Source organism: Euphorbia lathyris, chromosome 1 (genome assembly GCF_963576675.1).
Source record: "Euphorbia lathyris chromosome 1, ddEupLath1.1, whole genome shotgun sequence".
Lineage (NCBI taxonomy): Eukaryota > Viridiplantae > Streptophyta > Magnoliopsida > Malpighiales > Euphorbiaceae > Euphorbia > Euphorbia lathyris.
In genome coordinates this window covers 28,397,850-28,469,938 of record NC_088910.1, presented here as the reverse complement: position 1 = coordinate 28,469,938, position 72,089 = coordinate 28,397,850, and the positions used below count along the sequence as shown (strand labels likewise).

At 34.9% G+C, this 72,089-nt stretch overlaps 5 protein-coding genes across 7 annotated transcripts; 3 read left to right on the top strand and 2 right to left on the bottom strand.

Moving 5' to 3' along the window:
* The first annotated feature begins 6,972 nt into the window (after window positions 1-6,972).
* Window positions 6,973-11,619, top strand: LOC136226295 (DEAD-box ATP-dependent RNA helicase 7). The gene is made up of 14 exons (XM_066014689.1): window positions 6,973-7,582; window positions 7,716-7,850; window positions 7,929-8,069; window positions 8,190-8,301; window positions 8,733-8,803; window positions 8,945-9,099; window positions 9,210-9,321; window positions 9,694-9,795; window positions 9,883-9,943; window positions 10,024-10,192; window positions 10,276-10,372; window positions 10,488-10,582; window positions 10,778-10,911; window positions 11,069-11,619. Exons 1-14 carry the CDS (start codon window positions 7,100-7,102, stop codon window positions 11,278-11,280), a joined length of 2,079 nt encoding a protein of 692 aa, XP_065870761.1. The 5' UTR covers window positions 6,973-7,099; the 3' UTR covers window positions 11,281-11,619.
* Window positions 11,620-26,170: 14,551 nt separating this feature from the next.
* On the top strand, window positions 26,171-29,470 carry LOC136226275 (pentatricopeptide repeat-containing protein At5g66520-like). 2 transcript variants are annotated; one of them, XM_066014669.1, is made up of 2 exons: window positions 26,473-26,556; window positions 26,658-29,470. In XM_066014669.1, exon 2 carries the CDS (start codon window positions 26,679-26,681, stop codon window positions 27,993-27,995), a length of 1,317 nt encoding a protein of 438 aa, XP_065870741.1. In that variant the 5' UTR covers window positions 26,473-26,556; window positions 26,658-26,678; the 3' UTR covers window positions 27,996-29,470. The 2 variants fall into 2 exon arrangements, with proteins under 2 accessions (XP_065870733.1, XP_065870741.1); XM_066014661.1 differs by having other exon boundaries at window positions 26,171-29,470.
* A 3,393-nt stretch (window positions 29,471-32,863) lies between these two features.
* LOC136226288 (cytochrome P450 704C1-like) lies at window positions 32,864-37,148 on the top strand. The gene is made up of 6 exons (XM_066014680.1): window positions 32,864-33,353; window positions 33,426-33,641; window positions 34,592-34,876; window positions 34,965-35,303; window positions 36,327-36,527; window positions 36,611-37,148. The coding sequence occupies exons 1-6, from the start codon at window positions 33,000-33,002 to the stop codon at window positions 36,794-36,796; spliced, it is 1,581 nt and encodes a 526-aa protein (XP_065870752.1). The 5' UTR covers window positions 32,864-32,999; the 3' UTR covers window positions 36,797-37,148.
* Window positions 37,149-38,472: 1,324 nt separating this feature from the next.
* Window positions 38,473-43,032, bottom strand: LOC136226267 (alpha-L-fucosidase 1-like). Its single transcript, XM_066014651.1, has 3 exons — window positions 42,380-43,032; window positions 40,838-41,077; window positions 38,473-39,332 (listed from the first exon to the last, which is right to left on the bottom strand). Exons 1-3 carry the CDS (start codon window positions 42,940-42,942, stop codon window positions 38,669-38,671), a joined length of 1,467 nt encoding a protein of 488 aa, XP_065870723.1. The 5' UTR covers window positions 42,943-43,032; the 3' UTR covers window positions 38,473-38,668.
* Window positions 43,033-63,713: 20,681 nt separating this feature from the next.
* On the bottom strand, window positions 63,714-68,273 carry LOC136226262 (protein NRT1/ PTR FAMILY 1.2-like). Of its 2 annotated transcripts, XM_066014645.1 has the most exons (4): window positions 67,869-68,273; window positions 67,582-67,799; window positions 65,142-65,671; window positions 63,714-64,602 (listed from the first exon to the last, which is right to left on the bottom strand). In XM_066014645.1, exons 1-4 carry the CDS (start codon window positions 67,945-67,947, stop codon window positions 63,741-63,743), a joined length of 1,689 nt encoding a protein of 562 aa, XP_065870717.1. In that variant the 5' UTR covers window positions 67,948-68,273; the 3' UTR covers window positions 63,714-63,740. The 2 variants fall into 2 exon arrangements, with proteins under 2 accessions (XP_065870717.1, XP_065870720.1); XM_066014648.1 differs by lacking the exons at window positions 67,582-67,799; window positions 67,869-68,273 and adding an exon at window positions 67,044-67,275.
* Window positions 68,274-72,089: the final 3,816 nt, after the last annotated feature.

Below are 72,089 nucleotides of genomic sequence, written 5' to 3'. Positions count from 1 at the left end.
ACTGCTAGTAGACCGGACATTCAGTTCTCAGTATGTTATTGTGCTAGATATCAATCTAACCCTAAGGAATCTCATTACATAGCTGTAAAAAGAATCCTTAGATATTTGCAAGGCTCAGTGAATACAGGTTTATGGTATCCCAATACTCATGATTTCACACTCATTGGATACACTGACGCTGACTACGGACGAGACAAGCTTGAACGAAAAAGCACCTCAGGAGGATGCCATTTCCTTGGAAGCTATCTTGTGTCCTGGTTTAGTAAGAAGCAGGTGTCAGTAGCCCTGTCAACCACTGAAGCTGAGTACATTGCTGCTGGAAGCTGTGTTGCTCAAGTCCTATGGATTAAGCAACAGCTAAAAGATTATGGCGTTCAGACTAAAACAATTAAAGTCAAATGTGACAACAAGAGCATTGACCTATCAAAGAACCCAATCCATCACAGCAGGATGAAGCACGTCATCATAAGACATCACTTCATCAGAGATCATGTACTCAAGGGAGAGATCAAGCTGACCTATGTCCCAACGGATGAGCAGCTTACTGATATCTTCACAAAGCCACTGGCTCGTGAGCAATTCAACATACTTAGAGAAGCCATTGGTATGTTTAATCCTCTTCAATAAATTCCAAGTATAATATGTGATATATGCATGCTGAGTGAATTACCATGTTAAATGATTTGTGCTAAATCAATAACTATTACATGCTGAGTAGATATACACGCTGAGTGGTTATCTTAAGCTGAGCTACTAAGCGTACGAATTATTCCTTTGCGTAACACTGACTACTCAGAACTTTAAACGTTTGGAATCCTTAACACTGAGTAAAGATCCGTTGCAAAATTTAATGCAAAACACGCGAATTAAATAGCCACCTAGGATGACGTATGCGCAATAATTAGAAAATACATGCGCCGAATGTGTCATAAATGCCAGAATCTTTGTCGATTGAGTATCTCGAGGTCAAACGGCCACCTCAACGCTTCAGATCAACTCGACACCTCTATAAATAGTGGACGATTTCCCACTTTTACCTCTTTACGCTTAGAAATTTCTGGTATTCAAATCCTCTTCTCTCTAAAATTCCCAAACTTCTCAAATTTCTCTGAAAATCATGTCGGATTCTCATAATCTCTCTAGAGGCTGTTACAACGACGATAACCGCTCCGATGAAAACCCTCCATCTCCTGCTCAGCAGGAATATAGCGAGACTCCCACCAAGTCTCAAGAAACCAGTCAGCATGACCACTCTAAGGTCACTACACCAAGAAAGAAAACCAAAGCTAACCAAGCTACCTCCTCGAAAGGGAAGCAAAAGCAGGACAAGGCAAAGAAACCCGTGGAACGCACCTACTCCCTAGTCTACGAGAGCGTAAGGAGGTATAAGGTTGACCACTCCCACTGGTTCTCGAAGGGATTTGTGGAAGTAGAGAAACCCTTCTGTGAGTGGATCTCAAAGAACGGCTGGACCGAGCTGTTCTCGACTCGAAAAGCCACCTATCCCGAGTTAGTGCAAGAATTCTACGCTAACCTAAGAGCCGCTGATGACAACCGGGACTACATGGTCACCAAGGTTCGAGGGAAGGATATCTTCATCAACCCTGCTTACCTTGCCTCACTGTTCAAGCTGAAAAATGAAGGAGCTCAATTCAGAAAATCAGGTGACCAAGATAAAACTAACTACACCGTTGAGTTCTGTAAGCTAGCCGGTCACATAGGAGAGATATCCAGCACTTCCATGGGTCAAAATCAAAAGATGGCCCATTATATGCTGACAAACTTTCTCTTCCCCAAGATCAACGCTACTTCCTCAGCGTCGAACTTTGAGCAATGCTTCATTTGGCATATGCTGACCTACCAGCCGCTCAAAATGCCAATCTTTATAATCGGTGGGTTTCAAAGAAGTACTGGAACCCTTAGGTTAGGCTCCATTATTACCAGAATCCTCAAGGATCACCGGGTGAGCTTGGTTGAGGAAATCCACACCTGGGGTACAGAAATTACTGTAGCTGCATTGTTTGGTCTGGTCTATGATCAACCAATTGTGCCCAAGAAAGGAAAAAGGGCCGTTGTTCAGGAAACAGAGGGGATGCTGACCAGAAAGGGAAAGAAAGTGAGGAAAGATCAAGCTGACAAGCAGGATAGAAAGAGGAAAGCTGTTCAGACCTCTTCAAAAGATAATGTTTCTCCACCGAAGAAAGTTCGGTTTGTATCCAAAGGAACAAAGCCTCAAGTGGCACAAGGACAAGCTGAGCCTAAGTCAGCAGAAAACCTCAAAAGGCAAGCTGAGCCTGAGGAAGAAGGAGAAAAAGAGGACACTACTGATGAGCAACCACTTAGGAAGAAGAAGAAAATCTCTTCTGGGTTAAGTCCTATCAACGTAGCCCCACTTGGAGTAGTTATCTCTGAAGACTCTCATTTTGCGAGAAGTCAGGGCATTGTTCTTGAGAAAAATCCCACTGACCAAGATCAAGAAGAATTGGGTGGTCAGTTTGATGCTGAGGAGACAGCAAATGTTGAGCAACATGAGCCATCAGATGTTGACCAACATGAAACAACCTACACTAAGCAGGTTGAAGAAGAAGGTGAGCCAACAGCAAAGGATCACACTGATCAAGGGGCAACTTCACCTACTGACTCAATTGAGTCCATTCCTGCCGACCCCTCTCCTCAAAAGAATAAGAGATTAAGGAGACTTAAGAAGAAGGCACATAAATCCCCTATCATTGACCATATGGGTGACTCACCTCTGCGGGATCCGATCACTGACCTTTCAGATATGCAGTTTAAGTTCTTCTCAAATCCCACTGAGTCTCCACCAGAGCAACAGGAAAAGCAAGCCTCTGTTTCTCAACCTAAGGAACATGCCGACTCAACTGCTCCTCTAAGCCAAGGTGATCCTGAGCAAGTGCTCGAAGTTTCTGCTCCTCAACATATTGAGCTAGCTAAGGAAATACCTGCTCAGGTCAGTGCTGAAACACCTCAACCTCCTCAAACCAGTCAGTTTCAGCCTGACTCTGAGCAAGTAGATAATTCTGCTGATCATCCTCTTCCACAAACACAAGTGCAGAATATCAACTAGTCAGCTCCTGCTGGCAATATCAACTTAAGACCAGCCGCTGATCATGCTGGTACTTCTAATATTGAGCAGAACCAAACACCTCCACCATCCGGTTTTACTCGTACTCCGGCAACTGAGCCAAATAATGATGGATCCTACTCTTATCTGAATGCCTCTGAGTCTGGTCGAAGAATCATTGACTCAGCTCAAGCTCTACTCTAGGACCTCCATCAAGCCAAATTCGATGCCACTGGGTCAGTTCCTGTTGAGCCAACTCAGCTTTCGTCTGTCACTCAGCTTCTCATAGAAATCAAAGGTCTTAAGGATCTTCTGAGTGTCATGACTTCACTTCAGTCTTAATAGCCCAGACAGGAATCTATAACAAAGCTGGCCGAACTCCAGCTGACAATGGTCAATCACATGAACTCTCTTCAGGGTCAACTTCATAATCTGTCAGCTGCAAACACAATGTATGCAACTTCTGCTGAAGTTCATCAACTCTTCAACCAGCTTCACACTGAGCAAGCCAGAACCAACGAGCAACTCTCTTCCTCCTCCCAATGCTCCATTGAGCAAATTAGTGAGGCTGTCCATCTACTCAACTTGAGTAAGGAAGAGATGGAAACTGACCAACTCAAGACGAATGAAATTCTGAGGTACTCTCGAGTCACTTTCAACCATGTGCGCCACTCAAATGTTCAACGTCAGTATTATGACTCGGCTTTGCTAAAGATGTTTTATCAAGCCTATGCCATGCTGACTGACAGTATAACCTGGGTTGGAAAGTCTCAAACATACATCCTGAGTATGCTCAGTGCCTCGGCTATCAGGATTCCACGTTCTGTCTTGGATGAGGGTGTTCCTGTTTTTGATGGCATCAATGAAAGCACTCACAGGCTTAATGCATTCTCTGGCCGATTAACTCATGCTGCCCTCAACGAGACCTTCATTCCTCCTCCTCCCGATGCTGACAAAACGGGGGAGAAGGAACAAGCTCAAAGAACTCAACAATCAAGAGAAGCATCAAGAAGTCAGCAGAAATCCAAGGGAAAGGGAAAAGCTAAAAAGCATGATGTCCAAATTAACTACAAGAAAAAATAGCTTGACTAGGATTGCCAGATTTAGTTTTGTTAAACTTGTAGTCTTTCCCTTATGTATTTTGTTGTGCTGACCCTTAATACAAAACTATGCATGCATCTACCTTTTTTTAAAACTGACTAAATTTTTGTGATGCTTACTTATGTTTTGTGCTGAATAGTTAACGTATCTTCATTAAATCAACTGTGTTAATTGTCTACATTGATTTATGATTGTCTGCTGTGTTGATCTATAAGTTGACCTCTTTTATACGTCTTCTTAACTAAAACACATTGAACAAAGAAATACTCGGCGCTCTCTGATATCTAAATCTTCCGCATAAACTGAGTTAAAAAGAATATGTTCCATGAGCTGACCTATTTATGAAAACTGACCTTAGACTTACTTGATTAAACCTTGAAATATTTAAAGTAAAACTAAGTCAGTAGCTCAACCCTTACGGGGGAGTATCTTGAGTAATATAAGGTCAACTATCATGGGGGAGCTCAACACTGAGTTCTTCACTGAATATTTTTGCCAACATCAAAATGGGGGAGTTTGTTGAAACGCCTTTCCACATGATTTTGATTTGACAAAATTATTTAAGTAAATGATAAAAAATATTCTAACACATTAAATTTAAATGCTTTGATTTATTCACACTAATGTGTGTGTTTAATGTTGAGTTTATTAATTTATAAGACATCAAGATAAAAAGCCTAAAGGCCCACAAGTGTAAGTCAAGCCCAAGTCAACAGATCAAGACCTCACGGCCCAAGAAGATAAAACGCAGTCGTATTAAGTGAAATGACGACTCAGCATGAAGAAGGATCGAGAAGCCTTCTAACAAAAGCTTCAAGAGGAAGCTGCTGAGTTAAGCGACAATGCAGTCAGGTCAGCGGCAGAACAGAACCAACCTATAGACAAAGTATTTCTACTTTGGGTAAAGTTCAGAAGGCGCATGAAGCTGTCTGGAAGACTTTGCCGTAAATGTCGAAACATTCTGTTATCTGATGAAAAGTTGCTGAGCACTGCCGTAGACAGAAGATGCAAGAATCTCATTGGCCAACGACACTGAGCACGTCCTGAGTGACAACGACAAGAAGCCGTTAGCCTCCAACGGTTATTTCGAAATTCGAAATTACCGGTGCTTGAAGTGTCACTATATAAAGGCCTCTCAATTGCTTCATTCGATGCAGATCTTCAATTAGTCGAAACGCTGACCAAATTCATACTTGAAGTTCTGTGAGAAAAGCAAAGCAAAATCTTACACCAATTTCCAATCATTGTGTAAAAGTCTAGAGTGATTTCATTCATCTAAAGTGTCTTAGCAATTGTTGTTTAGGACAAACACTTTATCATTTCTAGAAGAATAGAAAGGAGAAGCTGAGTACTCGGTTATAGTACTCAGCGGTAGTTATAGGAGTGAGTAGAGGAATAGAGGAAGGTACTCTTGTATACTCAGCTTCTATTGTAAAAGGTTTCGTGCTCTACCTTTAAAGAGCTCAGTAGAGAATTCAAAAAGCTCGGAACGCGTTCCGGGGACTGGACGTAGGCGGAGAGGCCGAACTAAGATATGTCTGCTGAGTAACATATTTCTAACCCTTAAACTCCTTTATATATTGCTTGCTATAAAACTGACTAAGTAACGAACTCACGCTGAGTTGAGTGCACTAAGAAGCTGAGTTCAGGAATAGACTCAAAGTGCTATCTCCTGACTCACAGAAAGAAACAGTCTTAGTCACCAGTTGACTAAGCTTGTGTCTTAAAACTACTTAGAGCCGCTGTGTAAACCTTTTCTTAAGAAAAGAAGTCAGCCTTAACGGACAAAATTTTAATTAGTTCCTATCCCCCCCTTGGAACTAACCTTGTCACGTTTTACGGGACCAAGAATTGTTGCCGTTATAAACGTTAAATAAGATCTTTCACGCGCTTGGTTTTCTTTATACAACACGCTAGCGATATGTCTACAAAATATAAAAAGGACGGCCCGATCGCACTACGCGTCCTTGCTGAGCGAGGGTCCGGGGAAGGGTCCCACCACAAGGATGTACTAGGGGCAAGCCTTCCCCTGCCAATTTATTTGGCAAGAGCCCGCTCCTAAGACTCGAACCCGTGACCTCTTGGTCATACGAAATATGTCTACAAAATATGTTATCATTAATTTCTTGTATAGACGATTCAATTTACACATTTGTGATAAGTAAATATGAAAGTTCAGGGAGCCAAGAAAAATAAACATGCTAAGTTTGATGATGTAATTATATATTAAGTGATTTTATTTTGGTAGATTATTTATTTATTTATTTTTTTTGTAGGAAAAGGAAAGAAGGAAAAAACAAAACGCCAAAAAAATTAACCTGGGATTAGCGTGGGAAAGCTAACCCCAACACGATCATCAGAAAGCATAGAAAAAAGGAAGTCCGGGGCGACAAGAAAATGAAGACTCCTAACATTCTCACATTGCCTTCCACAGCAAGACGGTCAACAACCCTGTTTTGTTCCCTATAGACATGACCAAAGTTGATGATATCGAAAGAGAACATAATCTTTTGATCCTTTTATTAGATTTTGGCTGCTCAAACATGAAGCTTTATTCTTAATTATTTATTTATTTAAAAGAGCGTAATAATTTTTTTTGAGAAATTACTTTATTTATTTATTTTTATTGTTATTTTCCTTTCTCGTATAGAATCCGTACGGAATCTTGTAAATTTATGCGAACCCAATTTGACGTAGCTAGGGCTTCCAATCCGATGGCATAGAACCGAACTAAATAAGGCTTCGTAATCTAACGGTCACAATGTTACCGCTAAACCATAAAATCTCAAACCCTAGTAACAACTTTGTCCTCCTCTTCATCTCCTGCTTCCGCAACTCATTGCTCAACTTTTGAGAGCAGGAGAACACCGCAAAACCCTCTACTTTTACCTTCTCATTGAATCCATTTACAACACAATGCCATCCATGGCTATCGATAACAATTTCTCTGATTCTAAAAAGGAGAAGAAGATGAAGAAGAAAATTGTTTTAGAAACCTCAGAGCCTGATTCTATTACTCCCAGCAAGAAGAAGATTTTGACCGCCGCCGAGTCTGAAGAGAAACAGAAGAAAAGGGAGAAGAAAAAGCGAAAATCTGTAGACTCTGAGGTTGAAGATGGGGAAAAGAGTGAGACGAGCTCTGAGCTAGTTGAGCCGACGAATTTGATGTCTGAAAAGTCCAAGAAAAAGAATAAGAAGGCAAAAGTTGTTGAGGAAAATAGTGAGGAAGAGGTAGCGAAGGCCGATGATCCCTACGCGGTCTCCAATTTTCGCATATCGGAATCTCTGAAGGAGAAGCTGAAGTCCAAAGGTATAGAGTCTTTGTTTGCGATTCAAGCAGGGACCTTCAATGATATTCTTGACGGTTGTGACCTGGTTGGCCGAGCAAGGACTGGTCAGGTATGATTTCGTTTGATGAATGAAGAAAATGACTTGTTTAAATTTCTTCGGATCAAGTTTGATCGGTTGCTTTGTTTTCAATTCGCGACATTATTATGATCATTACAATGGCTTTTCACTTTAAATCGTGCAGGGTAAAACGCTGGCTTTTGTGTTGCCTATTTTGGAGTCTCTAACAAATGGGCCCGCAAAAGCATCAAGAAAGACAGGTTATGGAAGACCTCCAAGCGTTTTGGTTCTTCTACCAACCAGGGAATTGGCCAATCAGGTACTATAGCGGGGAACTTAATAAACATCATTCTTTCATTGAATCCTCATTACTTATGTTTATTACTTTTTATGCCAGGTATATGATGACTTCAAAGTTTATGGTGAGTCATTGGGCTTGACATCTTGCGCTTTATATGGAGGAGCTCCATACCATTCTCAAGAGAATAGCTTAAAGAGAGGGGTGGATATAGTTGTTGGAACACCAGGCCGCATAAAGGTGTCAATTTGTTATAATATTACCTGGAGTTTCCTCAGTAAATTTGTGAATTCCTTTAGATTTTTCATTGTTTGATGTTTGTTGATTTTTATAACAACTTTTTTTGTTAACTCTGTGTAGGATCACATAGAGAGGGGCAACATTGAATTGAGCTTTCTGAAGTTTCGGGTCCTTGATGAGGCTGATGAAATGTTGAGGATGGGCTTTGTTGAAGATGTCGAACTTATTCTTGGTATGTAGCTCTAGAAAATGTCATGGGCACTGCTGGGTCTTCAAATAGTGTCAATAGGATTCAGTTGTTATTTGTTTAGAACTGCCATAAAGTGAATCACCAGGTTGGAATATAATATATTATAAATAGGGCATAGATAAAATGCAGGTGGTGTGATAAATTACAGATACCAAAAGACATGTAATATTTATTTTAATTTCTCTCAAATTATTAGTACTATTGAGTGAGATGTTGAAAGAATTACCATTTGAGTGTGTTCTGGATATTATTTTCTGTGCTCCACTCTATTGATAACCTCATAAGCTTGAAACATCTTGTTACCTAGCTGCCACTAAATGATAGTACTATTGGCTAAGCTCTAGCCTGTGCATAATCTTTCTTATGCAATTTGAGTATGGAGTTTTAAGAATTTCTTCTTGTTTGTTTTGCAGGAAAAGTTGAGGACGTGACCAAGGTCCAGACACTTCTGTTCAGTGCCACCTTGCCCAGCTGGGTGAAAAATGTTCGTCTCTTAGTGATGATGTGGCTCATATATTTTCTAAATGAAATTCTGGAATCACCTCTGAGTGATTTGTGTATGGATATCTTGCAATTCCCTTTTCAAGTGACCTATCTAACTATTGGTTTTGGTTTGCTTTGCCAGATTTCTACTAGGTTTCTTAAAGCATATAAGAAAACCATAGATCTTGTTGGTAATGAGAAAATGAAGGCTAGTACCAGTGTTAGGCATATTGTTCTTCCCTGTTCTATTTCAGCAATTCCTCAGATTATTCCTGATGTCATTCGTTGTTATAGCAGGTTTGTTGTTGTATCTTGCCTTTTCATTTATATGTTATGTTCCTATGAATTTTTTTTGTTTTGTTGGAGAAATTTGCTGACTAATTTCTATGTATTGGATTTTGATTCAGTGGTGGGCGTACAATTATTTTCACTGAAAAAAGGGAATCTGCAAATGAACTTGCTGGGTTGTTGCATGGAGCACGTGCTTTGCACGGGGATATACAACAGTCTCAACGCGAGGTATTGTATATTTTCAATGTTCTAATACATATTCATCTTCTTGATATGTGCCCATCAGCACAATGTGGCTAATTATTTAGTGTTGGGATTTTTTATTTTTTTCTTTATACAATAAAATGTATCTTGTTGTCAGTAATCTGTCCTCTTCACTCCATTCCCCATAGTTAGTATTAGTAATTTGTTTTCTAAGTTCAAGTCCGCTAGTTGTGAAATGACACTAAGAAGCAGCCTCACATGACTTTTGAGATTATCTTGTGCATATTTCTTTAAATATGGAGGACAAATTCAGTCAAAAAAGGAGAAGATGATATCAATTAACATTTGCCAGTTCATATCTATTTTCTTGACTAAGTTGAGATCTAATGCTTACAGGTTACTCTTGCTGGGTTCAGATCAGGCAAGTTCTTGACATTGGTAGCCACCAATGTGGCTGCCAGGGGATTGGATATTAATGATGTGCAATTAATCATCCAGGTATGGGTCTCATTCTGTTTTTATTTATGTAGCTGTTAAAAACCTTTTCATTTTAGCAAATTCTCTTACACGAGTTGCATATTTTAGTGTGAACCCCCGCGTGATGTTGAAGCTTACATACATCGATCTGGACGCACGGGAAGAGCAGGTAAATATGGGTTTATTTAAGTACTTCATTTGAAGTTGTGGGTTCACTGACATGCTGAGAACAATTATTACTTCTACTAGGAAATACTGGGGTTGCTGTAATGCTTTATGATCCGAGAAGGTCCAACGTAGCTAAGATTGAGAGAGAGGCTGGTATGAAATTTGAGCACATCACTGCCCCTCAGCCTGCTGATATTGCTAAAGCTGTTGGTGCTGCAGCAGCAGAAAAAATAATTCAGGTTTCCGACAGGTATACTTAATGTTAGAACTAACAAATGCATGATTGTGTTTTGAAGTTTTACTAGAGATATTGAAATGTGGCAAATATTGCAGTGTGGTTCCAGCATTCAAATCTGCAGCAGAGGAATTGTTGAATAACTCAGGTTTTTCAGCAGTGGATCTACTTGCAAAAGCACTTGCCAAGACAGCTGTGAGTCTCCATCTTATCTTTTATATTAAAATTAATTTGAATGTTTAACCTTGTGTTCCTTTTGTTTTAGTAGTCTTGAGAAAAACTTTGATTATACTATTTGATACATACGCAGGGCTACACTGAGATAAAGAGTAGATCACTTCTAACATCTATGGAAAACCATGTCACTTTACTCCTTGAAGCGGGGAAGCCCATCTATTCACCATCGTGAGTGCTTGAAACTTCATTTGAGCATGCTGCCATTTATTCAAAAGTTATCAAATATTACATCAGAAAATAAGATAATTATACGCAAGTGAATATTATGTAGAGAACTGAAATTTGAAGATTGAGGCATCTTAATGCCACTTTTTGCTTACCATATTTGTTTTTGACTTCTATCTATTTCATGAAATTTCTCAGATTTGCTTATGGTGTCTTGAGGAGATTCATGCCCGAGGATAAGGTTGAGGCAGTAAAGGGTATGGCACTCACATCTGATGGGAATGGTGCAGTTTTTGATGTCGCTGCAGCAGATCTGGACTTGTATCTTGCTGGTAATGTTAATTTCAAGGACAGATAGTTGAATTTTCTGAAGCAAAATATTTTGATCAACTTTTTTTTTTTCCGTGTGTTCCTAAAATGTCTTCATCTTGTTTCAGTCCTGATTTCTATTAGATTGCTTAAATTTGTGTATTCGTCCTCGTGCTGCAGGTCAGGAAAATGCAGCTAATGTGCGGTTAGAGGTGGTAGAAACTTTGCCTCCTTTGCAAGAAAAAGAACAATCAAGGGGAAGATTTGGTGGTGGTGGCTCCTCAGGAAGAGGTAGGAACGGCGGCGGTAGATTTGGGAGCGGAGGTGGCAGGGGCGGTTGGGGATCTAATAGAAGAAATGATAGGTTTTCAGGTGGTGGAAACAAATGGTGAAAACTAAACCTTAATCATGACGTCATGATCTTCCCCAATTGATAATAACGTTGGTTAAGTATATGATGAAACATCTTTTGACGATGAAGAAAATATGCTAGTTTAGAGAGTGGAGAATTTACAGTCTATATATGCTGATTCTTTCTTTCTTTTTCTTTCTCAATGTTTTTGTTTGTTTTTTTGTTTAGTTTTGATCCTCCGTTTCTTAAATTTACTGGTTATGTAATGTTTAGTTAATTTTATGGGAGATGTCTCCCCATTTTTGCTGAACTATGCTGAATGTAAGATCCTTATCCAAAATTATGTGAGAAAATATATATTGTATTTTTGCGGGCGTTACATTGAGCAGTAACTCTATAACTTTGACAATCATTTGTATAAAGTGGGTGTTTTGAGGAGGAGAAAAATGACAGGACATAAGGTAGAATACATCCCCCTGGGCCGCCTCTGATAGCAGCTCTGGGGTTATGAAATTTTCAGCCCTGCTTGCTTCCATTATGTTCGGAGAGATGAAAGATGTATTTGAACAAAAAGAATGATTTTTAAGAGAGAGAACAGGGAGAGGAACCTTGGAGAATATGTTGTCTTTCTGAAATTTTTTGCTTTCAAAATTAGGGGTTGTAATGGAGAGAACGAGATGTATTTTGCTTTTCTTAAAATTTACAGGGATTTAGGAGAATGTGTTCTCCATCATGTTCTTAAAATCTAAGGGGGATGGAGTATGCCATTAGAAGTTAGGTGATTTTTTTTTTATTATTGCAAGTCTTTAATGCATTGAGTAATTACATTTGACCACTTTAGGGATAAGGTAAAAAAAAAAAGACATATCTGGACGTAGGTTCCATTGTATAAAATAATATTATTTTAGTTTTAATGTTCGTAAAATAATATCAAATTAGCTTTGAGTAACGATTTTTGAGGTGAAATGCATATTATTATAATATCATTTTAGTTTTAATGTTTGTAAAATAATATCAATTTAGCTTTGAGTAACGAAATTTGAGGTTAGATTGATTTTATTTTATAAAAGTTGAGTTGTCAAGTTTTGTCATTTCGAAGATAAATTAATATTATTTATAAATGTTGGATTAAAAATTATGCTATTTTACTTTTTACTATTTTGGTACTTTAATCCAAAAATGAAACATGCCAATAAAAATAGAAGTATAAACTAAATTTATTTTCGACAATGTTCAAGTCATGCTAATTATCCCTATTTAACTTTATTCGAGTGTGGTGTATCTTTTCTTTTGAGATGTTTTTGATCTAATTATTTTTTTTTAATTTTTTTTTTCTTTTTGTTCTGTGATCTATGATAAAATGAAGGCTAGCTTCTTATGCAAGACTTTGTTTGGAACAATCTATGCATGTTGCCACTGACAACCTTATTATATGGGTCCAAAATATCATCTTTTTATGTAGGATTTCACACGAAGGCAATTTGTAAAATGTTGGATGATACTATGAGTTAGATATTGTTTGATAAAACTGAAAATTAAGTGCTATAAAAATAAGTACTGAATTTTAAGTGCTAAATATTATAAGTACTGAAAATATTGAATGATATAATTATTATAAAAATATTAGTTGATAATGTTTAACTTAGAATGTTAAGTTAAATATTTTGACTTACCAAAATAAGTGTTTTTTAACTTAATTTACTAATTTAAGTGGTGGAGAAATAATTATTATCAAACACATTTAAATTAAATAAGCGCTTAACATTTTAATTTAAGTCATTAAGTAAGTTATCAAACAAAGTCTTAGACTTACAGAGACAATGAAAAACTATTTTCGTATTAAAGTTACCACTAATATTTGTAAACCTATCAAAAGGGGGCAAACATTGAAGTGCTTTTCGATAAGATTGGATATGTATTAGTTTCATATATGAACTTTTTGTTTTTACTCCGATATTATTGGATGTGCATAATTTTTTTTTTTTGTAATTTATTATACGACAGTTTTACTAAACCTATATGGAAGTCATTTTCGTGCCCAGTTAAAAAGAACACGATTACATATCGGAAAAGACCGGCCAAGGGATCCTTCAAAGGTTGAAAATGAGGGCAACTGTGTAATTTTGCAACCAAATTTGGTAGTTAGATGTGCTAAAGTTCAATCTTAAGGTTATAGGAGATTTGACAAACTTCCCATCGATCGTGGAACTTTGCATAGTAACAACTTGAAGGATAAATAAGGATTTCAATTATAAACAGAAAGCGGAATTATCTTGGACCCTAAAAGACCATGTGCCGAAGAAGGCAATATGGAAGTTAACGTTGATATCCTTTCAAAAAATGGATATAGGGCGGGTTTTGGAATCCAGTTCGTCTGAGATTATGCGTTTACTAAGTTGGAACTATCATGAATTGGACAATCCACACACAATCAATGTTTTATTGGACTTAGTTCACGACTATAGGCCCTTGATCACCAGCCTTATGGAAACCATGATCAGTAACGAAAAAGTTTCCAGGTTTGTAGGAAAATTAGTTATGACAGATTATTTACAGTAGATGAGATTGGACATGAAGGTGGATTAACTATGCTTTGGAAGGATCAAATTTCGGTTAACATTATTTCTTCCTCCCTAAATCATATAACGCTATTGTTGTAACATCCGTGTCTAAAATTTCTAATTTTGATTTTTTAAAAATAGACAATGTTCATTTATTTATATATTTAAGTATATTATTGAGTTTAATTTAATATCTCGTTGTGTAAATTAAAAGTGTAGGGTACGTTTTATAAAAAGTATAAACTAAAACGATCAAAATTATTATTATTCCAATTTCGAAAATCATATGTATTATATGTATAGTTTGTTAAAATAATAAATAAAGAAAATGAATAAATGAATAGGAAGAAAAAAACGTGGCATCAATGTATTACACTTGTCAATATTAAAGCATAGGTGACTCATTTAAGTTTTTCGCAAACTTTGCATTTGATTTCTATATATATATATATATATATATATAACATCTAATATATGGTTAAAACAAGAAGAAGAAAAAGGAGAGAAAAAGGAGTAATTTTTAGTGATCGACGACGGTATTTCGGATCAGTTGTCAATGGACCACACCGATTAATTATCGGTGACTGATGAAGATATTTCGGTAACTGTATTTTGGATCTCAATTATTTTTTTAAAAATGTTCTATGTGTGATTTTGAGTAAGTTCGGTTCTAGTACTTTTGAAATTTTAACAGGATTATGATAGTAATTTATCAAGCCGATAAACTACTAATAAAAAATATAAAATTCAGACAGTTGTTCTTTAGATTTACTGAAGTGAAATTGAATTCGGTATTAACACTCGTTTAACAGTGTCACGAGTCTAACTGAACCTTCGGTCAGAATTAACGATACAAGTTTAGTGTTACAAATTACAATTTCGGTGACGAACATAAATGGTCTAATAGAAACGTTTGGTTTAAACTTTAATTTTATATAAGAATTAAGTGATGTTAATTTATCGAATTAAAATAAGTTATAAATTAGAAGGACTATTACTGATATTTTCCAATTAGATAGGGTATAAAATAGAATACAAAATTGGTAGAAGAATTGGAATATAAAGTTAGTTCAAACAGACTTAAGACAAGATAACAAGTCTAACAGAATATGCAGTCTACAATAATCATACCGGTTTAGTGTTACACGTAACTCTTCCGGTGACGAATTGTTTTTGGATTGGATTGAGAAAGCTGTTGTGGTTATGTGATTTGGATTGAAGTCCAAATATGATTTTTTTTATGTTGTGATATTTTGAAAGAAAGATAAAATGATTTTGTTCATCTAGGATTGCCCGGGGTAGGAGTTGTAAGTTGTAAGACCATATCTAATGGCGGTATGGCCAGAGTGCACGACTGGTAGTCCTAACGTTAGGCAAGACGAGATATGAATGAGATATCTCGATTATTGATATGATTGATGTTATGATAAGACCATATCTAATGGCGGTATGGCCAGAGTGCACGGCTGGTAGTCCTAACGTTAGGCAAGGAACGAGATATCTCGATTATTGATATTATTGATGTTATAAGAAACTACACGGGTGGAATTCAAGGATGGACACACGTAAATTTTGTATTACGCTTTGACAATGTTTGATGATTTGAAATACAATGTTTTACGAGTTGGTTTACAAATCGGTTTATTAAAGCAATTTATTTGATTATGAGTTGGTTTGATAAAAATGTCTATTTGATTACGTTTTGATTTGATAAGACGGTTATTTGTTCATAAACTAGCTTTTGATAAAATGTTAAAATAGGTAGAACTACGTGGTTTTGATTCTCGATTTAAATATTCAAAGGTATTCGGGATACGTAGGAAGCTTGATAGAATTATCAAGTCCAAGCCAAATTATTATTAAAATTTTAGGTAGTCCAAATAAATTTTTATCTGTTAGAAAATAAGTTTGGTTTTTAGACTGCTAGAAGTTCGTTATCCTGTCTTCTGTTCATATCCGATGCCGTTTTGGGTCGGGTGTGACATTTTGGTATCAGAGCAACGGTTATTTTCTTCGGACATAATGTGGATTGTGATTTAGGAATATGAAAATTTGGAAATAGAAATTCTGACGGTTATTAGTTCGATAGTGAGTTAAAAAGAAAATCGAAAAAAAAATCGATATGAATTTTGAGGACGAAATTCTTTAAGGTGGAGAGAATTGTAACATCCGTGTCTAAAATTTCTAATTTTGATTTTTTAAAAATAGACAGTGTTCATTTATTTATATATTTAAGTATATTATTGAGTTTAATTTAATATCTCGTTGTGTAAATTAAAAGTGTAGGGTACGTTTTATAAAAAGTATAAACTAAAACGATCAAAATTATTATTATTCCAATTTCGAAAATCATATGTATTATATGTATAGTTTGTTAAAATAATAAATAAAGAAAATGAATAAATGAATAGGAAGAAAAAATCGTGGCATCAATGTATTAAAACCACTTGTCAATATTAAAGCATAGGTGACTCATTTAAGTTTTCGCAAACTTTGCATTTGATTTCTAAAAATATATATATATATATATATATAACATCTAATATATGGTTAAAACAAGAAGAAGAAAAAGGAGAGAAAAAGGAGTAATTTTTAGTGATCGACGACGGTATTTCGGATCAGTTGTCAATGGACCATACCGATTAATTATCGGTGGCTGATGACGATATTTCGGTAACTGTATTTTGGATCTCAATTATTTTTTTAAAAATGTTCTATGTGTGATTTTGAGTAAGTTCGGTTCTAGTACTTTTGAAATTTTAACAGGATTATGATAGTAATTTATCAAGCCGATAAACTACTAATAAAAAAATATAAAATTCAGACAGTTGTTCTTTAGATTTACTGAAGTGAAATTGAATTCGGTATTAACACTCGTTTAACAGTGTCACGAGTCTAACTGAACCTTCGGTCAGAATTAACGATACAAGTTTAGTGTTACAAATTACAATTTCGGTGACGAACATAAATGGTCTAATAGAAACATTTGGTTTAAACTTTAATTTTATATAAGAATTAAGTGATGTTAATTTATCGAATTAAAATAAGTTATAAATTAGAAGGACTATTACTGATATTTTCCAATTAGATAGGGTATAAAATAGAATACAAAATTGGTAGAAGAATTGGAATATAAAGTTAGTTCAAACAGACTTAAGACAAGATAACAAGTCTAACAGAATATGCAGTCTACAATAATCATACCGGTTTAGTGTTACACGTAACTCTTCCGGTGACGAATTGTTTTTGGATTGGATTGAGAAAGCTGTTGTGGTTATGTGATTTGGATTGAAGTCCAAATATGATTTTTTTTTATGTTGTGATATTTTGAAAGAAAGATAAAATGATTTTGTTCATCTAGGATTGCCCGGGGTAGGAGTTGTAAGTTGTAAGACCATATCTAATGGCGGTATGGCCAGAGTGCACGACTGGTAGTCCTAACGTTAGGCAAAGCGAGATATGAATGAGATATCTCGATTATTGATATGATTGATGTTATGATAAGACCATATCTAATGGCGGTATGGCCAGAGTGCACGGCTGGTAGTCCTAACGTTAGGCAAGGAACGAGATATCTCGATTATTGATATTATTGATGTTATAAGAAACTACACGGGTGGAATTCGAGGATGGACACACGTAAATTTTGTATTACGCTTTGACAATGTTTGATGATTTGAAATACAATGTTTTACGAGTTGGTTTACAAATCGGTTTATTAAAGCAATTTATTTGATTATGAGTTGGTTTGATAAAAATGTCTATTTGATTACGATTTGATTTGATAAGACGGTTATTTGTTCATAAACTAGCTTTTGATAAAATGTTAAAATAGGTAGAACTACGTGGTTTTGATTCTCGATTTAAATATTCAAAGGTATTCGGGATACGTAGGAAGCTTGATAGAATTATCAAGTCCAAGCCAAATTATTATTAAAATTTTAGGTAGTCCAAATAAATTTTTATCTGTTAGAAAATAAGTTTGGTTTTTAGACTGTTAGAAGTTCGTTATCCTGTCTTCTGTTCATATCCGATGCCGTTTTGGGTCGGGTTTGACAATTGTCTTGATTAAAAACTTACCGAATTGGAGGATTCCAGGTTTTTATGGCTTCCCCGAGACACAACGCCACAAAGATTCATGGGAACTCCGTCATGCTCTTAAAGACGATTCTCCCTAGCATAGTGTTGCGTGGGTGACTTTGGTGACATTATTAGTCATTCTGTTGGGGGGGGGGGTTGTTGGAGTATGCCCTAGTCCCGAGATGTTGTATCTGACAGAAACATTAACTGTAAGGAAATAATTTGTTAAGTCATTTTACTTATGCAAATTGAATACCAGAGTATCTATGATTAGCAATTTGCTCACGTTTAGCGGGTTGAGAACCTGTTCAAGTGAAGACATGAGGCAATAAGATACTAATCTAAATATCACAGACCCGTTATTATCGTGGGAACGATAACTAATTAAAAAGCCTTGATTATAATGGTGTTTCACCGGTTACAAATACTGGGTGACAAATCAAGGGCATTAGGGTTTGTAAAACGATAAACTCTGGATGATCCGCCATGAGAACACCACATGGTTAACAGAGCTATATGTGGTTCTCATGTAATACTCGAATTTGAGTCCTTAGACCGATGTTCACCTTGGGTCCTAGATGACTTGTGGTTCACTTTGATTAATCGCCAAACGGGGGTATAACAAGGTGACAAGTATGAGTTTAGTCAGGTGTGCTGCGTGTGCTTAGAAGCCACGAGTGAAGCAAGAGATTGCTAAATCCCATATCGAGATAAGATATCACTGACCACTTGATTAATGGATCTGAAAAGCGTGTGGCCACACCCAAATACACCAATGAGATATTGCTTATTCGAACTTATCAGTTCACTAGGAGATTAAGAAATGTCTGAGCAACAGATGCAGGTGACTTGACTATAACTTTATGATGGACTTGATATTATATAGTAACAGATTAATCTTGATATTACTATTAGGTTCTCTGTTCATCGTATATGATATTACTATTTGATTTGGTTGATTATAAACAACTTACATGAGTTTGTTTATAATTTACAGTTCGAAAGTAACTTTCAGACCTACAACCGGTACTAGATAGGCCTACGGGATCGCACTCTCAGGAGATTCAACAAAAGTCAATTTGGGAATAACTTAGACAAGTTATGTTCAATGAGTTATAGACTTGGAATTAATTTACACTACTAGAAAATATCTGTTTACTGACGGAATTTTCTGACGGAATATAATCCGTCAGTAAAATCTGACGAAATTCCGTCAATATGTATTCCGTCAATATGTTTGACGGATATTCTTGACGGAATGTATATCCCGTCAAATATTAAAGCGGGAACATTCCCTCCATTTTTTTTGATGGAAATTATTGAAGGAAATATTTTCCGTCAATAAGAATGATGGATTCTGACGGAAATGTTGACGGAATTCCGTCAAAAAACATTAAATTGTTAAAAATGAATGCATTTTCAAATTTTAAACCAAAGTATATATATCTTTTTTATTTAATAGAATTTTCATGAACAATTTTTTGTATGAAATGTAACTTTTTGTCATATGAGTTTCCAATTCTTGGATATATAATTTTTTGTTATTTAATTATTTTATTGCATGAGTTTTTTTATTTACAATCCTTGCAGTATTTAATTAATATTTAACAAAATTACATCACATATATAGTCTTAGGGTTTGCTGGAATGATTTCGATTTTAAAAGAAAATTATAGAAAAAGAAAATTAACATCACATACCAAAATAGGCGGAATGGGAGTTGCCGGAATCGAACTCCTGCCTCAGGCTTACTAGTAACTGATCACACCGTTTCGCCAATTTGACTTGTTGTTTAACTATGTGTTTGTATTTTAATAATCAAATCCCTTGCAATCTCCATGGAACATCAACCGTTGATTTCTAATTGGCTAGACGGCTAAGATTAGATCAGATGACCTCTATATATTCTTAAGTTCTGAGTGTAGGGTTTTTTAACCCATTTATGCGCATGTTCTTTGCCTCTCCCTTTTTCTCTCCATTCCGAAACCCTAGGGTTTCTTTCATGGCCGCTACTCATCTCTACTCGGCAGCGACTTCTACTTTCAGACAAAAATGGCGATTCTATGTATGGGGCGAAAGGCGATCCCCACAACGATTGGTCTGCTCCCGAGCCGCGCAGCGCGATAGTTGCATTTCAGAGGCTGTTGCAAGTTCTGATGCTGTCTCCATCTAAGGTGTGTATTGTTTACCCTTTAACATGCTTGGTTTTCATGTTTTTGAGATAAATGATGCAATGATAAACAATTTTACAATTTCAAAATTTCTTATTTAGAGAATCAGAACTTGAAATGCTTAAGGGCTACTTTGAAGCGATTGGAGGCGGCAATGCTTTCTTGGGTTTTATCATAAACCCCTAATTTCTTATCTCAATATAACAGAATGAGGCTTAGCTAGCGAATATTCAATTAAGAGCCAGATTTTAGAATCCATGTATGCGAGTAGTTAAGATGAAATGAAATATGAGACTATGTATGTTTGTCATTTATTTTGTAAGAAGTGAATACTAGTAATTTGAGACTATGCATATACTGTGAAAATATTTTTAAGGGCAAGCATTTGACTTCAAGGACTGCTTCACATCAATGTTCTTCTCCCTTGTGGAAAAGAAGCTTTGAGCGTGCTCGTCTTATAATTGTAAATTCCTAATTTTTGTTGCCTATATCTCGTGCTCAGGGCTGCTTGTCCAAAAGAGCTACTGTAAGAGAAAATCTGATCCTGATCCGCAAGTTATGGAGCAAGAAAATGAGACTTTCTATGATGCGCCCAATGCCAATCTTCTTGGTGTTTGTAACAACTTCATTGATTGTCAAGCTCAAATTGGAACTTCGGCAATTCTCTCATCACGCTTATGGTCTAATTTTGGCCTTATTGATTTTATATTCCCTTTTTTGTGGTGTCTATTTGAAGAATTGATAGAGAAGGAAGCAGTTGTTGAATTAACCGCAAGAAATAATAGACATCATTGTTCTCTCTTCAGATTTTCTTGCTTTATTGTACTGGTTTTCAATATGAGTTCTTTTTAATGTGTTGTGATCTCTGGCCACTGTTTTAAATCTAGCTTTGTGATTGCTTACAACCATTCCTAGTTTCTGTTTTATGGTATCAGATATTTATGCATAATTTCTACTTCGTTTTGTTATTATAATAGTGTTTTTTTATTTCTGTGCAAATGGTATTACCTCACTCAGTGGTTTACAGAATTTACCCCATGCATACGTTTTTTCCTTTCATGTCTAAAGCATGCTTGTAAGATTTACTAATTTCTGCTGAATTTCTATGTTTGTCTCTTTTTTTGTTTTCTTATTCAGTTTTTATTCCTATATTTTTAGTTTCTGATCCTGTCAATTTTTACTGCCTTCTTGGCCTCTGCTAGTCAATTCTTCAAATTCTTTTGCATATTGAGTCATATGTTGATTCATCGAGACAAATTTAAAACCCATCCTCTTATTTTCATGTATTTCTTAATTTTGAGTAGTTGTAATTGTCTTATGTGTTCCTTCATTTCTGATGTTTCCAATTTTCTGAGTAGTTATAGTTTACACTTTATGAAGAATGATGTGCGAACTATAGAACCATTGATATTATTATTCAATACTTGTTCCTTAATCATTTATTTAAATGCATCGAATTATTTAGATGACATTATGCTAAATCTGGCAGATTGGAGAGCTTTAGGTGGTGCAATTGTTTGTTGGTTTGGTTGGCATTGATGAGGAGAAGAAGCAACGTCTTGGGTACTAGTAATGTGAGTTAATGTTTATGAAATTCTATTTTATTAAGGTTTGATGAGGAGAAGCAACGTATTTGCTTGCCTATTACCTGAACTTTCACAAACTGTTTGAATCCATAGAAATTACATTGATTCTTAATCCAAATTTTGTAGTTTGACACTTGGTATTATTATGAGGTTGGTAGTGGGGAATACAATAAGACAGTTCTGGTTTATAGCTCATACTTTTGGCCTCAAAGGTAAGTAATTCTTTAATAGCATAATATCTAAATTTTTCCTTATCATTTTTGGTAAAATGCAAATTATCCCAACGTACATAATAGTAAAATTTTGGGATAAGGTACCAAAATAGTCTCATGGTTTTTGAAGAAATGGGAATTTAGTCTGTACCCATATCGGTGCTTCATAGGTCTAGATCCTTGCGATCGATCGACTCACAGTTTGGTTTAGTCTAGGCGCCTAGCACATCCCTATTTCAAAGATGATTAAATGAAAAGTTGTTATATTTTGGTATTGTCACATTTAGTGAGATAATTTTTATTAAAAAGTTTGTCATATTATTTTTATTATGTGATTACATGGGTTAAATTAGTTATTTTTCTTCTTTCTAGAATATATATTTTTAACTGCATATAACTTGATGGAGTTGCAAATAGACTATTCTAATGCAACCTAACACATCGGTTTCTACTTTCAGCTGAAAATGGCATGCATAAAAGATGAATGGTCTAGAAATTGTTGCGAAGGCCACATTCAAGAGCAAGGTTTATCGGAAAAAAGTCACATCCGCTCCATACATGGTCTATTACCTTGTCTCAAAGCACTTGCTAGCCGAACTAATTTACTTGGAAACACTCTAAACCAATATTTACTTGTTTATGCTTATTTTTGTATTTACAGTTTAACTAAAAACTGTTGACCGAAAGTACCATATTGGTTTATAATTAGATTCCTTCAATCCAAATGTTGAAAGTTAGCAAATAATGTTTATTTTTTAATTTTGGAATTATAATTGTAAAATCAATGCAAATATATTTTATTTATTTCAAACATTTTGATTTTAAATTTACTGACGGAAATTTCCGTCAGTATACTGTCAAAATATATCCGTCTAACATAACGGCATAAGTTTTGACGGTTTTCCATGTCAATAGAAACGTCAGAACGTATTGACGGATAATTTCCGTCAACGATTCGTCAGCTCATTATTCCGTCAAAAGGTTTTACTGACGTGTGTATACTTGACGGTTTTCTTTCCGTCAGCTTTCCATCAGTAAAGCACTTTACTGACGGAATTTTGATGTTTACTGACGGAAATTTCCGTCGTAATCAAACATTTTCTAGTAGTGTTAATTGAATTAAATTAGACTCGAAACGTCAGCAGGAAAAAGAATACTATAGTTAGAGATTTATTCATTGGATGAAATTAATCAATATATATATATATATTATTGGACATGATAAGATATTTTTTTATAGCAACATCATCTTGTACTAACTAGAAGGAATAAAATCAATACATGATGAAGTAAATGAAGGAAAATCTTCAATTAAGATTTGAGGGGAGGGTAAACTAATACCACACTTAGCAAGTTCGTGAGCAACAGAGTTATGAGAATGACCTTCAAAAATGAAGCTCGAGATAAGAAAAGAGATGGCCACAGATAGAAGAAGCCACAAGATCTGTGTATCTCACATCATTAACACCTATTATAGCGTCAACAACATCTTTGCAAACCATGATCCGCACGAAACCATAATTCTTTACAAAAGTCACACCATTCAAAATTGCAAGTAATTTAGCATGAATGACTGACCAACACCCCTCATAAGCACATCTCCTTTGAAATTCCAAGCAATGAAGCCCGCTGCACCCATACTACTTCCACTAGGGAAAGTCGCATCACAATTTAATTTGACAATATCGGTTGGAGGAGGAATCTATCTCTGTATCTAATGTTTACCCCACGGTTTGGAGCAAAAGAGACATTTGCTTGATCAATTGCAGTCCGAGCCCCACGTAAAATTACCTCATCATTGAACATTTTTCCTCCATGTGTGATCCTATTGTGATCAAACCATATCATCTAAAGAGAAGCACAAAATGAGGCAAAATCATCCATGGCCTTTGAACACCTTCAACATTTCAAACATTCAAGTCCATCCGCTTTGTATACTTTCTATGAGAGCCCACGTCCCTTCCATCTATGTTTAGTGCGAAAACAAAATTTAAATAAGCGAATCAGTGACCCATCAAGTGCACCACAAAATAGCAAGAGTTGTCCACTTTAATATTTTTACATATTAAGTTAGATGGACATGGTAAGTAATTATGATAACAAGTCCAAATAAAATGAAGAACTTTAGGAGGTAATTTGAGCTTCTATACTTTATTCCATAACCTGTTGGGACCCGATGAACTCTCTGTCAAATCACTCAGAACCCAATTGAATTTAAGGACAACTTGATAGCTTGTTCGCACTTCATAGTCTCCCCCTCTTGACAAAGGCCAAAACATTTAATTAGATTAATATTTAATCGAAATCGAAATTAAATAAGCATATTTATATATTAGTTATATAAATATATGTAACTATAAATTAAAATAAATGTACATTTAGTATTAAATTGGATTTAATGGCTAATAAATATACTTTTATATATTAGTTATATAAATAACTATAGATTATAATAAATGTACCTTTTAGTGTTAAATTGGACTTAATGGTGTACATTTTATATATTAGTTATATAAATAAATACAACTATAGATTATTAAAAAAATAATATAATTATAATAAATGCACATTTAATATTAAATTGAATTTAATAGATAATTAAATTGTAATTAATTTAAATTGGATTTGGATTTAAAAAAATCAATTTGGGGGAAGCCGAAGCGTCCTCCCCCAAATCTTGTGCCACTTTCTCTCTCCATTTAGCTGTCAAATATAAATAAATAGCTATGTGTGAAATTAGGTTACGCTTCTTAGCACATCAACTAGAGAGCTCTCTACACAAAATCCCTAAAGTACATAGAAGCGATGAACGAATACCAACCAACAGATCCAGTTGAATATGTTGTCTGTGATATAGATTAAAGACGAACGTGATGATTTTAATCGTAAATCACCAAAGAGTTTCTTCACTGGCTAAACTAGTAGGAGTTGATCCTAAGATATATGTATGAAAACATTGCTCACAAAGAGAAACATTGTTGATTGATTAAAAACGGCCCTATCCTTACAAACAATGGGGTTAAATACTTCCCCTAAATTTAAAACTATACATGTAAATACCCTTACTAGGGTTTCACCCCTTTCTTGTAGCTAAGGATACTTTAGGAAAAGAAAGATCAAAGGTAAACTAGTAATGAGATCAAATGGCATAGACAGTAAATAGGATGATACCGGCAGGTGTCAGACCTGTCTCATTCAGGAGGAAGTAATACTAGTCTCATTGGCAAGGAAGTAATCCTATTGGATACACTTAGGAGGGATTCGCTTGTGTAATCTTCACCAAGGTTTTATTCGCCTTTTAGGTTCCTTGATTTGTCCGGTGATTCTTCTTGCACTAACTAGAGCATCCACCAGGCCTGACTTGAATAGAGGATCTAGAAAGGATGTCCTCATCAGCGTGTGTGGGAACATGGAGGGAGTTTGAATTTCAATTCCTCATCTTGTGACACCAGTTACATCCTACCGAGCTAGAAGAACGCCACCCCTCCCTTGTGAGACTTGGTGGCTGAATTCTTCTGAAAAGATTCGAGGTGCAATTAGAGCTTTTTGGTGCAAGTGTGAACGTAGAGTGGTTGCCACTTGTGATCCTTATATTATGTAAAGATCAACGAGAACATCTCTACATCCTCGGTGAAAAGGGATTATTTTCTATCATCAATTCTAGATGTTTGATCCGCGGAAACAGATTCATGTGTTTAATATATGTTTCCCGCCGGTAAAACAGATATTAAAATAATTTCACCCATTTTGAGTATTGAACATTCTCTAATTCAAAGGTCACATATATGGTTTTTTTTTTTTTATGTTTGACACAACAAGAGCTGAGTGAAATGTGTTCTCCGCCATAGCGGAAAGAACAAATTAGGAGGAAAAAGGACGAGAAGAGAAGGCCCGACAGAAGATAGAAGAGAAGAGAGCCCTAAGAGCGTAAAATAATTTGCCGATTATCTCATTAGTCAAAATAAGCTTAAATACAATGGAGCCATCTAAGGTTTGATCGTTTAAGTTCTTAATTAAGGTAACAAATCAACTACCTAATTTATAACGGTGTTTGGTTGCTCATTTTCATATTCCTATTTGTTTTTTTACTTCAATAAACATTAGCTAAAACAAACGAGTTCTAAAACTAGATTTAAGGTAATCGAGCCATCTAAAGCTAGAATTAAGGTATCAAATCAACTGCCTAATTTAAGACTAGATTTAAGGTAATCCAGCCATCTAAGGCTAGAATTAAGGTAACACCTTAAGGTAACAAATCATCTATATAATCTGAAATATTCACCGTAACATGTATTCTAACAAATCTATTCTCGAGAAGAATGTGAATCCTAATTGAAAGGATTCGAGCATATGTAACCATGATGCTTCATGGGCATATGGTACCGCTTACAAAACACACAGTTCGTTTGTTTTTTTTTTTACCCAAAAATTAATTGAATTCCTTTGAAATTACAGCATCTCCCGCCTTAAATGGCGAAGTATCCAACTTTCTGTAGCAGGGAAGATGCTTGAATCTCAAGGGCTCTTTTTCAAGAACCTAATTTCGCACTTGCTACAACAATGCAAGAACCCCGTCCAACTCAAACAACTCCATGCCCAAATCTTGTTGTCTCCGCTCTTACGCCAAAAGGACCACCATTTCTTAATTTCCCGTCTTCTATTTATAACCGCACTTTCAGATTCGGGTTCTCTTGATTACGCTACAGGTATTTTTCAAAGCATAAGGTACCCAAATCTCCCCATTTATAATATAATGATCAGGGCCTATGCATCTATTGACCGAGATTATGCTAACCATTTGTCTCAGTCTCTGATACTGTACAAGCAAATGCTCTGTAAGGGCATCTCACCTGATTGCCTCACGTTTCCGTTTCTTATAAAAGAATGCACAAAGCGGCAATCTTTAGGCACTGGTAGAAGTATTCATGGGCAAGCTGTTAAGCTTGGGCTTCATAACGATCTCTTTGTTCGAAATTCGTTGATAAGTTTTTATTCGGCTTGTGGGTTTGCGAATAGTGCAAGGAAGGTGTTTGATGAAATGGTTGACAGAGATGTTGTTTCTTGGAATTCGATGATTATTGGGTATTTGAGAAGTGGAAATCTCGATGAGGCTTTTGATTTGTTTCGAGAAATGAAGGATAGGAATATCATTACTTGGAATTCTATTATAACAGGGTTAGTTCAGGGCGGCCGGCCAAAGGATGCTTTGGAATTGTTTCATGAAATGCAGTGTCTCAGCGATATCAATGTAATTAGAGCAGATAAGATTACCATTGCTAGTGTAATTTCAGCTTGTGCTTCACTTGGTGCCATCGATCATGGCAAGTGGGTGCATAGTTATTTAAGGAGAAGTGGTTTAGAATGTGACATGGTGATTGGGACTGCATTAGTTGACATGTATGGTAAAAGCGGCTGTCTGGAAAGAGCTTATGAGATCTTCAGGGAAATATCTCAGAAAGACACCTTGGCATGGACGGCTATGATTTCAGTTCTTGCACTTCATGGATATGGTAAAGAGGCGTTTGATGTATTCAAAGAGATGCAAGCAGAAGGGGTAAAGCCTAACCATGTGACATTTGTAGGGTTATTGTCAGCTTCTGCTCATTCTGGATTTGTAGAGTTAGGTCGCTGGTGTTTTTATGCAATGAAACAGATTTACTCAGTTGAGCCTCAAATTCATCACTATGCTTGCTTTGTTGATTTACTTGGTAGGGCTGGATTATTTGAAGAAGCAGAGGAAGTTATTAGAAACATGTCGATGGAGCCTGATGTCTTTGTTTGGGGTGCTTTATTAGGAGGATGCCAAATGCATGGAAATGTTCAATTGGGGGAAAAAGTGGCTAAGTATTTAATTGATTTGGAGCCACTAAACCATGCTTTCTATGCCAACTTATGTGATATATATGCAAAAGCTGGTAGATACAGTGACGCAAAGAGAATTAGAACCTCAATGAAAGAGATGGGGATTCAAAAGGAAGTCCCTGGCTGTAGCATGATTGAAATCAATGGATTTGTTGTTGAGTTCTCCGTTTTGGGTTCCCCTAATGTTATGATGGGGGAACTGGTTTCGGTCTTGGCATCATTAAGTAGGGAAATGAAAACTAAATGTATCATAGTTACTAATGAGACACTGATAGAGCCATGAATTCTCAGCACTATGGAGTCATTGAACACATTTTTAGAATCTTCAAGTGCCATAGTTGATGTGTTGTTGGAAGAGTGCATATTAATTCAGAATGGCCTTGCTCCACTAAAGATGAGTGCATATAATTCTTATTGCTGCTGTAAATGGATCAAGTTCTCTTTTAGAATCAAGGAAACTAATGAAATCCAAATAAATCTGTCCGTAATGGTTTCCAGTTGTCGTCTTCCTTGTGCCAATTGTCAATTATGGTTTTCAGGTTTCTATGTGTAGAGCCCCTTGCTTGGGGAGATCATGTAACTCCCTGACCTGTATGGTGTGATGTCTCTTGGCATTTTGAGTCTTTAGATAATGTGCCTGTAGTTTCCTTTTTGTGGCTTTAAGTTTCATCTAGACACCAACTTCATCCGGACACTTGAATTTGTCATTTTGAATATTTGAAGGCTTTCTCTTGCTTATTATCTTGTCAGTTTTTCGCTCAACCTTTTCTTCATTGTTTGATTTTTGTCGAATGTTTTGTTTCAGAGGTCTCCTATGACCAAAAGCAGCTAATTGTGGCTTATGTGCATCACTAAAGATGAAAATGACGATGGAGACTACAAGAGAAGAGATGGAGACAATGGTCTTAATGATGAAGATGAAGATGAAGGTATTGCTATTGAGGCAACAAGAGAGCAAAGTCGATAGCAGCTACAGGATGATAACAAATTTGTTGGAGATGTGAATGTACCTGTGATTGTGAATGATCAAATCCGAAGTAATTTAACTTATGGAGAGTTAGAGGTCTTGACGGATGAGATTGAGTTGTGGATTAGATCTCATCTGTCAAGGCCTCTACTCTCCATAACTTAAATTACTTAGGATTTGATAATTCACATTCATATTTACATTCACCTCTCCGGCCAATTTGTTATCATCCCTATAGCTGGTATTGACTTTGCTCTCTTACTGCCTCCAGCCTCAGTAGCAATACATTCATCATCATTATTAAGACCATTGCCTCCATCTCTTCTCCCGCATTCTTCACCGTCATTTTCATCTTTAGTGATGTCAAGTACACCAATCGCTGCTTCTGGTCCTGGGAGACCTCTGAAACAAAACATTGAACAAAAATCAAACGAAGCAAAGGTTGAGCAGAAAATTGACAAGATCGTAAGCAAGATAAAGCCTTCAAAATGATAAATTCAAGTGTCCGGATGAAACTACAGGAGCGTTATCAACATTCTGAAAATGCCAAGAGACAGCGAACCATATAGGTCATGGAGTTACATGATCTCCCCAAGTTTCTACACATGAAACCTGGAAACCATAATTGACAATTGGCAAGGAAGGCGACAACTGGAAACCATAACCAACAGATTTATTTGAATTTCATTAGTTTACTTGATTCTATCCATTTTGCAGCAGCAAAAAGATATAGGACAGCTCTGTCCTTATTCTACTCAATGCATCGAGGCAAAGGGAGCTGCACAATGGAGGTAAGACTTATTAGTAAAAATCAGAAGCACTCATTTATATTGGAATAGAAAGGAAAAAAAGCGTAATATTTGATGTGGTTGGTATAATAATCATCTCCTTGTTTTTCACTACTTGAAAAATATATAGGGTAAACTGTTAGGATCCGGTAGCCTTTGCCAGAGAAACTTTGAGTCTTGTGAAAGAATACATTTATGGGATTGATAACACATCCAACCCAAAACCTTTAGGTAGTGGGTCAGGGTCCCAATTATATACCCTTCAAGCATCTCATATTCTTTTAATGTCGGGTTTCCAATACCAACTCACACTTGCATCCCAATGTATTCTATTGATTTTCCACTTGGAGTTTTCACATCCAGGCAAAGTATTTAATTGATTTGGAGCCGCTAAACCATGCTTTCTATGTGATATATATATGCGAAAGCTGGTAGATACAGCGACGCGAAGAGAATTAGAACCTCAATGAAAGAGATGGGGATTCAAAATGAAGTCCCTGGCTGTAGCATGATTGAAATCAATGTATTTGTTGTTGCGTTCTCGGTTATGGGTTCCCCTAATGTTATGATGGGGGAACTGGTTTGGGTCTTGGCATCATTAAGTAGGGAAATGAAAACTAAATGTATCATAGTTACTAATGAGACACTGATAGTGCCATGAATTCTCAGCACTATATGGAGTCATTGAACAAATTTTTAGAATCTTAAGTGCCATAGTTGATGTGTTGTTGGAAGAGTGCATATAATTCAGAATGGCCTTGCTCCACTAAAGATAAGTGCATATAATTCTTATTGCTGCTGTAAATGGATCAAGTTCTCTTTTAGAATCAAGGAAACTGAAATCTAAATAAATCTGTCCGTTATGGTTTCCAGTTGTCGTCTTCCGTGTGCCAATTGTCGATTATGGTTTTCAGGTTTCATGTGTAGAGCCCCTTGCTTGGGGAGATCATGTAACTCCATGACCCGTATGGTTTGTTGTCTCTTGGCATTTTGAGCCGGTTGATAATGCTTATGTAGTTTGGGTTTAAGATTCATCTCGACACCATCTTCATCCGGACACTTGAATTTATCATTTTGAATATTTGAAGGCTTTCTCTTGCTTATGATTTTGTCAGTTTTTCACTTAACCTTTGCTTCATTGTTTGATTTTTGTCCAATTTTTTTTTTTTTGTTTCAGAGGTCTCCTATGCAGCGATTGGTGGCTTATGTGGCATCACTAAAGATAAAAATGATGATGGAGACTACAAGAGAAGAGATGGAGACAATGTTCTTAATGATGATAATGAAGGTATTGCTATCGAGGCTGGAAGCACCAAGAGAGCAAAGTCAATAGCAGCTACAACAAATTTGTTGGGGAGGTGAATGTAAATGTGATTGTGAATGATCAAATCCTAAGTAATTTAACTTGCGGTCAAGGCCACTAACTCTCCGTAAGTTAAATTACTTGGGATTTGATCATTCACATTCATATTCATCTCTCCAACAAATTTGTTATCATCCCTGTCGCTGCTAGTGACTTTGCTCTCTTAGTGCCTCCAGCCTCAACAGCAATATCTTCATCATCCTTATTAAGACCATTGCCTCCATCTCTCTCTTGCAGTCTCCATCACCATTTTCATCTTTAGTGATGCCAAGTACACCAATAGCTGCTTCTGGTCCTGGGAGACCTCTGAAACAAAACATTAAACAAAAATCAAACAACGAAGTAAAGTTTGAGCGGAAAATTGACAAGATCATAAGCAAGAAAAAGCCTTCAAAATGATAAATTCAAGTGTCCAGATGAAGTGGTGTCCATATGAAACTTGAAGCCACAAAAAGGAAACTACACCGAGCATTATCAACAGGCTGAAAATGCCAAGAGACAGCGAACCATTCAGGTCAGGGAGTTACATGATCTCCCCAAGCAAGGGGCTCTACACATGACACCATAATTGACAATTGGCAAGGAAGGCGACAACTGGATACCATAACCAACATTTTTATTTGAATTTCATTAGTTTCCTTGATTCTAAAAGGGAACTTGATCCATTTGCAGCAGCAATAAGATACAGGACAGCTCTGTCCTTATTCTACTCAATGCATCGAGGCAAAGGGAGCTGCACAATGGAGGTAAGACTTATTAGTAAAAATCACAAGCACACATTTATATTGGAATAGAAAGGAAAAAAAAGCTTAATATTTGATGTGGTTGGTATAATAATCAGCTCCTTGTTTTTCACTACTTGAAAAATATATAGGGTAAACTGTTAGGATCCGGGAGCCTTTGCCATTGGAGAGAAACTTTGAGTCTTGTGAGAGAATACATTTATGGGATTGATAACACATCCAACCCAAAACCTTTAGGTAGTGGGTCAGGGGCTTTCCCAATTATATACCCTTCAATCTTTTCATATTCTTTTAATGTCGGATTTCCAATACCAATTTACACTTGCATCCCAATCGTATTCTATTGATTTTCCACTTGGAGTTTTCACAAAGGTGCTTACTTCATTGTATATGTCTTCATTTGCATTGGTATATTTGACAAAAAATTGCTTCTTCTTTAAAACCCAAGAAAGAACCTCTTTTGGTACTCTATTATAACCTTTCTTAAGGTCAATTTGAATCATAGTCAAGTGCTATTAATTTTCCCTACCACACGAATCCTTCCTCTCTCTCCCTCTCTCTCTTTTTGGTCTAAGACCATAGAAGCATTATCTGGAAATGCTGTTTGATAGTAATTTCATGGTCACCCAATATGCTCTGATACATGGGTACTCTTTGATCTTAAAGTTCACTTGGCTTTTTACCTTTATTGATAGATAAGAGCTTGTAAGGAGTCCCAAGCATATCGTTTTTGTTCACTGTTAACATATTGACCTCCAATTTTATTATGCGGATTCAAAGGTGGATCAGAGACACTTCAGGGTAAGTCTAGTATATTGAAGGAGAGATGTTAGGTCCACACCTTTGTCCTCAGGCTTTGGTGATGTAGAAGATGACAAAAGTGTTATTTATTATTGTGTTTGCCAGCTCCAAGCGGTAGGCAATAAAATAATGCTAATTAAAGACTATCATACAACTTTTCCATCAATAAGTCAAAGAAAAACAAAATGAATGGTGATGTAAAAAAAAAAGGCAATAAGTATGTATCAGTTTAATCTAAACGCCACGCTGAAAGCTACCCACGTAGGTTGACCTAATTAAAAAAAATACCCAATTAGAGGGCGAGCCTTGGCGCAACGGTAAAACGTTGTTGCCGTGTGACCAGAGGTCACGGGTTCGAGTCTTAGGAGCGGCCTCTTGCCAATTAAATTGGCAAGGGAAGGCTTGCCCCCAATACACCCTTGTGGTGGGACCCCTCCCCGGACCCTCGCTCAGCGGGGACGCGTAATGCGACCGGACCGCCCTTTTTTTTTTTTACCCAATTGATGAAACACTTCTAAAAAAGGACAACTTTAAACTCCAAAGATTTTAGTTCACATGTTAATAAAGTACCTGACTGTTCTTGGTTGGAGTCTACCTCTGAATTCTAGGTTCAACATCTTTCAGAATGGCTGCTCTCCTCCTTTCTTCTGCGCTGCACCATTTTCTTTTGGGATGTTTTATTGTTATATCTTTGGTTCTAGCCTTGATTGGCATATTTATTTTGTTTGCAATTGTGTTTGCATCCAAGTATCTAATCTTTTACTTGAAAGAAATAACATTCAAGGACCAACGCCCTCCAATTGCTGGTCCAGTACTAAGTCAACTCAAACACTTCAACAGACTCTTTGATTATCAAACATCTCTGGCTCAGAAGAATAGTACATACCGTCTGATTGCACCGGGTCATAGTGAAATTTACACAGCCGATCCAGTTATTGTTGAATATATTCTGAGAACCAACTTCTCTAATTATGGCAAGGTATTATAATCCCATTTAAATGTATCAATTTGTGAGCAGTAAATATGTTGATCTGCTTTCGTGTTATTGCAGGGACCCTATCATAGTGGAATTATGAGAGACCTCTTTGGGGATGGAATTTTTGCAGTAGATGGAGATAAATGGCGCCACCAGCGGAGACTTGCAAGCTATGAATTCTCAACAAAAGTTCTCAGAGATTTCAGTTCTGCTGTTTTTCGAGCTAATGCCACAAAATTAGTTGCAGAGGTTACTGCTGCAGCAACAACTTTGCAGATAATAGATTTGCAGGTAGGTAGACCATGTTGATAATGATATCTTTAAAAAGGTCAGTTTAGATACTAGGTGTGTTTGAGAGGGTGGTGCGCGGGTTGAAGGTCTTTTCTTTAGGGAGAAGGAATGAACTGAATTTCACATAAAAAAAGTGAAGAGCAAGTGATTGGGTCATACGAGTAAGGTGTGTTACGATGTATATAGATGGGTTTTAAAAATAATTTTCCATGTGTGATTCATTTCAATCCTGCTCCATCATCATCCTTTAGCGCCGCTTTTCTACCTCAGTGTCACTCTCTCAGGACCGGATCGTTACATGCCCAACCCAACAACTTCTGTCTGGTTCGTACCCGGACCGACACATCTTGTACTTCGGTTTTGATACCAATGGTAACATTTGCCCTGGCCCAATACCATGTAATTGTATGCTTTGGCCAAATACCGTGTAGATATTGTACACTTTAACCCAACTCTCATTCATTGGGTCTCACACATTTAAAACGGGTCGACATGTATTGGAAATAGTTCTTACTAATATACTCACTCTCTTTCCATTTGCAACATGAGATTCAGTTCATTCTTGTCCCTATCATCATCCAACAGTGCCGCTCCTTTCTTAAGCTTTCTAACCCGGGCACACCCTCTGAGGACTGGTTCCTTACAATTACAAGGTCAATGGAGACCATTGATGAATGTTAGCATAGCATCTAACTTTTAGTGAACACTATAGAAAAATTTACAATTAAAATTTATTTGATAAAAATTAAATTAATGCTCAGAAATGCTGGTGCTTTCTTCTCTTTTTGGGGAAACAGAAAGTTTGATCCTGGATGTTACAAGCATGTCTAAGAATTTTCCTCTTTTCTCCTAAATAATAACAGACCCAAAAACAAAAAGGAGTGTAAAGTTTAGCTGATTTCATGCAACTGTGACATGCAAATTCTCAAATTATGACTCTTTTATATCAGGATATGGTTATGAAATCAACATTAGACTCGATATTTAAGGTGGGGTTTGGGGTTGATCTGAACACTCTATCTGGCACAGATAACTTTGGAAGCAGTTTCGCCAAAGCATTTGACGATTCAAATGTTATTGTTTACTGGCGATATGTTGATCTGCTATGGAAAATCAAAAGATTCCTTAATCTTGGCTTGGAAGCCTCCCTCAAGAAAAACATCAAAATAATTGATGATTTCATTTATAAATTGATTGGGCGCAAAAGGGAGCAGATGGAAAACAAAAAACTCGAAGTAAGTAAATGAATCTTACTGTGATTTTAGTGTTCCTTTTCTTGTTTGCAGTATGCATTTTACTGATGTTATTTGAGGTGATTCGCAGGGAGGGAAAGGCGATATATTATCAAGGTTTCTGATGGAGAGTGAGAAGGATCCAGAGAACATGACTGATCAATATTTGAGAGATATAACTCTAAATTTTATAATTGCTGGTAGAGACACATCTGCAAATACACTCACTTGGTTCTTTTATATGCTCTGTAAATATCCCACACTTCAAGAGAAGGCTGCACTTGAAGTGAGAGACGTGGCACAAGTGGAGGGAAGGAAGTTATCTAGCATTGAATTCTCAGATTTGCTTACTGAAGAATCATTGGACAAGATGCAGTACCTTCATGCAGCTCTTACTGAAACTCTCAGGCTCTATCCAGCAGTTCCAGTGGTATTTTTTATTTCTTTTTTCAATAAATTTGGATCATCTTGTCAATTTTGCAGATTCTCGGGATTGAATTCACAACTCAACACTACTTTTTTGGACTGTGGTAGCTACTAGCCACCAAGACATTGCTTGGTGGTTGGTAATTTGCATTCGTAATTACTCCCCAATTGTTTAAAATAGAGGAATATATGTGTGCTACTTGATGTTCATATCTTTTGGCTTTCTCATTTATGAAGCTAAATAGAAAATGACATGATCAATTAGCAAAACCTCTAGTTGTAGAAGAAGCCTCTGACATGCATTGTATGTTTCCCCAACAAATTTAAATGCCATATGTTGCAATGTAACAATCCGGTTCCGAGCGCATGGTGTTAGGTTAGAAAGTCTAAGCAAGGAGCTGACTCTAATGGATGGTGATGGAGGAAAGAATGAACTGAATCCACACGGAAATAGAAAGAGTTATTGGGGTATATTAATAAGGTGTGTTTCTATACACGTAGACGCATTTTAAAGTGGCCAGACCAATGAGTTGGATTTGAGTTAAAATGAATCTACATGATTTTGGGTCACGCAGACTGTTACAATAGGTATCAGAGAAGACTCTGCACGTATATTTGTTGGTTCGGGGACGAACCATGTGGAAGTTGGTAGGCCTATAATCACCTGGACTGAAGTAAGTGGCCCGAGGTTGAAAGTCCAAGTAAGGAGTGGTCTTAAGGAATGACAACAAGGCAGGAATAAACTGAATCCCACATCGGGAATGGAGAGGGAGTTATTGGAGTGTATTACTAATGTGTGTCAAATATATACGAACGCTTTTTAAAACTGTGAGGCCCAATGGATTGGATTTGGCCAAAATAGACAATATCTCCATAGTATTGAATCATACGTATTGAATCAGACTCCTACATGCAAGGGAAATAATAAGGTTATATGAGGGATTTCCTTTCGCATTAATTCTTGTGCAAAACTCATTTTTATGAATCAGAAGTTAAAGATTCATACTTGTTATTTTCCCAAATGCAGGATGGGAAAAGTGCAGCAGAAGATGACATTCTACCTGATGGGCTGAGAGTAAAGAAGGGAGATGGTTTAAACTACATGTCTTATGCAATGGGAAGAATGACATACATATGGGGGGAGGATGCAGAAGAGTTTAGACCAGATCGATGGCTGGAAAATGGAGTCTTTCAACCACAAAGTGCTTTTAAATTCACTGCATTTCAGGTCATGATTGATCAACAATACATCTGTTTCTTTTTAGCTGGTTTGCAGTTGCTTAATTGTGTTGATTTTTCATGTATTTGTAGGCTGGTCCTCGAATTTGCCTGGGGAAGGAATTTGCTTACAGGCAAATGAAAATATTGGCAGCAAGCCTCCTGTTTTTCTTCAGATTCAAACTTGTGGATGAAGAGAAACAAGCCACATATCGAACCATGTTTACCCTTCACATGGATCAAGGACTACCTTTATATGCAATTCCAAGGCAGCAGTAAAAGCACAACTTTTTATATTGGTTGCTGAAAAATTCTACTAATGTTTATCGAAGCTTATTTGGTTTTGTGGTGGTTCCTTTTGAGACCTACCTAAAGGATAGGGATGAAAGCCAATTTCCACTCAACTTTGCCCTTATTAATATTATAAAACTCAATTTTTAGAGAAAGCTTACAAAATAAAAAAGTGTGGTTCCATAATAAATGTAGATCCATATATCGTCAAAGTAAAAATTAAAGTATTAATAAGGCAACTTGGGGCAAAGTTGAGTGGATAAAAACTAGGATGCGGGGAATTTCAAATCTCAAATATTTTCATCTATTGACAATGAAAAATCTTGGGAAAAGTTCATCATGGAGTGGCTATGGATATTTTTTTATCCCCAAACTTAGGGCAAGGTGGAAAATGCTTTCACCGCTTGATGGGATCCAATCCCAAAAGTATTAATAAATTATAGGGTTAAGGTGCAAAAATACCACCTAACGTTTTGGATCAGGAGTAATTTTACCTTTAACATTTAAAATAGTGCAATTTTACCCTTAATGTTTGTAGCCAAGAGCAATTTTACCCCTAACATGTGCTTTAGGGGCAAAATTGTACCATTTTAGACGTTAGAGGTAAAATTGTTCTTGATCCAAAATGTTTGGAGTATTTTTGCACCTTAACCCTAAATTATATATATAAAATCTAAATATTAATATTAATTTTTATAACAATCTAACTATTATTAATTAAAAAAATATTATTTGTATTGAATTATTATAATTATTCTTTATTAATTTAATCTTGTGAATAAAGGAAAAGGATTTTTTCCCATATATATATATATATATGATAGTGGAAGTAGGCAAAATCCAGGTCCTGCCCAATACTGAAAGCATGGCGTCAAATGTGAAGCATATGGCAAAATAATTTATAATGGACGGTCCAATTGAATTTAATTTAAATTTAGGTTTTCAATAAATGACTATAAAATTACAATTAAAATCATATTATCAAACTTTTTTTAAAACAAGAATCAACATTTTTTTTTGGTTCGTAAGTTTATCCACTGCCGATAACAATGACTATTCACTTTCGCAGATGGTTTGCATCTTTATGGATGGGACTGTTAGCTACGGAAATTCTTTCCATTCCCAAAGATGACCTTTGGTTAAGGGAGGAAGGGTCTTTACCACTCTACTACAACCCCGTGGTTCGTGGTTACATCCATGTTACATTTAACTGTGCAGTGGGCGGTGGCTGCCATGGATTAATTGTCAATATATCAATATTTTTTATATATAATAAATAAAATTTTACACTTTAATTTAAAATTTCTAAACCTTAATTTATAAATCCTAAATCCTAGACAATATATCCTAAATTTCTAATTTATAAATTCTAATCCTTAAAATATATTAAAAATAATAATTATATTAATTTAACATTATTCAAAATTATAACTTAAAGTTTAGTGAGTAATGACCCTAAAAAAGTAAGACTAAAGTTGAGAGTGCATGAGTGTAATTTACCATTATTGTGTTATACATAAACATATGAAATTATAATCATTTTAATTCAAACCTAACTAAAATCTTTTTGTATAAATCAATCTTGACAAACTTTTTTTTTTTTTTTTTTTTTTTTTTTTTTTTTTTTTCCGTATGAAGTTATGCTAATGTCATCATTGACCACATATGAAAGCCAACAAACCAACAAGAAGTAGGACAAATTTATACTGCTGTGACTCACCAAAATTTTCATTTGTTTCTCCCCTTTGGCTTTTACCATTACTACCAAACCAACAATTCATGTCCTTTTTAGACATTTACAACATAAACCCCTCAATAAAAAAAAATCTTTATTAAACCCCCCCAAAGTAATCAGTACTACTAATTTGGATTCCAAAAAGGATCAAAATGCAAACCCAAAGAAGAAATCACAGGAACATCTCTTGACTCCATAAACTCAAACCTTATCTTTTCACCATAAACAACTCCTCCTTCAAGTCTATGAAGTCTCTTATACCCTACTGTACTTCCTTCTGCAACACTCTTCCCATCTACATAAATTTCATGCCGTTGGATCCTCTGACCAAGACCAATCGCTTCTTGAATCCTGATCACATTAAATCTCAGCCCTCCATCACATCTTATCTCAACCCAACTCCCCTTTTTCTCTCTAGGAACCCAGTATGTCCATAAATGGTCATTGTCTACCAAATTCTCTGCTCCAAATCCTCCATTTTTACCCCCTCTTTGGCTGCTGACTTTGATGAGGCATTTTTCTGCTAAATTGGTGGAAAATATTGTGTCAATTGCAGCTCTGAATTGTTTTAATCTTTGCACATCGTTTTGAGATATGAGACCGGTTGAATTTGGGGGTACGTTTAGTAGGAGGACACAGTTTCTTCCGACTGAATTGTAGTAGATTTGGAGTAGTGTACTTAGTTTTTTGGGGGATTGGGATTTATGCCAAAACCATCCTTGTCTGAGTGACACATCACATTCTGCTGGTACCCAATCTGTTCCTCTTGGATCTCCTGTGTTTAGATAGCTGCATTTTTCATATTTAGTTGTTAGAATTTAGTGAAATTAGGGGATGTTTGGTTGCTCATTTTCATACTCCTGTTTGACTTTTTACTTCAAAATGGATGGGAGTCTTTTCATTTCAAAATTGAGAGTTTTAGGTGTTTGATTAGCGATCTGTTATTTGTTTTTTACGCTCAAAAAATAGCATTTTACAAAAGCAGGAATTCATGCTTTTTGGAAAAACTGCTTTTTCCAAGAACAAACAACAACCCATAACAACAAACAAACAGTAGGTAAAACAAATGGATATCGTAAGTTAAAGCAAGTAATTTATTGGTTTGGGTACAACTAGCTTATGAATGACATTTAGCTCATTTTTTTCAGTAAAATAGAATAAATACACGTGAAGGAAAAGGTGTGCTATAGAGGCTCAAGCTAGCAAGGAGGTACCAACTTACTAGAACAACAACTTTAATTGAATCTTTTTTGAATAGTAACTATGGAATTGAAAAGTAACGATAGGCAGTTTAAAGAAGAACAAAAACATAAATAAATTCTGTCCTAGATAGAGACTAGTCAATGTGATCTAAGAAATTTTTACATAATAAAATGTGCATGTATTTTATACGCTTCAAACACAAAAAAAAATATTTACGTACAAAAAAGATAATAACAAAAATTAATCTTAAGACTTAAAAATCGATTCAAGTTTTTAGTTAAATGATTCATTGATAAATTCATGTGGAGCGTATTGTAAAAAAGACAATGCATTTCTTTTATTGTAAAAAAATTAACCATACGTTCAACATCAATGTAATATGATATATGACAAAACGTGTAATATCACTCGACTAAAAAAATGTCACGTTAGTAATATCAACATTTAGCATTTATTTCAAAAAAGAAAAACATTTAATATTACACCATTTATTTTTATTTTTTAAAATAAGAATATAAATTGTAGTATTTATATGTAATGTAGTTTTACTGTTATTTTCTTTGTTATTCATAGAAATTTTCTTGTTACGGTCCCCGTAAATAAGCAATAAAAAATATTGTAAAAGATTGCAATGATTTATTTAATTAAACCTTAAAAATAAGTCCAAGGATTCCCTAAATAAGAAATATTGTATCCTTATTCAATAAAAAAAATAATGTAATTTTTTTTTGAGAAAAATAAAATAATGTATTACTCTACCAATAAATGTGCAAAAACAAAAACTGTATCAAAAACAAATTTGTACAAAACCACCTGAATTATTGAAGACCTATTTGAGATAAAAATAGACATGAGTTTGTTTTGGTACGTTTAAATCAAAGGCCCTTTTTACCAAAAGAAAAAATATATAAGATACCCTTTATGTATCACTAATTTTGTGAAAATTGGATATAAGAAAAAAAAAACACAGTGAATGACAATTTGTCCTTTTCCAAAACAAGAAAAAGAGCACAGGAAAGGGTTGGCTAACAATTCAGGACAAGAAGAGTAAATAACAAAAACTTGATTGAAGAAAAAAAAAAAGAACTTACTCAACAATGGTACCCTCTCCAATAGAAAGAGAAGTCCGGTTAATAAGCGACCAGCAAGTTTTTCCGGCGAATCCATTTTCATTTCCGACCCATCTTACATCCGGACCAGCGTCCGAGAATATATTGATTGAGCTCTGCAACTCATTCACCATTCCAAACCAATCTGAGAAATAGTAAGACATATTTGGTGCATTTTCACCTTTTGCCCCATCAAACCATATCTCTCTAACACTTCCGTATCTACAATCATTAACCAAATTTATCTCCCATTACTACTTCAAATCAATAAATAACATCTAAATTTATCACTAACATTTTTTTTTATGAAAGTAGACATTTCTAATGTAAAAAATGTAAAATTTTATCTTTAATTTTTTTTGACGTAGAATATCAAGATAGTGACGGAGTTAGCTTTTGATTAATTAGAGTAGAATCTATACTAAGTTTAGGTGAAAAGTAGGACCTTTTAGGGCCTAGATTTGGAAGTAAGCTCATTCACTTAAGGGAAAAACTTAATAATCCAATAAATGGACGCATATGATGAACTCCTAGTGGATAATTTTTTTAAAGGTAAATCAAGATAGAGATAGGAGAGTGGATAGGGAGGCAACCACCCCTATAAAGAGTGTTCCTGATGACCAGAGGTAGGGATGAGAAAAGGTAGGATACTATAAATTATCCGTACTCGTTCCATTACCTTAATCGTTTATTTTTTAATTATCCGTACTCATTCCATTACTTTAATAGGTATACTACATCCTATATCCGGTCTATTTAATTTGCAGATATTCTACCCGTTAAGAATCAATACATAAAATAAAAAATATTATAAAATTAACAAAATATAAATTTAATAAATCATATATCTAAAATTGAACATTAATTAATAAAAATAAGTAGCTTAATCTAAAAAACAATAATAATTTTTTAATATATAAAAGAGTTATGACAGGTAACGGGTACTCTAGGGTACTCACATACCCTTCCCATACATTTTATACAGAATATAGAAAGTTATGTTAACATCAGATGGTACTGGGTACTCGTGAGTACAGTACCCATTCAATTTCTTGTCAGAGGTAAGCTGACATAATGTGCCTCTATCTCTAGATCCAAATAAAAATCTCGTTTTATCCATTTTATTATCTAAACTCAAAGTTACTCTACGTATTATCCCGACCAAAAGTTGCTCAAAATTAGAAATTGTTTATCAAAAAATATTGGGTAAAAAAAATTTAGTGTTAAAGAAAACCCGACAAATAACTACTATTTCCAAAAGAATAAAAAAGAATGACATATGATTTCAAAAATATTGTCTTCATAAATTTTTCCGATTACTAATCTAAAATTTTCTGTTAGATTTATTTTTCTAAATAGATAAACACACTAAAAAATAGTGTACAATATTTTACTGTAAACAAACCGGAATAGAATTTCACCATTTTTTACTTTTGTTTGGCCGTTGTTTATACTTCCCAAAAGAAACAATGTTTAATCAAAATTTATATCTTATCCCTAAAATCAAATGATTTTATTTCTTACTTGTTTAGCAGCTCTTGCAATTGGGCCAAGTAGTATTCATTATAGACCAAATCATGCCCATATCTTCTATCATGTCGATCCCAAGGAGATAGATAAAGTCCTATATCAATCCCTTTATGTTCCTTAGCTGCATTCACCAGTTCTTCAATCACATCTCCGGCGCCGTTTTTCCATGGACTCGCAATCACCGAATGATCAGTGTATTTGGACGGCCACAAACAAAATCCGTCGTGGTGTTTTGCAGTCAGTATCATCAGCGAAACACCTGCTTCAGCTGCTGTGCTGACCCACTGGCCGGCGTTTAACCCAACTGGGTTAAAAATGGCCGGATTTTCATGGCCGGTACCCCATTCTGAATCTGTGAATGTGTTGACACCGAAATGGAGGAACATTATGAGTTCCCTTTGGTGCCATTTCAATTGGGAAAAAGATGGGAGGGGTAAGATTGGTAAAGGTGGTGTTGGAACTTGTTCCCTTTTTGAAATTGTTAATTTAGAAAGTTGGAGTAGTAATAATGGAATTATGATCAGAAAACGCCATTGCAATTGCAATTGGGAGGCCATGATGATAATGGGTTTTGAACAAGTGAAGTGAAGGAAAAAGGAAAAAGGGAATAAAGAAAGAAGAAGATTCTTTGGACAAATGATATAAATGAGTTGGATTGGACTTTTGTATTTGACATGCTTTATTCTGTTTCTGGTTGTTTTACATTCACGGGTGTCTCTGGTGCCTGACCAAACTAAAGGTGAAAGGTGAAATTAAGTAAATGTGGAAAACTTGTACGATCACAGGGTGCAATGAACCCAATCAATGAAAAATGAGAATCATCATACCTTAGTAGAAAATGATTGATGTAAAGAAAAAAAGTGCACAATTGTTCACGGATCAAGACCATAGTAGAATTTCTCGTAAATGAGTCACTTTTTTCCGATTGCTTATTTTTAGTTCTATTTTATCAAATCTAATACAGTAAAATCTCTATAAATTAATAAACTCTTTAAAATAATAATTTTTTTCTGGTCCTGACTTGGACCAGTTCAAAAAAATGATCAATTTTAATAAATTAATAAGATAATAATTTTTTGAAACAACCCTTTATAAATACATTGTATTATTATCTCTATAAATTAATATTTTCTCAAATATATATGCGAAATATATATAGATATACATACTTAGGATAATTTAGCAAAATATGAATCTATAATATTTTGTTTTTTCTTGAAATTTAAATCTAATTGAATTTCATCTCTAACTATTCTCAATGCATTCAAAAGTTCTGGTGTATATTTGTCAAATTGTAACAAAAAAAAATTGTAAAGAGTTGATGTTGTTCCTTTCTTGTCATTGATTTCAAAAGTACTGAATCATCCTTAGATTCATCCTCATTTTTTGTATGATTTGAAACAACACTCCATATAAATTTATATAGTAATTCATTAACTATGATACATTGAATATTTTTAACATAAATATAATGAACTTCCAAATTCAATTAACTTATATAATGCATATTTAATTTTATTTGTTCACTGATTTTAGACAAAAACTTTATTTAAATTAGTAATTTAAAATTTATTTAAAAAATTTTAAATCACTCTATAAATTAATAATTATTAATTTATCGATTAATTAATAACTCTATAAATTAATAAAATTCTATGGTTCCAACATTATTAATTTATAGAGGTTTTACTGATATCATATCTTCTTAATTTTTTGATGTTTAGGAATGGGTAGGCCTAATTTCACTACGAGGATTTCCCGTGAAATTTAGGCGTATTTTCCGCCTATAAAAGCTAATTTTTTAAGGGCTAATTTCAAATAAAATAATATGGTTTCATATTTTTTTTTCAGATCGGTAATAGTGGTTGGTAAAATTTTTGTTTTTCCAAATTTGCACGGTAACGATTAGGCATAACTCGGAAATGCCCTACCACTATGGCTCCCCCTTTTATTTCATACGCTCGTCCTTCAGGGCAGGGGAAAGATGACTTCTGTAATGAAGGATCTAGACTTAGATGGGACCAAGCAGAGTACCCGCTTCAAATGGGAAGGCCAATCCCTTAGGTTGCGACTCGGTCAGCTGTATTGATGAAGATTAACTTAAGCCAAAGAGAAGGAATTGATTTCGGGTTCGCACCCTCGATCCGATCAAGGAAAAAGAAAATTTCAAAAATTAAATGATACTTTAAGCAACTTTAACTCTTTAACTTTGCAGGTTTGAGGTTATTTAGGTGTTTTTGTGAGAGATAAAGTTAATGTTTAGAGAAAAAAAATTCAAAATTGATGATTTTGAAAAATAAAAAATACTTCCATAGTAAATATGATAATAAACAATTTTAATTTTTGAAAATTTTCACTTTGAGGTTGTTATCAGCCAAATTTCGAAAAAATATATTTTTTTTCAATCATAGATACCGATCTGCAAAACATGTGAAATCATATACTTTTATTTAAAAATAACTATTTTTTAAAATTCAATTTTTATTTGTAAAGTGAATTTTAGAGGTTTTAATTTTTAGTGTAATTTTTTTTAGTGTAATTGGAAGAAGAGAAATGAAAGTATTTTTCTTATTGATTATTCTAGTAGGTACAATGTATATATACAAGATTACACGTCTATTACTATTATCTAAATTTGTAGACGAATTTTCCACGTGGCAGATTGTGAATATGTATATGCTGATGTGTCAAAAATTCAAGAAAATAATATTACTTTAATATAAAATAAATTCTGTACGTATTACATCTACACGACTTCTCAACTGTTTGCACGCACAAACTTCAACTGCTCGCCTCCACTCTATTTACCCTAAATCCTTGCTCCTTTCCCTCCATCTACAGTTATTTATACAGTTTCTAATCCAGAGAAGCACTGAACATCACACTAAAGAGAGGAGACGCTTTCCTTCAGCGCTTACAGAAACCGGAACGTCGCCACTTTTTCAATTGTTTCTTCTTATAAAGCATTCAAACAAATACGCACAAAAATCAAAGATTGGTGGAATCGAAATGCAGATATTGAAGAGATTGATTGAAGTTCGGCACTCAATAAACTCGAGGGTTGGGTTTCTTTCTAATAAAAAAACCCTTTTTTGCTCTTCCAATCTATGCCCAACTTGATGATGTACACAACTAGGTAAATCAATCTTTTCATTTCATCTTTTATATGCATTGAATTATATGTGAATCGAAGAACACACGTAAAATGGGGCTCATTAAGATTGAGAATTTCAGGTGGTTGAAGGAAGACCGAAATCAAGAGCTTCGATTCTTAATAGACCATCTTCTCTCAATACTCACATTGGTCCTATGGTTTATTTTGCCTTTAACTCTGGTTGCATTGATCTTTGTGGATGTTGTGCGGTCTTTTAATGTGAAATTTTTCATTATTTTTACTAGATTGATCTCAATTTCTTAGTTTTCTTCTATATAATTTTTATGGTTTCTGCATCATTTTTTCAGTAACAGAAATGGAGTATGATGGTGATTCAAACGTGCGAATATGAATGTCTCCTTTTTGGTATGCTTCTTTATATTTTTCTGTGACCTTTCTTTCTCTACTTTCAGATTTAGATGATACACTTTATCCTTTGAATTCTGGTTTGTCATCACAAGTCACCAAGAATATTGAAGGTAATTACTAATTTGGTTCTTCTACGACTTTACTTATAGATATGTAGGTATACTTGATTTCTGAATTTGTTAGGTTTAGAATACATTATTCTGAATTTGTTATGTTTAGAATGTCAAAACGACCATGGACTGATTAAATGTTTTCTTATAATGATCTCTAAAAATAAATCGAAATAATTTACTAATTGGTTTTTTGTAATGAATTGTTTCTCAGTTTTGGCTATGTGTAGTTGTTTCTCTGGTTTTTCTATTTAGGAAGCTTTAATTGTTTGTCTCTTTTTTCCATATGCTCTTCAGTTTTGCTATAAGTTGTGACGGCACCTCCGGACTTGCTTCTTTTATTCTGACTGATTATGTTCTTTCCTCTAACTAAGAGGTAAACTATGTGTTCCTCTTCTTTTGATTTTTTTACGTTAATGACTTTGGTTTGAGAAAGCCATTAAATTGCTTCCAAAGAATCATATAGATGTATCCTATCTTAGGAGTAACATGGTTGTATTCTATATGCAGATGGGTATAAGTGAATATCCCAAGGCCTTGTAATTTAGCTCTAGAGGTCACACAAAACTATAGTAAAGCACTCATAAAGAGGGCAATGTGTTATGAGGGTTTGAATAGACTTGATTTGGTTTTGAAAGATGTTAAAAGTGTTTTAAAAATAGAGCTGAAAAATGCTATAGCATTAGAAGTTTCAGAAAGGGTGACAAAATCACTTGAACAGAAGGGTCTAAGTGTGAATGGTAATTGAACTACCTCCAGAATATGTCGAGCCTCCTAGAACTTCAACCTTGCAAAAAACAGTGAAAGAGAAGGCACAGAGGAGAAAGCAGGGGATGAAATTATGGAAAAGAAGGTTGATAGCCAAACTAAGGATAAACAAATTTAGTATAAGGTGGTTGTTGAGGAGAAAATTAGTGCTGCAATGGAAGTACCTAGAAAAAATAGAAAAAGCTCTTCCAATGCTTTTCCATGATATATATTTCTCATTAGAGGATATTTACCCTTACTTCTAAGATATGTTATTGAACTGTCAATTATGAAACTACTGTAATTTTTTTTATATTTGATGAATAAGAGTTACTTTTAAAGGCAAATAATACCTGTCATTCTTTGAAAAATCATCTATATCAACAGCTTTCATAAATTTTGCCTCATTAGTTTTTGTTCATTTACAATTTTTTTCTGACACTGCTTTTCATCGCTTCTGTTTTTTATTTGACCATACTAATTCTTAAAATCTGATGCATTAACATATGTGTATACTTACTACACATATTTACTTGGTTTTAGATAATTTAAATTTATGTTTTTTAAGAGAAATTTATGTGTTGTTAATTTTTATTTCCGGTTAAATATCTAAATTTTTTCTTTTTAATATGAAAAATTATTTCATTGTAATTGTATAGTGCTTTGTTTATTTTTATTTTTTTTTGACGAATATATGCTATTGTCCATGTACTTAATTGGAATTTTCATCTATATTTATGTTACATGCTGTATTAGTATTATAGATAATAGATAATTTATAGTCATTATTGACTCCCAAAAATCTTATATAACAAGGGTGAAAATTTGATTTTTTTTAAATTGATTATAATAGATAAAATTGACTTTGATAAAAAGATTTATGTATGTTAACATTTTTTCATAAAAATGAGATATTATAATTAATATATAATTTTTAAAATTTGTTTGATGTGTTTACTTTATGCAATAAAAAAGAAACACAAGAAAGCATGCATATCATATTGTTGTTTTAATTTGTATGATGGTTCATGTTAGCCGATTAGGACTAAAGTTTTGTTGTTGTTGTTATCGAAAATATATAATAGTATTTGTTTTAAATTATGTATTTAGATTGATGGAAGACAACTTCCATACTTAAAAAAAACGATCATAATTATTTGTAAAATATAACCTAATGTTTTTTCTTAATAATAGCATAGTTAAAAATAAGATTAATATATATAGTTTTTTTTAATAAAAATGTCATATATCATTCCATTAAATCAAAAAGTATAAATGCAGTATGCAAATTAAGATGAATAAAACCTCATATCCATAGAGGCTACAACCAGTATAAGATTGCAAAGGGAATAAAAAAAAGAAATACAAATAAAAGTTACAACTAATATATATAGTTACATGTTTTATATTTCACATGTTAAATTTTAAATAGTTAAGTTCATTATTTATTTAATATATATATATATATTTTAAATAATCATAAATTGTGGAGATCTATAAATTATAATAGATTTCATACTAATAGTATGACTATGGTGGAGTGCACACTAAAAAAACCTTAGACCTAAATAAATAACATGACATTAAATTATTGGTTCAATACATAATAACATGGTGATGTATAATATAATTCTCTATATAATTTATTTTGAAATATTTTTTATATTTATTTATACTATTTTCGTAATTTTTAGTAAAAGAATGTACAAAAAAAAAAGTATAATCTAATTTAATAAAAAAATTGTTTTTATGCATCCCGTGCATTGCACGGGTTCAAAACTAGTTATTGTTCTAACTCTGTAACGAACTAATCAATCTTTCCACTTGTTTCCTTCACTTGATACGTGTCAATAGCTACTAACGAAATTCATCTTTAACTCTATCAAATATTGCTTTTCACATACTTTCATATTCTTTCACTTTACATCTTTCATACACTTTCTTTCCGTTTCACCTCGGCCAATAATGCTCACATGGACCCTGAATGACTAAATGAATTTGGTCATCTACCGTTAGATTCAAGCTTATTAGAATCATGTGGTGGAGATTCAAACCATTTGAAGATTTAGATTTAGTAAGCTTGGATCTAACGGCGAATGACCAAATTCATCTGGTCATTCAGTGAGCACTACTGTCACCTTGGCATGCTTGCTATCATTAGGGATGGCAACGGGTAGGGTACCCGCGGGTAGTGCCAATCCCAAACCCTTACCCATTTATTTTTTAATTACCTGTACCCTTCTCATTACCCTAACGAGTATTTGTTTTGTATCCCATACCCGTCCCATTTAATTCACGGGTACCCGCGGGTACCCTTACCCGTTAAGAATCAACAAATGAAACAAAAAATATTACAAATTTAACAAAATATAAATTTAATAAATCATCCATCTAAAAATAGAACAAATTGAACCTTAATCAATAAAAATAAAGTAGTTTAGTGGATAATGGTCGAAAAACAAAAGAATGACGTTCAAATCTCACATCTTACGTCTAAAACACAATAATATTTTTTAATATATAAAAAATTTATGACGGGTAACGGGTACCGGGTTCCCTGGGGGGTCTTCCCATACCTGTCCCATTACCCTAACAGGTAATGATTTTGATCCCATACCCGTCCCATACCCTTTTATACATGGCACGGGTAGTCCCATTAGGGTCGGGTAGTGACGGGTACCCGCAGGTAGAGTACCCGTTGCCATCCCTAACTATCATTCTTTAATAGCATGATGCACAAGAACAACTTCATCTTGCTTAATGATGTAAATATTTGAACAACTTCAATAAGAATGAGAAACATTAAACTTGTTATCATCATAGCATTCTACTATTTTGGGCTTCACAAGGCCACATTGGGCTTCTATGTAGGCCACATTATTGGATCTATTCTCGGCCCAAATAACTATCAGCCCGCTTTAAGTAAAGAGAAATTTACAAAAGACGTCTTATTTTGAAAAAGACGACGGAAAACGGGCTTCAATTTACTCACAGCATTAGTGGTCCATTTATGTAAAGTTGGGCTAAGCATTATTAAAGGATTGGGCTTTTTACAAAATTACAACCAAATCATATCATAAAACTTAATTTTCAATATGTCATTTTTTCTATATATACCAAATAAAATATGTTTTTACATCTAATTTAAAAAGCTTAAACTTTAATTCATAAATCACAAACTCTTGATAATATATTTTAGACTCATAATTTATAAACTTTAATCTTTAAAATTAATGATTCTATCAATTTGACATAATTCAAAATTATAAATAGTTTTTCAAAAATGAATTTCTATGTAAATTTCCGTTAAAGGACTTTGTACTTTAGTTGTCAATCTATTCTTCCAATAATTATTAAGCTAAAATTGCAACTTATCACTTAATTAAATATCAAGGAATAATGATCCAAGGTCAACTTTACAATTTCTAATTTTTTTTCTTAAACAATATGTCATTCATAGAAAAAATAAGCTTGAATCATTTTAAATATTGTAGACCATGATAGAGCAATCATAAACAGTGTTTGAAACTGTGTTGTCACAACAACGAGAAACCCATTCCATTCAAAATAGATTGTATAGTCATTTTTCTATAGAAATGACTTCATGTTTTTCAATAAGCTGGATTTATATGATGATAGACAAAACTCTTTTGTTTTTCAATGAAGGAAAACATGATAACACCTACAAAGAGAGACCGATGCAACCACCCATATATAATTATTAAATGGTTGTTTTCTTTTATAAAAATATATATTATTTTATTAAAGAAAAAATACATAAAAAATAAAATTTACATACAAATTAAGATTAGATTCGGTATAAAATCTATAAAGGAAAAAAACCACAAAGAAAAAAAAATCATTTGTACAAAAATCATAAAAAGCAAACTTAAAATAAGAAAATAAATTATAAATTATATTATTTTTTACATCCGATTCCATTCTTCCATGGATCGGTGTGTGATAGATTTAAGAAAGACTGTTCACATGCCTACGTGATTTTTTTTCCAATTTTACATTTTAATTATTATTATTCCATGGATCAGACGAATTGACTTGTTGTAATTTTTTAATATTTAGAATTCTTTATAACTTATTGTTTTTAACACATTTTAATACATATTTGATACTTCATGTATATTATTTAATTATAATGTTAATAATTATAATATTTAAAAAAATTTAGAATAATTATAATTGTTTAGAATAATAATAATTAAAATATAAAATTGAAAAAAGAAAAATTCACACGTTGGCATGTGAACAATATGCCTCCACCACAGGTGGGGCGTATGAACATCACGCCCCACCACAGGTGGAGGCATATTGTTCATATGCTCCGACACCGATAAATTGATTTTTTTTTTTTAAAATCATTCAATTTTACTATATACAACCGTAAATAAAACATATTTTCGAACAAAATTACATATCATTAGTCATTTTTCATGTTTTTTCTTTACCAAATTAGTCCGAATTAAATTTTAGAGAGCTTTGGATTTTTGAAAGGATTAGTGAATTTGTTGGAAGGACAGTTTCATTTTCTCACAAGACTAAATGTAGGAATTTGTGGCTAGGTTTAGTAATCCACTTGATTTTATCATCTTATAAAGACAAAGTGGCTTATAAAGATTCGAAATCCCTAGTAATAACGAGGTTAATTAACTCATGGCTATTTAATTTTACTCTTTCTAATATTATAGATATTAGGTCTAATGCAAGGGAAGGAAGAAAGGAAAAAAATCCTATAAAGCCGAGGGTAATGGGAATTAAGAAGATAAGTATTTGAATCCGATATAGCCTTGTTAGTTTATAGGGCCGGTCCTGGCAATTTAAGGACTCTAGGCAAAATAAGTAGTAAAAGATTTTTAATATAAAATTTATTAATTAAAATGTAAAAGTTGGGCAATTCTTTTAATTCTTTTATTTTTTTTTATCAATGGTCGTTCAGAATGAATTAGATCCATATATGATTTTATCACTTTATATATTAAAAAAATTAATTTTCATATATACAAACATTAAAAATAATAATTTTGGATCCCCTCCAGCCTCGGGCCCTAGGCCGGCGCACCGGGACCTAGACTCAAGGTCGGCCCTATTAGCTTGTTAGCTAGCTACTTTATATTTACTTATGTAATTAAAGTATGTAATTAAAGAATTATAGGGACAATTATAAAACTAGCACCTTTTAAGGTGTTAGTTTTCTTTTCTAACTCATTTTGAAAAACTCACCAAAACTAACACATTTCATTAACAAAATTCCAACCTTGCCATCATCTCTAACCTTATTATAACGCTGTCTTTCCCTCATTCTCTCTCTTTTTTCTCGCGCTCTCTCTCTCTCTCTAAAAGAACAAATCAATTTACAGACTACGAACAACAATCAATCTAACCCACAGTTTGTGCTTCAAGATTTTATACAATCATGTAAGTTTTTCATTTGTTTTTGATTTTATTTAAGCTTCGTCAATTCATGGATAAGATGTAGCATTTTGTTTCTCTAAAACCCAGTATATATTGTTTCTGTTGCATTTTCATGTTATTCCTGGTCGTGCGAAACCTAAAAACAGTGACATTGTCGTAGGAAGATGCATTTGGGTTGGAACATCACTCTACGATTTTTTCCAGAAAGGGTCGATATCCGTCGATATCTTATGAATATCGACATACATATCTGCGTCGATAGCTGATGAATATCGACATATATCGACCTACGTTAAACGGATTTTCTATGTTAAATCATAAGATTCAAACACAAAACACAAATAAGAACAATATTTTTATATTTTTATATTCTAACAAAGAAAAAAAGTACATAAAACATCAAAAAATGAACAAAAACACAATAAAACATAACAGACAAACACAAAACACATAAACAAAAGAGACACAAACACAAAACACATAATAACAAAAGTACATAAACATTAAAAAAACAAAAATTACATAAACTAAACATTCAGATATTCAGGACCCAAAAGGGCGTCAGCGAAGTCCATCTTGGACTTCTCCAACTGCTTTTTGAGGCGCCTAATGGTCCTCCTCAGCCGCCTGTTTTTTTCCTTAACTGACTCCAAATGGTCAGTCATGGCTTCAGCAGCGAAAGACATGGTTCTCGCCATGCCCTGCATGAATCAGATTATTTCATCTGTATCCCCTGCACGGAACGAATCGCTGAACGAAGCTATTAGCGCTTCGAACTCAGGAAGAGGAGGTGGTGGTGGTGGCGCTTCCATTTTTGCTGCTTCTAGAGTGTTTAAGAGTTTAATAGAATGAATAGTTTATGAACAGACAAAGCGTCTATTTATAGGAGAAAGAACTGTAATGTTCATGGGGAATCTCAACAGACTATATCATATTTAATTGATAGAGTGATATTCGAAGAAGAGTGAAAGTCAAAGTGATCATTACCTGCATTTAATGCTCATTAACAGATCATTCTAGAAAAACGACTATTGATCTTCCGTCGATATATGTCGATATATGTTTAATATCGACATCTATCACGAGAATGCATCGTAGATATATGTCAGACATCTACGTAGGAGTTAGTCTTATATGTCGATATGTGCCGATAGGTGTCGATATTTTGTATCGACATATATCGACGTATCTTATAGTGATATTCGAAGAAGAGTGAAAGTCAAAGTGATCATTACCTGCATTTAATGCTCATTAACAGATCATTCTAGAAAAACGTCTATTGATCTTCCGTCGATATATGTCGATATATGATCAATATCGACGAAGGAGTTAGTCTTATGTGTCGATATGTGCCGATAGGTGTCGATATTTATGTTGTATCGACATATATCGACGTATCTTATAGTTTGAAATGTGTATACCATGATATGTTTCGGTAGCTTTCTTTGTTAAGTTACAAATAATATATAATTTACTTCTGTTTTTATGATAATGCAGAAATATGTCCACCCCGAACACTTGTCTGTGTATGCTTTCGTGGGATGGAGAATAGAAAAAAGAGGGGCCCATGGACACAATGATATACGTTGGTGGTCAATCGAAGGTGCTCCATTTTTCAATGCCAACTGATTATCAAACTTTGAGAGATAGGATTCACGCTTCGTTGAATGTTGATTCAACCTGTTTTGACATACAAATGGCAATGCACACAACATACGGTCCAAATAAACTTTTTGAAAGATTAGCAGACATAGTGGATGACAGTGATATTGCTGGATTCGTTGAGTTTTGTCGATGGAATAAACCCGATGTGATGCCATTATATGTTTCTATGACTCCTCGAACAAGTGTTGCGGAAGTAAGGCGACCAAGTGTTGCCGAAGTAAGACGACCAATTGTTGCTGAAGTATGGCCACAAAATGTTGCTGAAGTAGAGGCAACCAGAATAAGTTCTTATGTTCCCAACATAGTAATTGAGACTCGTGCTCCGGCAAAACATGTCATGAATCCATATACCCAATCTCCTCTTGGGCTAGACGATATTACATTGGATCACAATTGTGGGTATGAGAATGTAGTGAACGGGGATGAGCAAGGATATGGTAATGGCTGTGATAACGATGATCATGGATATGATAACGATTACAATGGATATGACAATGATGATCACGTATATGATAACGATGATCGCCAAAGATCCGTTTCAGAACCATCGATTGAAAATGTTCAACCAAGTTTGAATGAGATTGATGATCAAGCAATAATGAGAAGGAGAACGGATCCATTTCGGTATGTTCCACAAGTACCTGAGGAGACGGACATTCTGATGAAAACTACAGAATTTTCAGGGGATGGTGTTTTGAAGGCGCACGATATGTTCAAAAGCAAACGAGAACTGCAAGATGCACTTGGGAGATATTCAATTGATAATATGTTCGAATGGAAGGTGCACAAATCAACTAAGTCTTTGTTTGAGGTCCGATGCAAACATGTTGACACATGCAAGTGGCGGGCTAGAGGTGGAGTCATACTAGGTTCAGATATGTTCATGCTCCGACGAATTAACAGTATGGACAGTCACACTTGCGATAGGGGTGGACAACTATTGTCGCATCATAGGCAAACGGGGAAACGAATCGCAGGTATCATACTTAGTGAGAAGTTAGATATGGAGAATCGGGTGTACCATCCAAGTCACATCATTTGGGAGATTGAAAAATTATTTTCAATCAACCTATCCTATATGCAAGCTTGGAGAGCAAGATGTTGGGCGGTAGATAGCACAAGTGGTTCACCTGAAGAATCGTACATGTTGTTACCTGACTATTGTGAGACATTGAAATTTGTTAATCTAGGTACGGTGACACATATTGAAACTGACGATGAACATCATTTTAAATTCTTCTTCATGGCTATGGGTGCTTCAATCCAGGGTTTTAACGCACATATTCGCGCCGTTATATGTGTAGATGGAACACACTTAAAAGTTAAATATGCCGGAGTACTTTATGTTGCAGTTGGAAAGGATGGTAATAATCAAATTTATCCACTCGCATTCGGAATTGGTCCGAATGAATGTAATGAATCATGGGCTTATTTCTTCACCAGGTTGAAGGAATGTATTGGTGATGTTGAAGACCTAGTCATAATATCAGACAGGAATAAGAGCATTGATTATGCAGTCAATATGGTGTATCCAAATGCGGTACATGGAAGTTGTGCTCAACATTTAAAACAGAATGTGAAGGCTAAATTTGGGGGTGGAAAAAAGTTAGACATAGCGTATTGGCAAGTTGCCAAAGCCTGGCGGACCTCTGATTTTGAGGAAAGATTCGCCAGACTTCGTAGTATATGCCCGGGGGCAGCGGACTACCTAGAGGAAGCTCGAAGAGAGAAATGGACACGTGCGTACTTTTGCGCACGTCAGTATAACATTATGACGACAAACATATCAGAATCATTCAACGCTAGAATGGGAGATGGTAGACGTTTACCGATCACATTGTTGGTTGAGTATATAAGGACAATCCTCCAAGCATGGTTTCATGAGAGACGCACAATAACAGGTTTGATGTTGGGACCTTATTTCTAGTATAAGGTACTAAGAGTTCCTATATGCTAATATATGAAAAATGTTTTTGCAGGAGAACGGGAGACATATTTGTCCGCATTTTATAACAAGAAGATGCATAAACAAGTCAATAATTCAGTTCGTTGTTCATATAAGCCCATCGATGCTCATAATTTTGAAATCGGCGATCGAGGTAATTGTGAATTTGCGCGCGGGAACATGCACATGTAGGAAATGGCAATTGTCACAGTTTCCATGTAGACATGTATGTAAGATTGCATTAATGCATCGATTAGAGAATGCATATGCGTGGGTGCATCGTTACTACAAAAATGAGACTGTATGATTGTCATACATTGAGCCCATACATCCACTAGGACACCAGTCTGAATGGAAAGTTTGTGAGACTCCTAAGAGGGTGCTTTCTCCTAAAAAGGCTGCACCTAGAGTGGGACGTCCGAGAAGTCAAAACTGAATACCATCGAGGGGCGAGGAGGTAACTCCAACAAGATGCACGAGGTGCGAGAATACTGGTCATAATCGAGCGAATTGTACTAGTATGTTATGAGTTCCATCACGACTTCCACCTACAATATCGAATGAAGCAAGATGCTCTAAAAACTCAGCTGGAAAATAGTGTACTCTAGTATATTTTGTATTGATAATTTGTGAATGAGATTTTATGTATTTGTTGCCATGATAATTTGTGATTGAGATTTTATGTCTTTTGAATCAAGAGTAAATATGGACTATATACACGCCGATATGGTTTTAATATCGACAATAGATCGTCGATATGGATTAAATATCGACTATATACACGCCGATATGGGTTAACTATGGACTATATACATGCCGATATGGGGTTAACATGGACTATATACACACCGATATGGGTTTAATATCGACAATAGATCGTCGATATGGGTTATATATACGCCGATATGGGTTTAATATCGCCTATACCAGTTTCCCAACAACAACACAAAAGTTTACCAACAATAAAAGTTTATCAACAATAACAGTTTACATTAATAATTTACAAACAAACGTTTATAGTTTACAAACTCTTACAATCCAAGCAAATTAGCCATTGTAATAAGATCATTCTGGTTGAACAAGTGTTGGTTGAAGAGTTCCAAGCACACCCACAACTGATAGAAACGTCCATCAGTCCCGGAGAAGCCATAATCCGTACATAATGGCCCTTTTTCAACATAATACTGAGCAAAAATGCATAGGAAGACACCGCAATCATTGGACTTGCGCAGCTGTTGTGGGCACCCGCGAGCCCTCTCCCACTTTATCAACCGATTACCGTTATCAGGCCTCCCACTTTTCTTCCAATAGTCAGCCTCTTCCATTGCTCTTGTCATAATACGAAACCGGGGTTCTAGCCATTTGTCTATTGATTCGTTGGATGCATTTGACTCCAGACTATCATAGAACTCCATCCTCATTTCTTCCATGTAGAACACCCCGAGTAACCAATGTTCTCCTTTATAATTGATAAGTATTAGCACATGTTTAACCTCATACCAAGGGCGACTTCGAAACTGTTCAATCCCATTGATTCATTGTACAAACAATGTGGCTTGATCCCATTTTCTGGGTTTGTCATAATTCTTGGTCATATTTGCCATCTCCATGAATCTAAAGAAATTTGAGTCGATGGTAGTCCAATCCTGACTCTGATGGACGTTTTTTCCGTTCAATAACCACAAAAATGCATTTACAAGCTGTAACAGACAAAATGTTCATTAGTAAGGACCAAAACATAAAAAGTGAATAATATACACCAAAACATACAAAGTGAGCAGTATCTTACTTGGTTGTCTATGTACTTTCCAGTTAATTCTGCTTCTTCAAACCACGATACAGTCTGTCCCCATTCGGTTCCACCTAACTGCCTCAATAGATCACGGGGCGTATTCTTCTTCCAGTCATCATAGGCCTGTAGGAGGTGTCCTTTTATACGATCGCGACCATCGTGTTGTTCTACCAGGTACTGATCATCATCATCAGCAAAATGATAATTCATCAGAGGATCAGCGAATGGTGACTGGATGTCTTTCCCAAGTTTCCTTTCCCGTTTGGGTCTCTCTTTCACTTCAAGTACCTCCTTACTGTTTCCATCCCTTCCTCTCCCTCTTCTTCCCCCTATTCTTCCTCCTCTTCCATCCCTTCAACCTGCATCCCTTACTCCCCCTCTACTCCCTCTTCCACCTCCTCTTCCTCCTCTTTTTCCCTTCCCTTCCTCCTCATGTTTAACCTCGATAGTCATATCTTTTATTTCTCCTTTGTCTTCATGCGTATGTAAAGATGACTGGACAACCTGGTTAACCAGAAGATTAAGCTGTCCATGATCTATGTCAACATCATGGCCGTCATGGCTCTCATCCTGTTAAAACACAAAGTAGAAACATAGATTATATCATTATTCGTTGTTAAAAGCACCGGGTTAAACATTAAGGACCAAAACTTACATCAATCATTGTAACAGAAGTTGTATGAACACTTTCCCTCTCATCCAGCTCTTTCTTCTTCCTATCCTCATGCTCCTTCTTATCCTTCTCATCCAGCTCTTTCTTCTTCCTCTCCTCATGCTCTTTCTTCTCGCTCTCCTCCTGTTCTTTCTTCTTCCGCTCCTCCATCTCTTTCTTCTTCCTCTCCTCTTGCTCTTTCTTCTCCTTCTCCTCCCTATCCACCTTCTCCCTCTCCTCCTGGTCTTTCTTCTCCCTCTCCTCCATCTCTTTCTCCTTCATCTCCTCCTGCTCTTTCTTATTCTTCCTCTCCTCATGCTCTTTCTTCTCCCTCTCCTCTATCTCTTTCTTCTTCTTCTCCTCCTGCTCTTTCTTCTCCTTCTCCTCCCTCTCCCTATTCCTCTCCTTCTCCTCATGCTCTTTCTTCTCATTCTCCTCCATCTCCTTTGCATGCTCCTCCATCTCTTTCTTCTCACTCTCCCTCTCCCTCTCACTCTCACTACCATACATATGAACCTCCCCCTCATACATCCCACGTTCCACATCCCGTTGTGACTTCAGTTCCTGCACATCACGTTCTACAACAGACAATCTATTTACAAAGGCAGACAAATGGTCACTCATTTTCCTCTCTTGCTGACCAAACTGTTCAGTTATTATCTTCTCTTGCTCAGCAAACTTGTCATTCATTTTCTTCTCATGCTCAGCAAACATCCTCCTCAGTAGTCGTTCCAGACCAGACTATTTCTTCTTTTGGATATGTACTCTAGGAGACACAATGAAGGCATTTTCATCATTATCAGTCTCAGATTCACTGTCATCCTCTACATTAGCATATCCTCCTTCATATGTACCCAATCCCTCATGTCCCTCCTTTTCCATGCCTTCATCCTCTTGCTCCTCTTGCCCTTTTTCCACCTCTTTCCCCTTTGCAACCTCTTGCCCCTTTTCCTCCTCTTTCCCCTTCTCCTCTTGCCCCTTTTCCAAATCGGTAAACACTTGGTCATAATTACACGGAAGACCATCCACATGGTTTACTAGATGTTGATACCATGAGCTTTCTTTCTCCATGTCTTCAGTTGTAACTTGCGTGGCATTTGGTTTTATACCCGACTAAATATAGAAATGTACAAATAAACAAGTCAGTCAGATGTATAGCATAATAGTGACACATATAGGCACAATGATTGGTCAACTTACTTCAAAAATGGCTAGAACTTTGGGCAATTTAGCGATACCGGTCTTTTTCCATCGTAGCCATCGTGGGATGCGAGTGCCTTTCTTGTCATACCATGCGTGGGTGGCATCCCATACTTCGAACAACCAAGCCTGCAACAAAGTTTCAATTCATTATTTATGCCTATTACCAACATTTCTAGTATATAGAATATGCACACATCATACCTGAAATACGTGTGCAAAACCATATAGGTTGTATGAGACACGGTTAGTCCTGAAACGATCCCTATGAGCACACAACTGATCAATTCGGTCTTTTCCACCAATTATCCCATTAACAAGAGACATGTAAGTCACATCCCAGGCCAAAACACCCCACGGGAACTCGTTAAACAATGTTGGAAATTCAGCAAGTTCCAAAACCCAAGGAAGAGCTTGTTTGTTGGCAGTGTTATCCAACACACAGCCAATGACAAAGTACAACATGGCAAATGAAACTGCATCCTGATCAGATTCATTCTTCCAAACAGTTTGTAGCATAATTGTGTCCACATCTTTAAAGGTTGGTGTAGGGATACCTGGAAAAAACTTATTCCTAAATCTATATGGCTTATTTATCGCACTAAACCTTTCGATAAATGCTTCCATGTCTCCAAACCGTAACCCACTTAGGAGTCCAAACTCCCAATCCCCAAATCTTAACTCAACACCTCTAACTTTGAAGCAAAGCTCCCTGGGTTTGAGGTCTTCACATATGATCTCCCTTGTTAAAAGGGTATGGCAGAGGACTCCTGCAAATACTGTATTGGTCATATCCAAATACTGCCCGAAGCAACTCTTCCTAAATAGATTTACTTGGTTTGGTGTTAACACCTCCTTTATATGTTTTGCTGCGTCTAGGTTACACCTAACTGTGATGACGCTTTCCGTTCTAAATGCTTTTTTGTATTTATATTCAGATTTCTTCTTGGCTTTCTTCTTCGAAGGAGAGCCATGCTTATCTTTCTTCCTCTTGTCTACACGATCATGCTGAAATTTATTGTAGACATATCATCAGGGAACATACAATTAAGCTAATTATAACGTTGAGCTAGAATGAGCTAACGTATGCTAAAATAAGAGAGTTATCGACAATTAGGTCGTCGATATAAATGTTCTATCGACATTAGATCGTCGATATGAATGTTCTATCGGCAATAGATCGTCGATATGGATGTTTTATCGGCCATTAGGCTGTCTATATCTATGTATTATCTAGAATTAGGTTGCCGATAGAATATACATATCGACGCATTTCAACCAAACCGAATGACTTCCTAACACCAGACGAACCCAGATAAAGCCTAACACCAGAAGAAGTAAACGAAACGAAACGAAAAATTCCTTCTCAAACCCAACAAATGTACATACAATACAAGAGAGAATCGCAAATGTAAAGTCAAGTTATTTACCCTCTTTTTCGTCCTTCCTTCTGAATTCGATTCGTTGTCTGAGCTTCGTGTTCTCGCCATGTCCACTCGAAGTAACAGAGATTCGCCGGATGAAATGTACAGAATCGGACAATGAATCGCCGGAAAGTTAGAGAGAGGAATAGCGGGGTGTTAGGTTAGAGAGATGGAAGTTCGAATGTTAAAGAGCGGGGAGCGGAGTGTTAGAGATGAGGACAATGTTGAAATTTTGTTAATGAAATGTGTTAGTTTTGGTGAGTTTTTCAAAAGGAGTTATAAAAGAAAACTAGCACCTTAAAATGTGCTAGTTTTATAATTGTCCTAGAATTATATTCAATTTTGAAATTTAACATAAAAATTTGTTAAACTTTGCATTCATTAACATTAACCTCAGCTTTTTTTTTTGGGAACAACATCGACTATTCTAATATCAACTAATTCTCAACTGCTTTCATTTTTTTTAATTCTTGAAACTTTTAATTTTGGGGTCATCACACGGGAAGAGAGGTCAAATGGCAAGGCAAAGCCATACGCCCATTTGGATGTGAGCTAACTTTACAACGTTACAAAGAACTTCAGGACATTATTTATATGTTATTTAATTAAAAGAGAAAAAAAGTGATTGTTTAGGGAGAGAAAACTTCAAAATTATTGATTTGAAATTAAAAAAAACGTGGTCTCATGCTAAATATGGTTCTAAACAATTTTAATTATTGCATTTTTTTTTATTTTTGAAGTCATTAACGACTATTTTGAGGTCGTTTACTTTTAAAAGTGGTTATGATGTGTTATAAGACAAAAATAAGTGATTTTTATATTAATAAATGTAAAGTTGAGTGACTTTTATATTAGGTTTTATAATATTAGTAAAGATAAAATTGAGTGACCATCAGTGTAACTTACCTATAGTAAGAAGTAGACATGACCGGGATGGGATGGGACGACACAGGAAAGTCCGTATCTCCATTCAGCCCCATTTGTAACTTTGCTTTAAAGTTTCGAATGAGAAATGGGCCTAAAAGCTCTAAGGGGTGTTTGGTTGCTTGTTTTTCACCTCATGTTTGCCTTTTCACTTTAAATATATTTGTTTGACTTTTATAGCTGAAAAATAGTTTTTTTTTTTTATAAAAGTAAGGAATTTCTGGTTTTTGATTTCAAACAGCAAATCATAACAACAAACAACAGATAAGCTAAACAAGCCCGTGGTGTAGTTTGAGAGTGTTTTAGACCTATTGCTGATAAGTCCAGTAACAGCCCATGGATCGACTCTGTCCATTTGTATCCCATCAAGGCTCTGTAAAACATTGGAAAACAGCAAAATGGAAGAAACCGTCGGAAGGAAGCTATGTGTGCAATATTGACGCAGGTGTGGATGACCAGAATAAATTCAGCTCCTATGGGTGTCTGTTGAGGGATCATCAGGGTAGATGTTTTGCTGCTAAAATGGGGCACTTTGCGGATGTCACGGATCCCCCGTTGGCAGAGGCAATGACGGTAAGAGAGGCTCTGTCCTGGATTAAGGATTTTAATCTCAGCCATGTGGAGGTCCAATCAGATTGTCTCGTGGTTATTAGTTCCATACATCAGCAAAAACGTCAATTATCTTATTTATCGGATGTAGTGAATGATTGTTGTGATTTGTTAAGAGCCTTGAACTCATGTTCAGTCTCATATGTAAAACGTTCAGCGAATTTAGCAGCTCATAGCTTACCTAAGGATGTTACTTCAAGATCTGTTCATGGTGACTGGGCCTATCCACCGCCGATTATTTTTGACATTCTCGCTTCTTACTTCCGATAGTAAGAAGTAGACATGGACGGAATGGGAAGGGACAGGAAAGCCCGTATCCATTCAGCCCCATTTGTAACTTTGCTTTAAAGCTTCGAATGAGAAATGAGCCTAAAAGCTGTAAGGGGTGTTTGGTTGCTTATTTTTCACTTCATGTTTGATTTTTGACTCTAAATATACTTGTTTGACTTTTGTAGTTGAAAAGTAGTTTTTCTTTTATAAAAGTAGGGAATTTCTGGTTTTTGATTTTAAACAGCAAACCATAACAGTAAACAACAACAAGCAACAAGTAAATCAAACGAGCCCGTGATATGGTTTGAGAGTGTTATTGCTGATAAGTCCAGTAACGACCCATGGATCGACTCTGTCCATTGGAAAACAGAAGATTACAGAGATAATTTACTATTAAAGATTATGTTAAACATTATTTTATTTTCAACAATATTTAGTGAAAACATTAAAAACTATATTTCTTTTAAAATAAAACATATAAAATATAATGTAAATACTAAATACAATATAATATCATATTATGAAAGAGTATTTGTCCAATATTCTATTATTTATATTATAAACATAATATGTAAATAAAATTTTTTGATTCTTTTTATCCCAATAGCTCAGTTTAATTCAATACATTTTGATTCAATTCTCAGTCATTTCTCTACTTATTCTATACTAAGTAGAGAGAATTTGCAAAAAAAAAAAAGTGTTTTAAAAGCTTTTTACCTTAGTTGGCACCGTAGGAGCAAAAAGAATAAATGGTGACCGACGACACTCTTATAAGAGAGATGAATTATTGGAACAGACTATCTTTTTTTTATCATACTCGTCCCAAAAAAGTCATTTAACTAAATATAGTTGTGTAATTATTTTTACAAATGTTATATATTTATTGGCCGTGACATACCAAATGAAAATATGATATGGTATACCTGACACATAGTACAATTAACATAGAAAGAACATTACTCACAAACAGAGTTAGTTAATAACAAGTGGTAAATTTGTTATATGGGGAAATGAAAGTAAACATATACAACATTACAAAAGAACCAAAACATCCTAAACCAAAACAACTAACAATCAACATTTGTTCCATCATCTTGTTCTTCTATACAAGGGCCATAAGCCTTACTACAAATAAGATAGTACACAAAATTAGCCATGCTTAAAGTGGCTAAAAGCCAGCAATAATAATCATAATGACCCTTATTAATATTACTTGAAACCCAACTCTCCTCTCCCCCTTTTCTACTCATATTATCAACAACATTCATTATAAAACTTGCAACCAAATTAGCAACACATATTCCCATTTCAAAAAGACAAGTAGCTACACTTGACATACATTTAGGCAATTCAGTGTAATAGAACTCATTCTGGGCAATAGCATTGAATGCCTCTGCAATTCCACCTAGACAAAGATGTGGCAATAACCACAGCACAGACATGTCCACAACCCCGTCCGGGTTATCAGAAAATCCTTCCCGCGTAGCTGTTTCTCGGCGGATTCTTTCTGCAATGGCTAATGCTGCCATGGATGATACTGAGATTAGAATCCCAATTCCCATTTTTTGTTTCAAGTTGAGATAAATTGGTTTTCCTTTTATCTTGGATGCTACCGGGATGATGACTCGGTCATAGAGACTAACCCATATTATTAGAGATATAACGAGGAAGGCGGAGAGTGAGGCGGCCGGAATTTCGAAGTTTGAGAGAATGTGTCTGTCCATTGTAGATGCTTGTAGTACTTGGAATGAGCTTTGGCTTATTGTTATAGACATGAACATTCCTGTTGACCATATTGGGATTATCTTGATTAATGCCTTTAATTCTTCTACTTGTTCTACTGTGCAAAGACTCCATGGATCTGAAGCTCTTCCACATGGACTCAGGTCTTCTTCTGCCTTCTTAATAATGCATGCTTTATTCAGAAACCTAATAACACAACATAATCCTTTCAGGTTTCATCATCTAATCTACTCAAAGTTATGTGCTAAATTATACCCATGTTCACTAAAATTCTGGGTATGTTTTATACAAGTTATTGAAATTTGGGGTATGTTCACTGAAATAATGAGGTGACAACTACATTTGAAAACGACTAACTTTTACATATGACATGGTAGCACGTGCCAGAATATATCATACCCTTTATCTTTTACAAACTAGTCTAAAATGATAAAGAAAAAAAAAGCATAGAGAGGTCCATAATCATTTTAATTTTGATAAATTGAGCATTAAATCTTTTACTTCAACATATCATACCCCTTATCGTTTATTTTTGTTATATCAAGCTCTTGCTTGCCAAATTAATTAGTCGTGATTATCTATTCAGTTAAAAAGAGTGTTAATCATTTCATTTTACATATAAACTACTAAAAATGCATATTTCAAAATACCAATTTGTTAATCTCAAACATGAGAGGTTGAATCCATAAACATAATGGTAAATGTTAAAAGTGAGTATGAAATACCTGAATTTTTGAGTTGGGGAAAGAATAGATGAACCCTTAGTGGTGAAATACAACTGGGATGATGAAAAGGTGATGCTTCTCCTTTTATAGGCAGCAACAAAAACTTGAGCAAAACCAGTAACCAAGCTTGCTTTAACTTGTGATTTAACATAAAAGGGAGATGCCAAGAAGAAGGAAAGAGATGAAATGAAGATGAGAAGAACAGGAACCCCAAAACCAACCTTCCAACCAAACATATCTTGGATATACACAACACAAGTCATTCCAATAATTAATGAAACAGAGGTAATAACGTAGTACCACTTGAATAAACTCTCTAAAACTGTTGTTTTATTTCCTTTGCTGATTATCTGATCAGCACCAAAGGCTAAACAAGATGATCTTATTCCGCCGCTTCCGATGGAGATTAGACCAAAACATGTATATAAAACCAGAAGTTGTAATGTTGTTGCAGATTCACATTCTACTGCTACACAAGGACCTGGTGTTGCTTCTGGAATCACACTTGTTAACCATAATATAATTAACCCCTACGTCAAAATAAACACAATCATTATCATGAGTTTGATATTTGAATTTGAAACATCAAGAGCTTCATGTTTAAAATTGAAAAGATAATTCATAATGTGATATACTAATCCTTTATTGTTAAAGAAGCTAAACTCATAATGTGATAATTATGGTTCTAAGGATTGAGCTCCTGATTGTCAGAGATTAATGTACAAGATCTATGATTGGACCTTAACTATCAGTTCGAGCTTTTAGTTCAATGAGTTCCATGGCATGGTATCAGAGCTTATTGTGGTTTAATAACTCTGTTTCTCTCTCTCTCCTCCTTGTCGATCTGCTCGTTTTTTTTTTTAAAGCAAGTTTATCCCTGCACTCTTAATTCTGCAACAACCATGGCTGTCAATGGCTGTTAATTCGAGTTTTTAGTTCAATTGGTTCTATGACATGATATCAGAACCTCTAGGACCAAACGGTCGAGGGTTCGAATCCTCACAACTTCAAATTTGTGGAATTAAAAACACATGGCGGGATGGGCCTGCGTTGTGCACGCTGCAAGCCCAATGGGCATTTGTGTGTGGGTGTGTCGGAGATTAATATAAGATTTATGATTAGGCCTTAACTATCCGTTCAAGCTTTTAGTCAATCAATCCTATGACACTGATATATGTATTCAAAAGTTAGAAGAAAAAAAAAAACTAAAGAGACTGATTATTTATTACGTTAAAAAAAACCCACCAAGCACATCATGCTAACAGTTAAGGTACTAGATCAGCTTAACCATCTAACTAGGGATCGAATCCTAGAGCTAAAAATACAGTTGTGATTAAAATATTTGGTGAGAAAGCTTTGCCTCCCAAAAAGAACCTATGCAGATAGTTAGACAACAATATTATGTTTATTATTAACTAAACAAATATTAAAAAGAGTTTGAGAGAAGATAATCCAATTATTTTGGAGTGAGCGACAAAATAGTAAAATCATTATTTCTAGAGAAACACATGTGTGTTTCTATTTTAGTTTTATCTCATATTATTGTAACTCTATAAAATTATAGGAGACGTCATATTTGTATGACATGTATTATTTTATAGTGGAATAATTAATTTATAGTAGAATAATTAATTCTCGAGCTTGATTGTGAACGTAGTCCAAACCATGTTAATTATCAATGTCATTTTTATTGATTATTTTGCCCGTTTTTATTTTTACGAAATATTTTATTTTATTCCCGATCTGGTATCAGAGCCTAGTTAATATAGAGGCTAAGCTTATAAGTAAAATGGTTAATTTAAATGACAGGCTAGACCACTGTGCTCCTATTCCGCTGGTATCGTGAGTAAACAGCCTATTCTTTCTTTACCCAATAAGCAGAAAAGATAGGGTTTGAATTACGCGAAACGAAGCGGTCTTAATATAGGGCGAAAGCAGAGCAATCGGACCCAATGCCACGGGGTTGCAAGCGCTGCGCGATGAAACCAGCATTACACTCACTGGGAAACTAACATAAATTGATAAACAAAATAAAGGATCTATATGTGACGAAAATACTACCGATGTTCAGGACAAATAAACTCAAAAGCAAGTTTTTCATACATACACATTGAGAGTAATATCTAAAAAGTGTCTACCTCTTATCAAAAAAAAAAAAAAAAAAAAAAAAAAAAAAAAAAAGTGTCTACCTAACCAAAAAAATATCTAAAAAGTGTGTCCAAAATAAAATATAAATTGGAGCTAAATGACGAAGAAAAATGTGCCGACATCGTTTCCTATGTTTTGCACCAAAAAAGAAAACGGAGTAATAATTAATAATGTGAATATGACAAAGACCACCGAAGGGACATAAGAGTCTTTGTGCATAACTAACTCCATATTTTGTGGTGCATGACGGAATTAAAAATAAAAAAGAAATTATATACACGTACGTACGTACCAGAAGCGTAGCGAAAGATCCGATGGAAATGGCGGAAAAGCGACCGACGTAAGAATCAGCAAGAAAAGCTCCGATGACCGGCATAAAATTGATGGCAGCAGACCAGAAGAAGAGTACGTTAGCACCTTGAGCGGCTTCCATTCTGTATTCTTTTCTTAGATAAACTATCATGTTTGTCATCACTCCTATGGTGGCTATCTTCTCTAACGCCGAGCATCCTGATTAATTATTAATCAATTAAATTTTAATTAAATTGAAGAAGTAAATAAATAAGTTAAGAATAGTACCTAAAATGAAAGGCAAAGCTCTGAATCCACCCTTGGGGTTGTTGTTGTTGGTCTGGATGAGGGGCTCTTTCAGGTTCATGATGTGTTTTGAAAATGGCGATTGGATTGGGAGAGAAGAGAAGAGAAGAGAGTAGTTAAATGGACAGATGGCAGTGTAGGTTGATGATGAGGCGGATGCAACTATGACTAAGTGTTGCTTCCTCCTTTCACCTTAATATTACTACTACTACTATATTCAACAAATTATTATTAAATATACACTTAAATGCTTAACTCTTTTTTTTTTTTTTGGTTTTTTTGGGGAAGAAAATGCTTAGCTCATTTAATTGACATTTTAAGGAGAAAAAATTGCAGCTTACACGAACTACTTTTTCACTAATTGATTGTATGCTCTCTTGCTCGTCACAGCATATACTTTTCCTTTGCTTAATACATCAGTTCACCTCAACTTATCCACACGGCTTGATGGAACATACATAGTGTCTCATGGGCTTACGTATCATCTCATTAGCTCATTTAACTTGTTTGGATCAAAGGCCCATAGATTTACATAGCATCATTATCCTCATAAACTTGTCCAAATAGCTTTGATTGCTTCCATAAACTTCCATAATGTATTATTAGCCCCATCAACTTGCTTATAGTATAATAATTAAATCCATAAATTTATAAAAACGCTATAAAATGTAAAAAAATAAAAAGTTAATTTGTTTTAGAAATTTAGAATCACGAAATAGATCTTTATTTTTTAAGTTTTGATTTTTTTTTTTACAGATTTATACAAACTGAAATATATATAACTTTAAACAAGTTCAATGGAGAATGGATCACTCTAAGCAAGTTCAGGAAGCCAATATGTCACTTTAAATAATTACATGCGACCAATAGTTCATTTTAAACAAAATGATAGGCTAACGAAACATTTTATAAGTTTAGAAGGTTAATCAAGCTTTTGAGACAAGTTCTGAAAAAGCCTAAAGACGTTTTTACATTGTTACTTAGGGGACATCTGTTATGGTATTAAATCATTTGGGCTTATATCAAGAAGGTTCATTATGATTTAAGGAATTCAGATGGGTCCTAGTCAATACAAGAGAAAGAAGAGTGATAGTCTTGGCCGAAGCTTTGACCGTGGTCAATGATTCGGTCATCTTTATGTTGCCGAAGGCAACTTCTAGATGGGCATTTGTAAAAGACAAGTGCACCAATCAAAACGATGGATTCTAAATGCACGCTCCTCGCTTTCACAAACATATTGACGCACACAAAGATAGGGTCCATTGACATATCATAAGTTGACACGTGTCCAAAGGAACCACTTTAATTATCTATAAATAGCAAAGATATTCCCAGAATCCAGGTATCTAATTCTTTAATCACTATCATTCATTTTTGTCTTTGATATTCTATCGATTATCAATCAACTTTAGCATTAGAGAGAGTTCGTCGGTCTCCGGTCTCTTTTCTGACCGTTATTGTGCTTTTAGATGATCGAAGACTCAACACACGAAAATACGATAACATAAAGTAAGAAGATAGATCACTCCCTCAATATTGCGGTGGAGGTGGTGGAGGCGGCCAAAGGTGGTTACGCTCCTAGTAATAAAATTCGACGAAATAATTGAAATTCCTATATTGCTCATTTGCCCGAGTTTGCCCTTGAATTATATCTTGTAGCATCATTTGGTTCTCTTGAACCAAATCCAGAGTTTCTGCATTAGCGGCTTCCAACATATCAAGTTGGCAGGGCCGGCTTACCTTTAAGGCAGCTAAGGCCACCGCCTAGGGTCCCCCAAAAAAATGGGCCTCATATATATCTTTAGTTTAATATGTAAGGACCATCATGAAATTTAATTTACTTATCTTCCATTCAGGTCCAATATATATCTATCTATCAAATCCATATTTTATATATCTGTCTATCAAGTCCATATTTTATATTGTCTGTCAAATCCGTATTTTACCGCTTATAAAAATCTTGCAAAGTCTTTTTTTTTTCTTAACTTTAAATAACATATAAAAATAGCTATATATCAAGGACATGGATTAACTTTATTATTTATTGAAAATGAGATATTAAAGGACATTGAATTTAAAATTTTAATTAGTGATTTTGTATTCATAAAGCTAGAGTAATTATTAAATTTTGTGCTGCATGAATATATATTTTTTTCATCTTTTTTTAACTCTAAAGTATTTTTATGTCAAAAGAGAAGATAATACATATATATATATATATATATATATATATATATATATATATATATATATTTATGTGTGTGTGTATGACTATAATTTTACTTATGTATAAAAGGTCTAGATTTCTTATCCCGCCTAGGGCCTCAAATAGTCTCAAGCCGGCCCTGCAAGTTGGACGCTCATTGGCATGAACCTCATGTGAACGTCGAACCTGGGCTCAACCTTTGGGATGCCGTAATGCGCCCCACTAGTACCATCATCACCTTGGAACTCATGTCCCAAACCTTGTGGTTGTTTGGGTGCATCACCGGACAGATTGGCCTCCGTGTTGGAGCCTAGTCCCTTCAACAAACCTGCCTTGATCGGTCTCAGGGGATTGGATGGAAAACCTACCAATCAAGTACATTTGAAGAAATTAAAATCAAATTATTCGCGAGCCTCTCTTGAGCTCGAATCGAGCCTAAAATTAAAGACTTGTCGAGCTGCTAGCTCGAGCCGAACTTATCTCGAGCTTGAGTGGAGCTTAAAATTCCAGGCTCGACGAGCTTTGAGCTCGAGTCGAGCCCGCCTATGTTTAGTATCGGTTCGGCCCGTTGACACTCCTAATCATGAGTAAGCAACTGAGTGGTGAGAATTTCAATTTCACTCAAATAATTTTTATTGGATTGAAAAAAAAATAGAAAATTTAGATGTGAAAAAGAATAGTACAAAAAATTTATAAAGCCTCCAAAATGGTGGAGGCGGTCCTAGTCTCACTCTCTTAGAGCCATAAGAAGTCAAAGTTGAATTCGACCGTTTACCTTTCGGTTAATATCTGTAATATAATATGATCATTCATCAACTATATCTGAATGAATCGTGACTATGGAAACTGTCAAGTCACATATACATAGACGTTTATTTACTTGCTCAAATTGAATTACTCAAACTAGATAGATTAAGTGAAATTTCCATTGCACCATTTAACCTATCAATTTGTAAGGATTTAGAGTAATTCTACAATATATCTCTCATATATCGAGAGTGATAAATGTATAATGTATCATTTAATTACCATGCAATTACTTCATATAATACCTAATCTCTAGTCGAGGCACACCCTATGATAATGGATCGTGCTAGATAACAGAGTAAAAATATCACATTACATAATCAAGAATTACCATGATGATTGTTTGAGTTTGAGGATTAATTATACCTACTACAACCAATGAGATAAACCAGGTGACATCACGTAGATTTATCCATCCTGGTATCTAATGTTGGATCACCAATGTATATGAACCATTTCATACACGTATATGTAACTGTATATCCTTATATTTATAACTTGTGAGATCAGCTCATTGTTCACAAACATAAACATCCTTACATATGTGAAATAATATTATGTTAATCCTTTAACATAATGCTTGATTTGAGTTCTTTAAGTTTGTCATCATTTAATTAAAGTTGAACACTTTATGTCATGAATATAAACTAAGGATTTGTTCTACCTTTTAATAATTATGTGATAAAAAAATGAATGCCTTTTAATTAAAGATGGTGCCAACCCAGAGTCTGGGGGGCTCCGACCCCTTGACCATCGAATCCAACCTGGAGTAGTATCAGTTTGAAACTTAATACCTCTTCTAAATTTATTTTATGTTTTTGTGTTTGTAGTGTAAATTCAATATTCTAAGTTGGTTGAGTCGTATAATCTAATGTAAGGGATTATGAGTTCAAAACCTCTTTATCCTTTTTTTTTTCTAAAGGTTTTTATTTATCTATTTGAATTTTCTTTTCTAAATAACTATGTTATTATTATTAATTACTTTCTATATCCTCTCTATCTTCTTAACTTTTTTTCAAACTATTTTTTTCCTAAATCAATTTTTTAACCTTTGAGACTAAAAAAAAAATTAATTTTTTAATTAAATTTAATTTTATAAAAATTATAAAAAATTCATAATTAAAAATAAAAAGATAAAAGTGATATAATTTTAAAAAAATTAGTGTTGGAATTATAAAACATTAAATATA

Coding starts and splice junctions, on each gene's coding strand:
- LOC136226262 (XM_066014645.1), bottom strand. CDS start 67,947: ATGAACCTGAAAGAGCCCCTCATCCAGACCAACAACAACAACCCCAAG. Junction 67,800..67,868: donor AGCTTTGCCTTTCATTTTAG/GTACTATTCTTA, acceptor ATAATTAATCAG/GATGCTCGGCGTTAGAGAAG. Junction 64,603..65,141: donor TCCCCAACTCAAAAATTCAG/GTATTTCATACT, acceptor TTGTGTTATTAG/GTTTCTGAATAAAGCATGCA.
- LOC136226295 (XM_066014689.1), top strand. CDS start 7,100: ATGCCATCCATGGCTATCGATAACAATTTCTCTGATTCTAAAAAGGAG. Junction 8,804..8,944: donor TGCCCAGCTGGGTGAAAAAT/GTTCGTCTCTTA, acceptor TTGCTTTGCCAG/ATTTCTACTAGGTTTCTTAA. Junction 10,583..10,777: donor AAGCCCATCTATTCACCATC/GTGAGTGCTTGA, acceptor GAAATTTCTCAG/ATTTGCTTATGGTGTCTTGA.
- LOC136226275 (XM_066014661.1), top strand. CDS start 26,355: ATGCTTGAATCTCAAGGGCTCTTTTTCAAGAACCTAATTTCGCACTTG.
- LOC136226288 (XM_066014680.1), top strand. CDS start 33,000: ATGGCTGCTCTCCTCCTTTCTTCTGCGCTGCACCATTTTCTTTTGGGA. Junction 33,642..34,591: donor TGCAGATAATAGATTTGCAG/GTAGGTAGACCA, acceptor CTTTTATATCAG/GATATGGTTATGAAATCAAC. Junction 34,877..34,964: donor TGGAAAACAAAAAACTCGAA/GTAAGTAAATGA, acceptor GGTGATTCGCAG/GGAGGGAAAGGCGATATATT.
- LOC136226267 (XM_066014651.1), bottom strand. CDS start 42,942: ATGGCCTCCCAATTGCAATTGCAATGGCGTTTTCTGATCATAATTCCA. Junction 41,078..42,379: donor TTGCAAGAGCTGCTAAACAA/GTAAGAAATAAA, acceptor TAATGATTGTAG/ATACGGAAGTGTTAGAGAGA. Junction 39,333..40,837: donor GGAGAGGGTACCATTGTTGA/GTAAGTTCTTTT, acceptor TGAAAAATGCAG/CTATCTAAACACAGGAGATC.